This window comes from Mustelus asterias, chromosome 3 (genome assembly GCF_964213995.1).
Source record: "Mustelus asterias chromosome 3, sMusAst1.hap1.1, whole genome shotgun sequence".
NCBI lineage: Eukaryota > Metazoa > Chordata > Chondrichthyes > Carcharhiniformes > Triakidae > Mustelus > Mustelus asterias.
In genome coordinates this window covers 145,034,792-145,095,739 of record NC_135803.1, presented here as the reverse complement: position 1 = coordinate 145,095,739, position 60,948 = coordinate 145,034,792, and the positions used below count along the sequence as shown (strand labels likewise).

The 60,948-nt window shown below is 44.9% G+C and overlaps 3 protein-coding genes across 3 annotated transcripts in view; all 3 read right to left on the bottom strand.

Moving 5' to 3' along the window:
* Window positions 1-2,700: 2,700 nt before the first annotated feature.
* Window positions 2,701-29,676, bottom strand: LOC144491887 (hyaluronidase-1-like). The gene is made up of 4 exons (XM_078210177.1): window positions 29,667-29,676; window positions 9,630-10,606; window positions 4,129-4,218; window positions 2,701-3,015 (listed from the first exon to the last, which is right to left on the bottom strand). The coding sequence occupies exons 1-4, from the start codon at window positions 29,674-29,676 to the stop codon at window positions 2,701-2,703; spliced, it is 1,392 nt and encodes a 463-aa protein (XP_078066303.1).
* Window positions 29,677-29,902: 226 nt separating this feature from the next.
* On the bottom strand, window positions 29,903-46,778 carry LOC144491886 (hyaluronidase-like). The gene is given in 8 exon segments (XM_078210175.1): window positions 29,903-29,997; window positions 33,825-33,835; window positions 36,411-36,703; window positions 37,418-37,507; window positions 39,193-40,176; window positions 46,500-46,516; window positions 46,722-46,751; window positions 46,754-46,778. Coding segments are annotated over 8 exon segments (1,545 nt in total).
* Window positions 46,779-59,474: 12,696 nt separating this feature from the next.
* The window catches only part of LOC144491687 (hyaluronidase-1-like), a 10,356-nt gene continuing 8,882 nt past the window's right edge, over window positions 59,475-60,948 (bottom strand). Inside the window, exon 4 of the mRNA XM_078209862.1 lies at window positions 59,475-60,327. Within this exon, the coding sequence (XP_078065988.1) occupies window positions 60,007-60,327 (321 nt within the window). The 3' untranslated portion in view covers window positions 59,475-60,006. The remainder of the gene's footprint in view (window positions 60,328-60,948) is intronic.

Below are 60,948 nucleotides of genomic sequence, written 5' to 3'. Positions count from 1 at the left end.
AATGTTTATTGATAAGTGTCTATATTTCATACATTAAAAATTCCAAGTAATCATTACATAGGGAGACATGACTTCATATTATTTTATAGTTTGCACCTCCACCAGATTTATTTTAAGTTGTTGCTGATCTTACATGTTCTCTCTGTATATCGGAATGGATAAACAGCAGCCATTTAAGATGTTTGGAGTTTACATTTCCTCTGTTGTCTCTTGGATTCTGTTCAACATGGACTCCACATTGAGTAATAGTTATGAATGGATATGGCACTATCAGAATTAGGAGTGGCAGTATTATAAGCAACAGTTTACGATGTACAACTGCAAATTATACTATCTCCTTGTCCTTCGAGTAGAACATTGTCCATAACCATTTGCATTGTAGCAAGGTTGCGGTGAAACATATGAAGTTTCTTAAAGCATATTAATTGTAGTGATTTTGAAAGTCGACTTACAATTTTGTAAAGGTTTAGTTTTGCATTGTCCAAATAAATCTCATCTCAAGTTTCATTAGTTCCGCATCCAGAAAGGGTCTCTACATCCTAGCTTTGACTGCAACACCACATTCTGCACCCCTTCCTTTCCTTCTTCCCTATGCGCTCCATGAACGGTATGCTTTGTCTGTATAGCGCGCAAGAAACAATACTTTTCACACTCACCTGATGAAGGGACAGTGCTCCGAAAGCTAGTGGCTTGTGCTACCAAATAAACCTGTTGGAATTTAACCTGGTGTTGTGAGACTTCTTACTAATACATGTGACAATAATAAATCAAATCAAACTGGATACTGAGGGGCGCAGGTCACATTCTTGCTACACTCAGTTTCCAGGATTCTGTTTGAAAGGTAATTTAGTGTTCTCCATTGTTAGATTGAGATTTCTTACAATCTGTCAATACCTTACTGAGTTGATGTAGAGGCCAGTTCCTGTTTTTGCTTCAGGAATTACCTTACATTGAAGGATATACCTTATCCTGTGCCACAGGACGTTGGTGTCCCTGAGCACACAATTAGGCCCAGGCATGTTGGTAAAGTTTATACATTTTTGTCCAACAGACGAACTCTGTTTTTAATTTTTAATCCCTACTTCACAGGAGAATCAGTCTTGTTAATCTTATAATGCCGCATTTATAGCTGGATTCCCTTATCATCTCACATAATGGCTGCACTCCTTCTCAAGTCCTCCCTGTACTTAGTCCATGCGCCCATGCCACATGTGGGCACAAATGGAAAGTGAGCAGCTACAGGGCTGGAACGTGTGCTGCAGAACCAATGGCAAGCGCAGTGGCAGGGTTTTTGGGGCACAGTTTTGAAGCACATGGTTGCCAAGGCTGAAACTGTCTAAAAACTCATCAACAGTATCCTTAATGAATCAAATTCAGTGTGAGTATCGACGCGGGGACTAGGATTTACACATTAGCTGGTTTTGCTGTCGTGGATAATTTCTATCAGGTTGACACACATATTCTTTCTCTGCCAATTTTGTCAGTCCCTACTTCTGGAAGCTGCTGCCTTCTTGCTGAGGTGCAGTCAGCCTCATGGCTCCTGGATGCTACCCTGTCCAGGTGGATGTCATTCAGGTGCAGGTGTCCACAGTGAGTGCGGACAGACTATTCAATCTGAAACACAGACAATCTTGATCTTCGTATTCAACACCCTAAAAAGGAGCAGATCACAGATCCGCAGTTGTGATTTTTGGGATCTGAGCCTGTAAAGGTGATGACAGAAAATTAAGTATTGGCAATTGGGCAATGGCCAATCAACCTAACCAGCACGTCTTTGGACTGTAGGAGGAAACCGGAGCACCCGGAGGAAACACACGCAGACACGGGGAGAACGTGCAAACTCCACACAGACAGTGACCCGAGGCTAGAATTGAACCCGGGCCCTTGGTGCTGTGAGGCAGCAGTGTTAACCACTGTGCCACCTTAATAATAAAACCCTTACTGTAAGTATCTGACTAAGGCATGGCTCTATTCCTACACCAGGTTTCAACCCCTGAGGCTGTCTTAGCTGATTTGGATAAGATGTTGGAGATGAGGTTACAACTGGAGATGGCGGGGGCGGGGGGAGAAATCATCCATGGGGACCAATTTTCACTCAGGGAAAATAGGTATTAATAGGATGAGGAGGATGTAGGCTGGTGCCCTTACCATTGGAGTGCTGATGAATCTGGCTGAAACAACAGAGCTAGGCCTATTCCCCCATGCAAATTGGGATCCCAAAGGCATAAAATGCCTAAGGCCATGCATCAGGACCCCAATTTGACATCTACAGCGTGCCTGCTAAATATAGATAACGCCAGAGCCTCAAAATCACAGCAGCCTAGCGGCTGGCCAATCAGTGCCTTCTATTGGTCGACACCCATAGAGCAACATTGACTTCATGCTTTGAGCTCCTGATTTTGTGGTTTTGTGATTTTCCACTGAAAGATGCACAGGTGCAGACAAAATTTTGGCATACTTAAAATTTAGAGGTCTGTTGACCTTGGGTGGGAATTTTTGGACTTGGGATGCGTGCGGCTGGAAAATCTCGTCCAATTATATGGAGATTACAGCAATTAAATTAGTCTACTGGCATCATCACCCTAGTTTCATGTAAGAGTTTTCATTTCGAAGTACTACCTGAGAATTGCAACCGCGAATCACCACCATAAGTTGAAATATAAAGAAAAAATAAGAAGGAAATCATGCTGAGTTCCCAATCTAAAAATTAGATCCAGCCTCACAATTGGGCCCCATCCCTGCCTGGTAGCATTGGCACTGGAACTGCTGTTCCATGCTTTTCAGAGCTTCAGAATCAATTTTTTCATGGGGTCGTGCAGAGTCAGTAAGATCATTGATAACCTTGCTGAATTTGGGATCAAGGTGTAGGTAAGCTCCGGATTCAGGGTCCTTGCGCACACATCGTCCATTGCCATTGCACATAACCTTGCTGCACAACATAGTTGCTCCAGTAACGTTGAGAACATATCTTCCAAGCTGATTGTCAATGTATTCCTTCAGATCCATACAGTTGTTCTAATAGAAAAACACAAGGACAAATACATGTTTCTAAGAGTCAATTCAGCGCTTCCAATATTCTTATATAGGCGATCAATTGAACAAGGGATGTAGGCACACTAATGGCTTCTGCCATGAATTAGCCACTCCCAGTGGAGTATCTGACAGAAATGTCGAAAGGTGGAGATGACTTAATCTAACTGCTACAGGTCGAGTATCCTTTATCTGAAACCCATGGGGCTGACTTTTTAAACGTCATTCATGGGCCCTGGGCCATGGGCGTCGCTGGCTGGGCCTACATTTATTGCCTATCCCTAATTGCCCTTAAGCTGAGTGGCTTGCGAGGCCATTTCAGGGGTCATCATATTGCTGTGCATTTAGAGTCACATGTAGGCCAGACCAGGTAAGAATGGCAGATTTCCTTCCCTAAAGGACATCATTGAACCAGATTGCTTTTCAGTATTCAGATATTTTCAGTTTTTGGACTGACTGTATGTATGGTAAACCCATGCCTACTTACATTACAAAAGCCTCAACCTAGGCTAGCTGTAGTTTACAAATGCTAGATTAGAAACCCTACAGTGCAGAAGGAGGCCATTTGGCCCATCAAGTCTGCACTGACAACAATCCCACCCAGGCCCTATCCCCGTAACCCCACATATTTACCCTGCTAATCCCTCTAACATTCCGGGACACTAAGGGGCAATTTAGCATGGCCAATCAACCTAACCTGCACATCTTTGGTCTGTGGGAGGAAACCCACACAGACATGGGGAGACGTGCACACTCCACACAGACAGTGACCCAAGCTGGGAATCGAACCCAGGTCCCTGGAGCTGTGAGGCAGCAGTGCTAACCACTGTGTCAACTTTGTCGCCCTGTGTCTCCATTAACCAACTCTCACACACTATTTCTTACCTGTTAACACATATTATACCCATAACACAATATTACATTGTTTTATTAACATACAAATTAATTACATAGCCATTCAAAAAACTATTTGGTTTTTGGAAGTGTTTGGTTTTTGGATGTACGGATAAAGGTGAGTGGTCACAGAATATTATCTCCAGCTCACAGTCACATATCCTCAGTTGAATGTGTTTACATGTCGGGGAATGAAATACTCACCCAGGTGTGTGAATAGTCATTATCTCCCCAAAGAACCACTCCAGAGGCCCCCATGGCTGCGCTCTCTCCAATGGTGTGAACCAAGTCAATCTGGAAAGTGACGGGTAAAGATGTGAATTACATGTTGGAAACAGCAGGTAGTCTGATTCAAAACGAGTTTCAATTCATTAGAATCATTGAATCTACAGTGCAGAAGGAGGCCATTCAGCCCATTGAGTCTGCACCGACTACAATCCCACCCAGGCCCTATTCCCTAAACTCCTCATATTTACCCTGCTACTCCCCCGACACTAGGGTTAATTTAGCATGGCCAATCAACCGAACCCGCACATCTTTGGACTGAAGATCAAACGATTTCAAAATGTTACTTTACAGAGTAACTTACAACAGACATGTACTCACTGTGAGGTTTTTTAGTCTAATACCAATTCTATCTGACTTTACAGAGTAACTTACAACAGACCAGGTAGTATAAAAAAACCCAATAAAAATGGAGAAGTTCCCTCATGTTGACTATAGGTGATCTCGAGCCAGCTGATGGATGGTGTTCGAAAGCACCACAAGGTTAGGTATCTTTTTTTTCTGTCTCCCCATGCCTCAAATAGAGTTCATATTAGATTAAAAATCTCACAGTGAATGCATGTCCCAATGTTCCCCAAGGTTGGTATACCTCCCGCAAGCCCTCCCTTTCTGATTCCTTTAAGATCCTTTCCCCTTTCTCAGCTTTTAGTTTCACCCTCTGCCACGTACCATTGCCTAACAGAAAGTGGGCAGTGACATCAATCCCGGTGCCTGTGAATATTGTCTTGATATCAGCTACCTGTCCTTGTGAAAGAGATGGAAGATTTCAATATGACTCCACATTTATTGACAGCTGAACTGGACTCTTCCCAGAATAAATACCAGAAGTGACGGAGAGTAATGCAGGGGGGAGGAACAGCTTGGAAACTATTTCCCCAGCATTGCTCTGGTGGGAAATCTATCTCACAATATATTAGTGTTTGACTATTTTTTTCTAAAAGGCTGATTCCACCAACTGGACTGATTTTTTTAACCTTGTCATTGTGTATAATATTTAAGTTACATTAATATTTAAATATTTTTCTTGAACTGCATTTTACAGCATACCTTAATGGCGGGACGAGAGAGGTGAGGAGGGAATTCCGGAGCTTAAACAGGCAGCACGGTGGCCCAGTAGTTAGCATTGCTGCCTCACAGCGCCAGGGACCCGGGTTCGATTCCCGGCTTGGGTCACTGTCTGTGTGGAGTTTGCACCTTCTCCCCGTGTCTGCGTGGGTTTCCTCCGGGTGCTCCGGTTTCCTCCCACAGTCTGAAAGATGTGCTGGTTAGGTGCATTGGCTGTGCTAGATTTCCCTTTAGTGTCCAAAGATGTGTAGGTTGGGTTGATTGGCCATGCTAAATTGCCCCTTCGTGTCAGGGAGGTTGACAGGACAAATACGTGAGGTTGCGGGGATAGGGCCTGGGTTGGGTTGTTGTTGGTGCAGGCTCGATGGGCCGAACGGCCTCCTTCTGCACTGTAGGCATTCTATGAACTGAAAGGGTATTTGAACAACAAAGGCAGAGAGAGGGCAGTATTTTATCTGTAGTGCCCATGCCAATCCTGATGGCAGAACTGGAAGTGGGCAGCACTTTAGCTCTCTTCCTTTGTGTCAGTCCCCAATGCGATTAGTATCAAAATTTAAAGGGTTGGCAGTGGGCACGGGAGATGCATGTGATCAATCAGGGGGAGGTGGTCGGGGGGGGGGGCGGGGGTGAGGTGCTTTTCATTGGTGTAACTGTTGCTAGTTAACAATGCAGCATTGGCGGGCAGGCTGGGAAAGAGCCTCCTACACAAAGCCATCAGACTGGGTGCACAAACATTCAAGCAACCCATCCACACAACCTTTCTTGGCATCACATGCCCTGCAAGTGGCAGTTTATGCGGCTCATAATTGGACGTTCTAGCCATCTCGAAGTAGAGTGGAAGAAAGTCCAGGAAATTCCAAAGGAGAAAACTTGTTCTGCCTCAGATTTTTTATTGAGACATGCAGCAACGCTGTATCTTAAAACGCTCCCCCTCCAAAATTCTGTACCTGATCTGGGCCATGGGCGAATCCCAGTGGAGCTGGAAGAATGGAATTGTAATCGATATTTGAAGATTTTAAGAAGTGTGGATACAGTTGTTAAGAAATTACAAGATTCCAAGATGGTGTCGCCAGCTACTGCTGAACAAAAGATCATTCCACACTTGCCAGATTCTTGATGGGATTTTCAAAATGGCGGTTGTAATGTTTCTGCCTGAAGAAGGGAGTGCAATGGCAGCCAACTGCCGACTTAATTAATTTTGCAGTATCGTGTTATAGAAACATAGATGATAGGAACAGGAGGAGGCCATTTGGCCCTTTGAACCTGCTCCGCCATTCATCACGATCATGGCTGATCGTCCAACTCAATAGCCTAATCCTGATTTCTCCCCATAACCTTTGATCCCATTCACCCCAAATGCTATATCCAGCCGCCTCTTGAATACATTCAATGTTTTGGCGTCAACTACTTCCTGTGGTGATGAATTCCACAGGCTCACCACTCTTTGGGTGAAGAAATGTCTCCTCACCTCCGTCCTAAATGGTCTACCCCAAATACTCAGACTGTTACCCCTGGTTCTGGACTCCTCCACCATCGGGAACTTCCTCCCTGCATCTACCCTGTCTAGTCCTGTTAGAATTTTATAAGTCTCTATGAGTCAGGCTCTTGGGAAAGTACCACGGACTCGCTGTTTCCAAATCTGGGTGGACTCAAAATGATTCATTCATGTTGATTTTTTTTCTTGCCAGACTCATCAGCCACATTCCAAGACTCTGGAATTGGGAAGAGCAGTGACTTGCTTTCAAACGGGGATTCTCACTGAACAACTGGGAAGGGATTTTTCAGGGCGCGCTGGCCTGCAGTTTAAAACATGTTATCTTACCCTTACTGGCTGTGAGCTCTACTTGCTGAAGCTGAAATTGCAAGGAGGGTGCACATGCTTGAATGAAACTTCAACCTTTCCTGTCTGCTTCCAGGCTCTTACATCTCCAAGGCTTTATCTTTCTGGTGAATTTTCTCATCGTCAGTTGGGAGTTAGGTTCAGTGCAGAATCTGCTGAAGATTTTCCTTAGTGTCTCAGTATTCCTGTGAGAGTCGTAACCCTAACTGCGTCCATCTCCAGCCTGAACCTGGCTCTGGATCATGTGTCTTCTTACATCACTGTGTGGGTGGCACTGTACTCAGTCCCACATTAACCCTAATTATGTCCTACTACGCACCAGATACAGATCTCTTGAACGTGGCAGTGCATCACAATGTACATTCACACTCTGTGCACCTACAGGAGCACTTTGACATACAAACCTCCATGCTATAGAAGAGGTCTCCCACCATTGATGCAGCATCTAGATATGAACCATCACTCGGACCCCTGTGTGTTACAAGTCACCTGGCTAGTAAACAGTAGACTGTGGAATCTCTTCCTGCACTGGATTCATGATTGGTCACCCACCACCCCCCTCCCCCTGCCCTCCCAGCTGTGCCCACAGCAAAGGCTATCTCCTGCCATGCTCTTTTGGTCAGAGTGGGCAGCTTCTGCTGGCCCCTGAGATATTAAATGCCGTGCTTGCTATCTCTGGAGCTTCCCAGCCAGAACCTGCAAATCCTAGTCACTGAAGATCGTCAGAGCCCCTCCTGTTCTATCTCATCTACACCTAATGTTGGAACTGGTGTGGTGGGGGGGGTGAAGTGATTCTGGGCAAATGCAGGGTGGCCTGGCATTTGTTCCTGTCACTCGCAGATGGCATGTTGTGCTCCCGACCACAAACTGCCTTGCTAGCCTGCTCGCTGTAATAACTTCAATCAGGCCATTGAGGTGGGCCTATTGGAGTATGAACTCCCTGATTAAGGATCAAATTGATGGGCCAATCAGGGAGTCTTTGCCTTGCACTTAACCGGTAGTGTCAGTTCCTCTGAAAGGCCCTGGAGGTAGACTGCTGACTGCTAGTATTCTGTGTACTGCTGTTAGAGTTGTAAATAAAGGGATTTTGGTGAAAGGACTTCCGCCTCTGAAGACTTATTATACTCGCTATGAGTCACCCTGTCCAACGCCGGCATCTCCACATCACACTGTTCTGCCATGAGGGTTTGCTCAGACTCAGCTTCGTGGCCGTGCCCCGAGACATGGGTGGAAAGAGGGCAGGTGGAAGGGCAAGGTTCCTGGTAAGTGTGGTGTCTATCAGAGAGAGAACCCCCTTAGCAATTGTAATAATCTGAGTCAATACAGGGTACCATAAGCAGCTGATGGTATCCAAGGTGCTACCAGCTCCATAGTTGTGTGTGATGAAGCTTTATCAGCGTTAGCACGTGTTCCTTCATTACAATGTGAATAAGCAGCAATGATTGTATTTCCCTGGGGCAAGTCCTGGATGGGCCATCCCTGTCAACAACCAGCTGGACAATTCATATAGTTTGTACTCACCTGACTGCCGATTGCTGTCTTCTCCAAGCGATTAACAGCAACACTTGCATCCACTACCTGCCTCACAGAAGGAACCCCGAATAGGCTCTCTCTCTTTAAACCCAACCCAAGGTAAGAGCTCGCCTCTGCAGCTGAATTGGTTCCAGGTGAGTTGGTGAGCCTGACCCTATCCTGCTCCCCTCCACACCAACCTCGGAGCGAAAATGCAGCTGTCCGGAGCACTTTCTTCCCAGCGAGTGGGGAATTTTCCAACTCTGTGTCACCAGCCTTGGGAACAAAGGCCTGGACCGATGTGTTTTGTTTAGATAGTGAGGACTGTAAGAGATACTTAGAACTTTATTTTGTTCCCACTCAGCACAGGTCCTGAGGTCTGGTGGGTACTGGGTGAAATGGCATGGAAGGCGTAAGAGAAATTAATGATGGGTGACGGGGCATGGCTTGGCATTTTTGGCATTGGCACAGGGGAGTTCTTAAGGGGCTGTGGAGATGAGAGGGTGGTGTCATGGATTGGTATGAGTTGACACTGAGGGACCATGAAGAATGACTAAAAGGGCATAGGTTGGCATGGTGGGTATGAGGACGATGAAGGGGGCATGAATTGGCATGCCTAGGAGCATCTAGAGGCTTTACTCTATTACAACTGGGTCAAAAAGTGTCAAGGAGTCGAGGCAGTGCTTTTAAACAGCCCACCTCTGCACTCAAGAGCTTTTGTGGCTGCCCCTGACCTGTTTCCGGGGGCAGGGGACGTGAAACACCCATCCACCCCTCTTCCCCACCCCCACACCCCACCCCCCACCCACCTCCCTGACACAAAGATCAAAGATTTGGCCATTTGGGGCTGATTCTCTCGAGGTGGGTGCACCGGACTGGGAACTTTACCAACCCTGTGCACCTGTCTCCGGAGCAAAGCACCAGGCCCAATCTGTGAGATTGACACCAAAATCATTTTAATTCATGCCACATTTGACCTATTTTGGAACAATGTCCTGCTTACCTCAGAAAGGAAGTCGAGTGTTTTTATGTATGAATATCTGCCATAAACCAAAACAGGCAGGGCTGCACTGGACCGACCAAGGGAAGCGACACGGAGAGCCTCCTTAATCCTGTAGTGGACAAACTGTTGAACATGAATTGAGTTTGCTATTCTCTGAGGGATGTAGATATTGGGATACAGACACTGGGACACCTCCCAGAGCCATGCTAGCTGATTATTTCTCGGGATATCTTCCTCCGCACAATGACCTGTATAATCGGTTTCTGTGGTTTTCTTAAAGTAATTATAGCATTCTGGAAACTTATAAAAGCCCCAACAGCCCTTTGGTCTCAGAGTCTGTCCCAGTTTTAGTGTTTGCCTCATAAAATTCTGTGCAGCTGTTTCATATTGTTTCTTGGCAATCTGAAGAATCTCATTCTCAGGTAAATTGGGGTTTTTGCTTCTTACTAGCTCTATAGATTTTTTTCTATAGATGTTCATCACGTCCCAGTCGCGGACCCAAAGTGGTCGCCACGCTTCCCAATCCACCACTGCAAGGCCACTGAAGTCTTGATCCATCAAATTGTTGATGTCTTCTTTTGATACCTCAAGGTGCATGGGTAGACTGGCATTCTGGACCAGACCACCGTTCACTGGGATCCCCCCTTCAGTATAGTATGGGTAAAGCCCCAGTTGCTTCTTGTAGAATATGGTGATCTTCTTCCCCATAAGGAGCGCATCTCCATTTTCAACAACATCAAAGGCACCCAGATCCAAATCGATTCCAAATTTAGTTTTGCATTTTGCAGTCGGTGTGTTCCAGACCACAGTAAATGGTTTATTGTAGATCATTGGTGAGGCCAGTGCTGGCTTCAATTCTGCCCCCCATGTGATGGCAGGATGGGTGGAGAGATAAAACAAAGTGAACGTGATCAGTGTGAGGCCTGATAACATGACTGTGGCTCTTTCCCCAGTAGCTGGTGAAGATCTCCCAGTCACTGTGGATCATTCTGTAAGACACAAACACAACAAATTTCAGTTGGAAACTAAACCTTTGAAAAATATTTGGATGAGCACTTGAAATATTGTAACATTCAAGGATATGGGACAAGTGCAGGAAAATGGGATTAGCGCGCCCTTGGTGGTAGTTATTGTCGATGCAGACTCGATGGGCCGAAGGGCCTTTTCTGCGTTGTGTATGACTCTATGGCCGGAAGTTCACTGCCCCACCCGCCACGGGAATCGGAGCGGGCGAGGGGCTGACAATGGAAAGGTCTGTTGACCTCGGGTGGGATTTTATAGTTTCGGAATGAGCGAGGCCATAAAATCCCACCCATCGACTCTGACTCAATGGGACTTTATGGCCTTGCTCGTCCCGAAACCGTAAAATTCCACCTGTAGTCAACGGACCTTTCCAAGCTTCGCCCCTCGCCCGCTCCGATTCCCGTGGCGGGTGGAATGTGAAATTCGTCCCTATGGCTCTAAAGAATTCCTATCAAATAATCAGACACTCTGGATCCATTAGTTAATCGTTAGGCATGTGGTGCGGAGGGCCTGAAGGTTTTACCTTATTCTGTGCTGCATTCGCTGCCCTCAGCTAGGACAGCATTTGGGATGCTACAATTGACTCAGCCTACAATTCTCACTTGTGAGACGGATGATAATACCTTCTTCCCCCCCGTGGGGAGTTTGGTGACAGAGGGAGCAAAGTTGGCAGGTGGGATCTGGCTGCCTTCCTGCTCCTGTCCTGATTAAATCCGCGGCAGACAATCCATCGTTCTGTATTCACCGTCCACCACACACTGCAGCAATCTGGTACAGGAGCAGGAGGGTGAGATTCTAGCTCAAGCAGAAACATTCTCACAAAATGGAAAAGAACCTCTGGCAGACAAGTCTAAATACTAATTGTACAATCATTATAATTGCAATTTGTACAAATGCCACTCTAGCAATTGGGCCTTGAGTGCTTTATGAATCATGTCCCTTTTCAACAAGCTGGCTGTGCAAGAAATTCATTAATGCTTTGAACAAGAGAATGCAAACCAGCCCATATATTTAAGCCTATGATTTCTGTATGGTCTATTCAGTGAAGTCCTTCAGAATTTTTCTGACTTAAAGAAAGTGAATCAAAGTTCTTCACTGAACGAGTGAATAATAATAAAATAGCAGTGTGGCCAGTGGGTGTTAAAGTTTGTTTATTTATTAGCAAGTAGGCTTACATTAACACTGCAATGAAGAACAAAGAACAAAGAACAAAGAACAATACAGCATAGGAACAGGCCCTTCGGCCCTCCAAGCCCGCGCCGCTCCCCGGTCCAGGATTGAATCCTGAATCCAGGATCCCCGCCCAATTTTCCAGCCTATCTACATCCTAATATCCTATCCACCGAGCTGTCCCTCACAGCTACGATGCTTTGTTCATCACAACCTATTAACTCACCCCCACCCCCCCATTCCAGACCATGTGATCTCCAGGGAGAGGCGAAAACCCAGAGTGAAAACCCCAGGGCCAATATGGGGAAAAAAAAATCTGGGAAATTCCTCTCCGACCCCCTGTGGCGATCGAAACGAGTCCAGGAGATCACACTGGCCCTGATCGGAAAATGCTTCCCAACCCTATTCATTTCCACTTCTGCTTTACGAACACCATCTGAATTCCCTGCCCCCGAGACAGGTTCCCAACTATCCGCAGTCTCGCTCTGTACTGGCACCAGCAAGATGATCATAGAAGTTTCACATGAAGTTCTCATGTGAAAATCCCACATTCCAGTGCCTGTTCGGGTACACTGAGGGAGAATTTAGCGCGGCCAATGCACCGAACCAGCACGGTTTTTGGATTGTGGGAGGAAACTGGAGCACCCGGAGGAAACCCACACAGACATGGGGAGAACGTGCAGACTCCGCACAAATCTGCACCCAAGCTGGGAATTGAACCCAGGTCCCTGGCGCTGTGAGAGCAGCAGTGCTAGCCACTGTGCCACTCGAAGTCATTGCTGTTCTTGAACAGGTTGACAGAACCTTGGTTTAAAATCTGACCCAAAAGATTACACTATTATACAGCACCCTCTCTCAATACTTCACTGGCATGACTGCCTAGATAATCAGCTCCAGTGACAGGGGAGGGATTGCACCCCCAACCTTTTGATTCAGATCAAAGAGCATAACCAAATGAGCCAGTCTTGTACTCTACTCTTGGAATCGTTACAGTGCAGAAGGAGGCCATTCAGCCCATCCAGTCTGCATGGATCACAATCCTACCCAGGCCCTATCCTTGTATTTACCCTGTTATCCCCCGACACTATGGTCAATTTAGCGTAGCCAATCAATTTAACCCATACATCTTTAGAGTGTGAGAGGAAGCCGGAGCACCCGGAGGAAACGCATGCAAACACGGGGAGAATGTGCAAACTCCACACAGACAGTGACCCGAGGCTGGAATTGAACCCAGGTCCCTGGCACTGTGAGGCAGCAATACTAACCACTGCACCACCGTGCTGCTCTTGAAATGCGGATATGGTTCACACTGCACAAAAGGGATAGTAACCTGAAGGATGGAATGGGGGGTAATTCAATAAATATCGCTTGTTGGAGATAAAGAGACAACTGTACTCTTTTATTGCAAAATTAAGAGGCATTCAACAATTGAAGCCGACTCTAGCTGAATTTAGATATAATTCTTTAGTGATACTTCATTAATCACTTAGAAGCAAGTTACTCCAGATACTGGAATCTGAAACAAAAACAGAAAATGCTGGAAAATCTCAGCCGGTCTGACAATCTCTGTGGAGAGAGAATAGACATGATGTGGAGATGCCGGCGTTGGACTGGGGTGAACACAGTAAGAAGTCTCACAACACCAGGTTAAAGTCCAACAGGTTTATTTGGTAGCAAATTATTTGCTACCAAATAAACCTGTTGGACTTTAACCTGGTGTTGTGAGACTTCTTACTGTGAGAGATTAGAGCCAATATTTCAAGTTTGGATGATCCAGACTTGAAATGTTGGCTCTATTCTCTCTCCACAGATGCCATCAAACCTGCGGAGATTTTCCAGCATTTCCTGTTTTTGTCTCAATTCACCATTGCTAGTTGTTCTTGTAATATCATTGAGTGGCCTGTGAACACTGACATTTTATCAAGTATTAGAATGCTCAAAGTACTCTATTCAGACACAACCCGTGACCATGAAGACTGTAAGATAAAATCGAGATTTGTGCTCCTAGTTATTTTCACAGATCTTTAGCAGATACATAAATCACAGAAATGGCACATACCCACCATTGGGTTCCCACTGACATCCGTGTGACAACAGTGTGATGCCAGTATTCTATTACCTTGTGATTGACTAACAGTGCCACTACAGGGTTGCACTCTCTGTTATCATGTTTAGGATTACAACAATGCAGATTTAATCACTATGTGAATGGCCAATGTGGTACATGTGAGTGATCCCACAAGGGCGGACATGTTGCTTTGAAGAGGGGTTCCATCAGTCACTCTATGGAGAACAAGGAAAGCAAACCTATATGCCATGAGCATTGCAGGTAAAAAGCACTGCATTTATTATAGCCATCTCTTAGCTTGAAACAATGCACACATTGTACACAAGAAGATAGGACCAGAGATATTGAAAAGAAAACATCAGTCTCATGTGGAACAAATTTCCATTAATGATCAGCAACAGATGCAAAGCCAGGTAATAACTAGGTGAGTGAAAGAGATTGGTCATACAGTCTTAAACTCCAAAATTATACCTGAAAACATAAGGATGGATCATCTTATCTTCATGGTAAGAAGTCTCACAACACCAGGTTAAAGTCCAACAGGTTTATTTGGTAGCAAATACCATAAGCTTTCGGAGCACTGCTCCACTCCATCTGACGAAGGAGCAGTGCTCCGAAAGCTTATGGTATTTGCTACCAAATAAACCTGTTGGACTTTAACCTGGTGTTGTGAGACTTCTTACCGTGTTCACCCCAGTCCAACGCCGGCATCTCCACATCATCTTATCTTAGGCAGTGTTCCACTTACCAAATGGTGAGATGCCACTGAGTGGAAGAGTGAAGCTGGCAATGAGCTCCAGGAATCAATTGAAAAGATGCAACAGAAACAGGAGCATTTATAGAAGGAAAGGGTTTTGGCAACACCCAAGCTGCAAAATATTGCTCAGTGTCTTGTGACACATTGTACAAAAAAGATTCCTGAGTAATTTTCTATTTCAATATTACAGGCATCAGAAGAATAAACACACACAAATGACTTTATGTGGTCAGAGTTAAGCTCCATATTCGGAAATGTAAACTCACAATCAGAAACTTAATGAAATCAAGGGCAAATCAAGGCTGCACTTTATCTTGTTTTCATTTCAAAGGTTTGTTTATGGTGAATGTAGAACTAAAATATCATTTGATAATCGAGTTCCATCCCATTATGGTGATAAATTATTGCAAATCAAATAGTTACATAGTACTATGATTATTTTTATTCTGTACACACCCAATGGAGATTTGAACAAGTGCCACAGACAATGGAATGATTATTGCATTAAATAATTACAAAGAGCTATGATTAGTTTTGTTATGTACACATATCCAATTTTGATTTGAACGCCAGGTGCTACTGACATTGAAAAGATTCCTGTATTTGGAATTCAAATACAGCTTCCATAGGACCATAGAGTCATAGAGTCACAGAGGTTTACAGCATGGAAACAGGCCCTTCGGCCCAACTTGTCCATGCTGCCCTTTTTTTTAAAACCCCTAAGTTAATCCCAATTGCCCGCATTTGGCCCATATCCCTCTATACCCATCGTACCCATGTAACTATCTAACTGCTTTTTAAAAGACAAAATTGTACCCGCCTCTACTACTACCTCTGGCAGCTTGTTCCAGATACTCACCACCCTCTGTGTGAAAAAATTGCCCCTCTGGACACTTTTGTATCTCTCCCCTCTCACCTTAAACCTATGCTCTCTAGTTTTAGACTCCCCTACTTTTGGGAAAAGTTATTGACTACCTAGCTGATCTATGCCCCTCATTATTTTATAGACCTCTATAATATCACCCCTCAGCCTCCTACGCTCCAGAGAAAAAAGTCCCAGTCTATCCAGCCTCTCCTTATAACTCAAACCATCAAGTCCCGGTAGCATCCTAGTAAATTTTTTCTGCACTCTTTCTAGTTTAATAATATCCTTTCTATAATAGGGTGACCAGAATTGCACACAGTATTCCAAATGTGGCCTTACCAATGTCTTGTACAACTTTAACAAGACATTCCAACTCCTGTATTCAATGTTCTGACCGACGAAACCAAGCATGCCGAATGCCTTCTTCACCACTCTGTCCACCTGTGACTCCACTTTCAAGGAGCTATGAACATGTACCCCTAGATCTCTTTGTTCTGTAACTCTCCCCAACGCCCTACCATTAACTGAGTAAGTCCTGCCCTGGTTCAATCTACCAAAATGCATCACCTCGCATTTGTCTAAATTAAACTCCATCTGCCATTCGTCAGCCCACTGGCCCAATTGATCAAGATCCCGTTGCAGTTGGAGATAACTTTCTTCACTGTCCACAATGCCACCAACCTTAGTGTCATCTGCAAACTTACTAAACATGCCACCTATATTTTCATCCAAATCATTAATTTAAATGACAAATAACAGTGGACGCAGCACTGATCCCTGAGGCACACCGCTGGTCACAGGCCTCCAGTTTGAAAAACCCTCTACAACCACCCTCTGGCTTCTGTTCAAGAAGCCAATTTTGTATCCATTTAGATACCTCACCATGGATCCCGTGAGATTTAACCTTATGCAACAACCTACCATGCGGTACCTTGTCAAAGGCCTTGCTAAAGTCCATGTAGACAACATCAACTGCACTGCCCTATTTTTATTCAATTTCAAGTTTAATTTTCAAGGCTTTCTTGCATCAAGCTCTGCTTGACCCGTAGATCTCCACATCTCAATATCCACAAAATTGAGGCAATTTGGTTTGTCTCCATCAAACACCTCATTTGCAGAAAATTTTAATTTTTAAAAATTCATTCATGGGATATGGGCATTGCTGACTGGCCAGGATTTATTGCCCACCTCGAGCTGCCCGAGGGCAGTTGAGAGTCAACCACATTACTGTGGTTCTGGAGTCACATGTAGGCCAGACCAGGTAAGGACGGCAGATTTCCTTCCCTAAAGGACATTAGTGAACCAGATGGGCTTTTCCGACAATGGTTTCATTAATAGATTCTTAATTCCAGATATTTTTATTGAATTCAAATTCCACCATTTGTCATGGCAGTATTCGAACCCAGGTCCCCAGAACATTAGCTGAGTTTCTGGATTAATAGTCTAGCAATAATACCATAAGGGTATCGCCTCTCCAAGGTGACCTATTGACATCCCTAATGCTCTGTTCAGTCCAGAGCTGATTGCTAGATCCCATCTCACAAGGTAGAGTTTCCATTTGTTTTGCGCCCAGTTTGAGTTCAGTCAGTGCAAAGGATCAGGGAGTTTTTAAGCATAAAATTAAATGCAAAACCTTCACCCTGCATATTTTAACTGTAGCAAAGGGGACAGGATATAAGATCATAAGACCATAAGACACAGGAGCAGAATTAGGCCACTCGGCCCATCAACTCTGCTCTGCCATTCAATCATGGCTAATATTTTTCTCATCCCCATTCTCCTGCCTTTTCCCCATAACCCCTGATCCCCTTATCAATCAAGAACCTATCTATCTCTGTCTTAAAGACACTCAATGACCTGGCCTCCACAGCCTTCTGCGGCAAAGAGTGCCACAGATTCACCACTCTCTGGCTGAAGAAATTCCTCCTCATCTCTGTTTTAAAGAATCGTCCTTTTAGCCTGAAGTTGTGCCCTCTGGTTCTAGTTTTTCCTACTGGTGGAAACATCTTCTCCACATCCACTCTATCCATGCCTCGCAGTATGCTGTAAGTTTCAATAAGATCCCCCCTCATCCTTCTAAACTCCAAAGAGTACAGACCCAGAGTCCTCATCCATTCCTCATACGACAAGCTCTTCATTCCAGGGATCATTCTTGTGAACCTCCTCCGGACCCTTTCCAAGGCCAGCACATCCTTCCTTAGATATGGGGTCCAAAACTGCTCACAATACTCCAAATGGGGTCTGGCTAGAGCCTTATACAGCCTCAGAAGTACATCCCTTCTCTTGTATTCTAGCTCTCTCGACATGAATGCTAATATTGCATTTGCCTTTCTAACTGCCGACTGAACCTGCACATTAATCTTAAGAGAATCTTGAACAATGAGTCCCAAGGCCCTTTGTGTTTCTGATTGCCTAAGCATTTTCCCATTTAGAAAATAGTCTATGCCTCCATTCCTCCTTCCAAAGTGCGTACCTCACACTTTTCCACATTGTATTCCATCTGCCACTTCTTTGCCCACTCTCCTAACCTGTCCAAGTCCTTCTGCAGCCCCACTGCTTCCTCAATACTACCTGTCCCTCTACGTATCTTTGTATCATCTGCAAACTTAGCAATAATGCCTTCAGTTCCTTCCTCCAAATCGTTAATGTATATTGTGAAACGTTGTGGTTCCAGCACTGACCCCTGAGGCACACCTCTAGTCACCGGCTGCCATCCTGAAAAAGACCCCTTTATCCCCACTCTCTGCCTTCTGCCAGTCAACCAATCCTCTATCTATGCCAGGATCTTACCCTTAACACCATGGGCACTTAACTTATTTAACAGTCTCCTATGCTTCCAGAAGGCCTTATCAAAGGCCTTCTGGAAATCTAAATAAATCACATCCACTGGCTTTCCTTTATCTAACTTCCTTGTTACCACCTCAAAGAACTCTAACAGATTTGTCAGACATGACCTCCCCTTGACAAAGCCGTGCTGACTCAATCCTACATTATCATGCACTTCCAAGTATTCCGCGATCTCATCTTTAATAATGACTCTAAAATCTTGCCAATGACCAAAGTCAGGCTAACCGGCCTATAATTTCCCATCTGCTGCCTCCCTCCCTTCTTAAACAGCGGTGTTACATTAGCTACTTTCCAGTCCTCTGATACCCTCCCTGCCTCCAGTGATTCCTGAAAGATCACCACCAATGCCTCCACAATTTCCTCACCTATCTCTTTTAGAACCCTGGGGTGTAGTCCATCAGGTCCAGGTGATTTATCCACCTTCAGACCTTTCAGCTTCCCTAGAACCTTCTCCTTAGTGATGGCCACTACACTTACCTGTACCCCCGACTCTCCTGGAGCTCTGGCATCCCACTGGTGTCTTCCACCATGAAGACTGGTGCAAAGTAACTATTCAGTTCCTCTGCCATTGCTTTGTTTCCTATTATTACTTCTCCAGCCTCATCTTCCAGCAGTCCAATGGCTATTTTTGCCTCTCTCTTACCTTTTATATTTTGAAAAAAACTCTTCCTATCTTCTTTTATATTACTAGCTAGCTTACACTCATATTTCATCTTCTCCCCCCTTATTACCTTTTTAGTTGTCCTCTGCTCGCTTTTAAAGGCTTCCCAATCCTCTGGCTTCCCACTAATCCTTGCCACTTTGTATGCTTTTTCTTTTGCTTTTATGCTGTCCTTGACTTCCCTCGTCAGCCATGGATGCCTCGTCCTCCCCTCAGCATGTTTCCTCCTCCTTGAGATGAATTTCTGATATGGGGCCCAAAACTGCTCACAATACTCCAAATGGGGTCTGACCAGAGCCTTATACAGCCTCAGAAATACATCCCTTCTCTTGTATTCTAGCCCTCCCGACATGAATGCTAACATTGCATTTGTCTTCCTAACTGCCAACTGAACCTGCACATTAACCTTAAGAGAATCTTGAACAATGACTCCCAAGCCCCTTTTGTGTTTCTGATTTCCGAAGCATTTTCATATTTAGAAAATCGTCGATGCCTCCATTCCTCCTTCCAAAGTGCATAAACTCACACTTTTCCACATTGTATTCCATCTGCCACTTCTTTGCCCGCTCCCTTAACCTGTCCAAGTCCTTCTGCAGCCCCCCTGCTTCCTCAATTCTACCTGTCTCTCTACATATCTTTGTATCATCTGCAAACTTAGCAACAGTGCCTTCCGTTCCTTCCTCCAAATCGTTACTGTATATTGTGAAAAATTGTGGTCCCAGCACTGACCCCTGAGGCACACCACTAGTCACCGGCTGCCATCCTGAAAAAGACCCGTTTATCCCCACTCTCTGCCTTCTGCCAGTCAGCCAATCCTCTATCCATGCCAGGATCTTACCCTTAACATCATGGGCTCTTAACTCCCATATCCCTTTAATTTATCCTTTTTCTCCTTTAATACCAGCTTCTGGTGTTTGCTACTTCTCCTCATATGAAGGAAACAGTGAAATGTGACTTTAATTTGGTTTATTTTAGCAGTTTTTAAAAAACTCTGTCACAAGTATCTCGATAAGTTTACGTTGGATTTCAAGACTTCAGATTTATCATTTGGGAAGCATCTTTGGTGTCCTTCAAATGTGTACCAGTATATTTTGCCCAAATAAATCCACACTGACAACTTTAACTCAAAATGTTATTCGGTTTTTAAAATATTTTTTCAATTTTTTTCCATTTCACTAAAAGGTTTATTTTAATTTTTCTCAGCACGGAAGATCACAGTATTTTGGATTGAACATCAAGCTTCTTATCTTCTCCCTCAAACCGATCTGTTGTGAATTCTTGATGTTCACAAATAACATCCTTCTTTAACAATGACTTGATGGTGTTTGGAATGTGTGGTATAGTGTCAGCTGGTGTAGACGCTGGCCCCTATAAGGGCATGCACCGGGAGGGTCATGAGATCTGATTGCTCAATGGTAAATGAGCAAGGGTAATCTTGGTGCTGAGTGCAGGCTTTGTCAACCAGAGTAGACCCGAGGGCTGCAAGTGTTAACATTGTGAAAATACTCTGTATATTTATCTGTTTGCAAATAAACCGTTATAGTTCTGGTGGTTGCCAATCTTTCCAGTTACTGCACTGAGTAAGAGTACTGCCGTTCAAAGATGTGTGGGTCAGGTTGATTGGCCATGCTAAATTGCCACTTAGTGTCAGGGGGATTAGCAGGGTAAATATGTGGGGCTACAGGGATAGGGGCTGGATGGGATTGTGGTCAGGCAGACTCAATGGGTCGAATGGCCTCCTTCTGCACTGTAGGGATTCTATGATTCATGGAGCATGTCTGCTAATATCTTTGGGTTTGGTCATGTTTCCATGGTTAAATTATGGTTACGAATACACCCGGGACAGACTTGAGAATTTGCCTGTACCTTAGGATCATCAGAGATGACCAGTTCACCTGGGATGTATCCTTTCATGGGGTTGGAGCAAGTATTGTCGATGATGATAGTTGAGGAGTCAGGGTTGACTAACATTAATTGCTGACGGCCTCTGTTATCAACAGTGACGTCTACTGCTCTGACACCACCACCATATCAGAGAAGGGAAATCACTTCTACAACCACCCTCTGAGTGAAAAGATTGTTCCTCTGGACCCTTTTGTATCTCTCCCCTCTCACTTTAAACCTATGCCCTCTAGTTTTAGACTCCCCTACCTTTGGGAAAAGATGTTGACTATCTAGCTGATCTACGCCCCTCATTATTTTATAGACCTCTATAAGATCACCCCTAAGTCTCCCACACTCGAGGGTAAAAAGTCCCAGTCTATCCACCTCTCCTTATAACTCAAACCATCAAGTCCCGGCAGCATCCTAGTAAATCATTTCTGCACTCTTTCTAACTTAATAATATCCTTAATATCCCTGTATATCTGAAAAATGTTCCCCTTCAGATGATGATCCAATTCTCTTTTGGCCACTATCATTGAATCTGCCTCCTCTATATTCCAAATCCTAACCCCTCGCTTTGTGAAAAATTGTTTTCTCACGTGGCTATTGCTTCCTTTACCAATCCCAGTATCTGCAGCATTATGCGTATTTGGATTTATGTAATTAGTTGCTTTATCAGAAAAACTGCATGGATCACCATCTTGTCATTAACAACTAACATAAACTTTTGTGTCTACCTTGTTGTTGGGTTATGTTTTCAGGTTATGATCATCAGTCGATCCATTTGGAGAAGTCAGTAAACCCAAACAATACAATATAGTTGACAATACAGAAGAAACTGAACTCATACCGGGTGTAATAGTCATTAACTAACTAGCACACTGCAGTGTCAACTCCCTGTGATTATGCCGCTGGGAGGTGGTGGTGTAGTGGTAACGGTCACAGTGATGCCACAGGTCTGCTAATCCAGAGATCCGTACTAATGTTCTGGAGATTTGGGTTCAAATTCCATCACGTTAGCTGGTGGAATTTAAATTCAATGGATAAAATTTGGAATTGAAAGCCAGTCTCAGTAATGGTGACCATGAAACTATCACCAATTGTTGCAAAAACCCAGCTGGTTCAGTAATGCCCTTTAGGGAAGGAAATCTGCTGCCCTTACCTGGCTTAGCCTACATGTGACTCTAGACCCACAGCAATGGGGTTGATTCTTAACTGCCCTCTGAAATGACCAAGCACGTCACTCAGTTCAAGGGCAATTAAGGATGGGCAACAAATGCTGACCTTGACAGCGATACCCATGTCCCATGAAAGAATTTTTAAAACTTACTTTCCAAGTATATTTGCTTTCTACAATGTACTGCAATTGCTTTTTGTTCAATTATTAACCATGCTAGTGTTTGCATATGGTTCACAGATAATTAGAAAGATCTGAAATTCACACCAAGTTCTACAAGCTTTTGACCCTATTGTGATCCAGTGCTGAGTGTATAAAATGTTTCTCAGAAGAAAAACATACTACATTGGGATATGTATTGGCCGGAATTCTCCAGTCTCGCACGCCCGGCTATCGCTGCCAGTGAGAATGGAGAATCTGGCGCTCAGCCAAATCTCCATTCACAGCAGCGGGACCAGAGAATCCCAGCTGCGAGCGAGTTCTGAGAATCCAGCCCATTGTGTCTGGAACGTAGTCACTTTTAAACAGTGCAGTGAAACGTGGTTATTCAAGACAATGCTGCTTTGTGAAGGGGTAAATGGAAAGGAATGACAGTATGGGCGGGAGTTCACAGCCTCGCTCATCCCGAAACCATAAAATCCCACTGGAGGTCCATCCCTTGCTCCGATTCCTGTGGTGGGCGGGGTGGTAAAATTCCAGCCTCTATGTTAAAAAGTTAATAGTTTGTAAAAGAGTTTATAGTCACTGTAAAGGGAGCTCAGGGTTTCTACAATCAAGTGACAGTCATTTGTTTTGTATCTTAAGTTACTGCCTGACAATGTGGAAAATGCCCAGGTCTCTCCTGAACACAAAAAGTAGGACCAACATAAGAACATAAGAAATAGGAGCAGGAGTAGGCCATCTGGCCCTTCGAGCCTGCCCCGCCATTCAACAAGATCATGGCTGATCTGAAGCGAATCAGTTCCACTTACCCGCCTGCTCCCCATATCCCCTAATTCCCTTATCGATCAGAAAACTATCTACCCGTGATTTAAACATATTCAACGAGGAAGCCTCCACCACTTCAATGGGCAGAGAATTCCAGAGATTCACTACCCTCTGAGAGAAGAAGTTCCCCCTCAACTCTGTTCTGAACCGGCCCCCCCTTATTTTGAGGCTGTGCCCTCTAGTTCTGGTTCCAACCAACCCACCCAACTAATTACCACTGTTACAGGCACAGCTGATGGTAAATACTAAGCTGTTCAAATCCTAGAAGGGAACAACTGCCCTCAAGTTTGTGTTTGCAATTTGTATAGTATGAGGAGACATTTTGAAATCCAGAAATGATATCCCTGACTACTTGTAATGATTTCATAGTAAAGTAAATGTTTATTAAGAAATAGGAAAAAGTAATAAAATAAAACAGGATTACACTCAAATAAGACAGTGGCTTCATACAGCAGCAATATTTTAAAGCAGTTTCAAACAATATTCATTAAACTGCCTTCAGAGCTAACCTTCCCCATCTGTTCAACCTTATATATTTTAAGATCTATAAAAGTCCAGCAATTTTTACCACATAGTGCTTTTAATTATTTTTTTTATTCATTCATGGGACATGGCTGGCTGGCCAGCATTTATTGCCCATCCCTAGTTGCCCTTGTTCAGAGGGCAGTTGTGAGTCAACCATATTGCTGTGGCTCTGGAGTCACATGTAGGCCAGACTGTGTAATTATGGCAGATTTCCTTCCCTAAAGGACATTAATGAACCAGATGGGTTTTTCCAACAATCGACAATGGTTTCATGGTCATCAGTAGGTTCTTAATTTCAGATTTTTTTATTGAGCTCAAATTCCACCATCTGCCGTGGCGGGATTCGAACCTGGGAACCCAGAACATCAGCTGAGTCTCTGGATTAATAGTCGAGCGATAATACCACTTGGCCATTGCCTCCCCTTAATTCTCTCTTGGTTTTACCCTCTGAGGTTAACAGCAGTTTGCTTTTCAGATCCTGGTTCTTTCGCACTGCTTGCTGGGAGTTTGCCCAGTGATTCCTGCTGCCTACTGAATTCAAAATAGCTCCCCCCAGAGGTTTCAGTATGTCCTTAAATACATTCTTTCCTTTGATCTCTACATTGTCTCGTCCAGTCTCTTCACAACTACTCTCCCCCAGATTTGATTAATTTCATCCCTTTACGGCACGGTGGCACAGTGGTTGGGGCGGCACGGTGGCACAGTGGTTAGCACTGCTGCCTCACAGCGCCAGGCACCCTGGGGATTCGATTCCCGGCTTGGGTCACTGTCTGTGTGGAGTCTGCACATTCTCCCCGTGTCTGCGTGGGTTTCTTCCGGGTGCTCCAGTTTCCTCCCACAGTCCAAAGATGTGCGGGTTAGGTTGATTATCCGTGTTAAATTGCCCATAGCATCAGGGGGATTAGCAGGGTAAATATGTGGGGTTACGGGAATAGGGCCTGGGTGGGATTGTGGTCGGTGCAGACCTGATGGGCCAAATGGCCTCCTTCTGCACTGGAAGGATTCTATGATTCTGTGATTCTATACAGCTTTTAGAACTTAAAAGAAAAGTAACCTGAGTCTGTCCATACTCTACCTATGACACCTTCCTTTCATAACTTGCATATCTTCTCCTTTGAATCACTACAACCCATTCAAATCTATTCCTGTTCTGTAACCATTGGTTTTAAATTACCTTAGGGAGTATCATTAGGCTCATTACTATATCAAACCCACAGTTTAGATTCACAGCCACTCTGTCCATTGCTTTAATTACATCTCCCATGCCCCCAACACTTTAAAAAAATCATCAGAATGTTATTCTTCCTGTTTCCAAAGAGGACTATGGACTCGAGTAACCTTCACAAACCATAGCCCCAACCTGTTTAATGTTACTGTGGACCTTCCCCATTGTGTCACGCCAACAGGCCCCTACCCCATAATCTGCAGTCTGCATGCGCCCTCTTCCAGTAACATGCGCTATCCATTTGACTGTTCATCTGCGTTTCTTGCAACCTTGTTGGGGCCCAGCTTCCCTGCCCTCGGTCTTCCCTCTGCCTTCCATTATTCAACCCCTTCGATCACCTCCTTTTCCCTCTGCCTGCCATCGTGAGCTGCCCATCCCCCATCCCCTCCTTACAGAGCCTTCCTCTCACATTGACCCCCCTTTTCTTTACTTGTCTTTATCATGCTGCTACCAGGGCCTCACATCACACTTCAGCCTCAGTCGAACTTTGGACCTTCATTGCAGTGATTGTGTGAGTCCCACAGCACAGTGCTGTCCAGATAGACACTGATGTGTGAATCTGGGGAAAGGTGGTCCTCCTGAACTCCCCAATCTTGGGACCAGTACCAATCTGAGGGGGTGACACAGGAGGATCCATGGGTCCAGCAGCATGGTGATGTCCATGAAGACCAGCTTGGCACGGAGGACTGCTCCGGCAGAGTGGTGAAGAGTGAATCAGGAGTGGCAGAGCACCATTGCAGGAAGGTTGTTGCACTCGCCTTGAAGTCTCTGGTGGACTGAGGACTGCTTTGTGTATACCATTCTTTAGTAATCAAGTTTGATGCAACGTGATTTCCCACTGGCCTGACACAAGATTGGAATGATGGGATGCTGGTGGGTAGCTGCTTTAATGAGCATTCATGAGATGCAAATAAATGCAAATGGCCTTCACGACACCAGCCAGTGAGAAGACCAACCTGTCATTAACCCGCCATTGGGAGAATTGCTACATCATTTTAGACCTGTGAGCTTCTAACTTTGTTGCTCCTGCTAGATTTGGTGGCACAGTGGTTAGCACTGCTGCCTCACAGCGCCGGGGACCCGCGTTCGATTCTGGCCTCGGGTCACTGTCTGTGTGGAGTTTGCACGTTCTTCCCGTGTCTGCGTGGGTTTTCTCCGGGTGGTCTGGTTTCCTCCCACTGCTCAAAGATGTGCGGGTTAGGTTGATTGGCTATGCTAAATTGTCCCTTAGTGTCAGGGGGATTAGCAGGGTAAATATGTGGGGTTACAGGAATAGGGCCTGGGTGGGATTGTGGTCGGTGCAGACTCGATGGGCCGAATGGCCTCCTTGTGCACTGTAGGGGTTCTATGATTCTCCATGCCCGCCACCAAACCTGCTGCAGACGGGTGAGGAGAATTCTGCCCAATGCATGAATAAAAGTATTGCATTGAGTAAGTGATCAGTCATGAAATAATTGATAATTGTAAAAGTAATGAACCTTGATTTTTAATCAATAGATCAATGTAATCAATAATCATACTAGACTGATTTTTCATTTAAATATATTCATTGTATAAGTGTTAAGTCTCTCTGTCTTTTGAGAAAGTGCAGTTGCAACTAAAGCTGCAGAAAGAGAAAAATCCTTTGGAATCCTAATTCTGTTTGTGAAACAGTAACAAGTTTAACAACACCAGGTTAAAGTCCAACAGGTTTATTTGGTAGCAAAAGCCACACAAGCTTTCGAGGCTCTGAGCCCCTTCTTCAGACTCACCTGAAGAAGAGGCTTAGAGCCTCGAAAGCTTGTGTGGCTTTTGCTACCAAATAAACCTGTTGGACTTTAACCTGGTGTTGTTAAACTTCTTACTGTGTTTACCCCAGTCCAACGCCGGCATCTCCACATTGTGAAACAGTACACGGTGGTCTTACTCAAAACCATATTGAGAAGCGCTGAGAATTAACCCCATTGCATTTCTGTCAGAGATACAGAGGTCAGGTGGTCTCCTGAGGGAAGATTCAAGTGAAAACCAAATAAATTTATCTAGCAACAGCTAGAGGAGTGGCACAGTGGTTAGCACAGCGCCAGGGACCTGGGTTCGATTCCCGGCTTGGGTCACCCTCTGTGTGGAGTTTGCACGTTCTCCCCGTGTCTGCGTGGGTTTCCTCCGGGTGCTCCGGTTTCCTCCCACAGTCCAAAAGGCATGCTGGTTAGGTGCATTGGCCATGCTAAATTCTCTTTCAGTGTACCCGAACAGGCGCCAGAGTGTGGCGACTCGGGGATTTTCACAGTAACTTCATTGCAACGTTAACGTAAGCCTATTTGTGGCTAATAAATAAACTTTAAATCAATAATACCCTGACTCTAACATGCTCTGAAGGTTATGTAGGTTTAAAATTGTGAGGTTTTGTTGCTAGCCATCAATCTTTGAAGACTCAGATAATTTGAACCAAACTGGTCAAGTGGGTTCGAGACCAGACCGAAGACCTAAGAGGGTGATTCCTGTGACCTACACTTCAATGGACCATACAATTGCCTGAAGCTCTAGAAGTCATTGTCCTAAAGTGCTTCAGCAAACTCACTTTAAATCATCTCGAAACTGAATCTTGAGGGACGATTGAGCTCTGCCTGAAACCATCCAAGCTATTGATCTCCAAGATCCGTTTACCAATAATTTTTATTGGACTTTGAAAAATCTGGTTAATCTATCTTCCCCCATTTTGTAACTCCCTGGTGTGTATGTGTGTGAACCCATGAATGAATGTGCATGTGAAAATCAGAGCCATTTTATTATTTTTATTTAGACTGGGTTTAACTACAATAAATATTCTTTATTCTTTTTGAAAAACTTACAAGGAAACCTGTCTCAGTGTGTCTTTTACAGTCCCAGCACTGAAACGGCCCATTCAGTTGTATTCCTGAAGGTTTCTCACTAGCACCTTCTCAAAGGCAATTAAAGATGGGTGACAAATGCTGGCCTAACCAGCGGTGCCCACAATTGAAAGAAATACTTCACAACATCTGGCATTTTTTTTGTCAAGTTAAGGGAACATCTGGTCACTTTGGATTGTATACACAATACCGTCAGCGGTATTTTATCATTTTTCTCCTATTTGCTCTCCCTGCTCTGTGTGCCACCATTGGCTGAGTGTGTGAGAAGATGTACATGGGGAGGAGGGGAGAGAATATTTGAGGGCTTCTTCTTGGACTTCTCCTTGTGCAGTTCCAAGTTGCGAGCTAAAAGACCATAAGAAAAAGGAAGAGGAGCAGGCCATTCAGCCTTCGAGCTTGCTCTGCAACTTAGTAAGATCATGGCTGATCTAACCTAAGTCCACTTCTTGCCTTCTATCTGTAACCCTTAATTCCCCAAATGATTAAAAACCTATTGATCTCAGTCTTGAAAATATTCTCGGACTTGGCCTCCACAGCTTCCTGGGTAAAGAATTCCAAACATTCACCACTCTTTGAGAGAAGAAATTCTTCCTCAAGTTCATCTTAAATTAGCACTTCCTTATTCTGAGACTATGACCTCTGGTCTTACACTCCCCAGGAGTGGAAACATCCTTCCGACATTACCCTAACTAACCATCTAAGAATGTTATATATTTTACTCATATCACCTTTCATTCTTCTGAACTCCAAGGAGTGAAGATCCAACCTATCCGATCTTTCTTCACAATGACATAAGTCCCTCCATACCTAAAATTATCTCAGTAAACTTCCTCTGTACTGCCTGCAATGATAAAATATCTTTCCTTAAATAAGGGGACCAAACTGTACACTGTATTCTCAATGTAGACACACTATTGTACAGTTGAGACAACACCTCTTTACTTTTATACTCCAGGCCCCTTGAAACAAAAGGCAGCATTCCATGGGGGTGGCATGGTGGCACAGTGGTTAGCACTGCTGCCTCACAGCACCAGGGACCCGAGTCAATTCCCAGCTTGGGTCACTGTCTGTGCGGAGTCTGCACATTCTCCCCATGTCTGCGTGGGTTTCCTCCGGGTATCCAGTTTCCTCCCACCGTTCAAAGATGTGCGGGTTAGATGGATTGGCCATGCTGAATTTCCTCTTAGTGTCAGGGGGACTAGCTAGGGTAAATGTATGGGGATAGGGTGTGGGAGGGATCGTGGTCGGTGCAGACCTGATGGGCCAAATGGCCTCCTTCTGCACTGTAGGATTCTATGATTTGCCTTCCCTATTACCTTCTGCACCTGTATGCAGATCCCAGACCTGCAGTTGTGATATCATTCTTAGGTTTTGAGACTGTAAATGGTATGACAGGGAATTAAGTATTTGCTGGTGAGCAGGGAGAAATGCTGTAAGCAACAATACCTTTAGTGGTATACTGTAAATATCTGGCTGAGGGATGGCAATGTTGCTGCTACAGGTTTCTATTCCTGAAGCTGTCTTAGTTGATTTGTTTGGGATGTTGGCGATCAGGTTACAACTGGACAAGGGGAGAAGGGTCATCAACAAGGACCAGTTTCCACATGGGGACAATTGGTATTATTAAGATAGGAAGGATGTGGGTTGGTACCCTTATCATTTGGGTGCTGATGAGTCTGGCCTACACAGAGATAGACCTTTTCCCCTTGCAAATTGGGAGTCAAATCACGTGGTTAGAATCTGGATTACAATTTTATGAAACAGATGGAAAGTACAATGAAAACTCTCCGCCCCAGGTACTGCCGCTCAGGACTTGAAGATATTGGCTGGAATGTTACGGCTGTTCACACCGATGGGATTTTCCCATGGGAGCATGGCATGAACAGCTGGTAAGATCGCAGCCATTGGTTTTACTAGTGGAGTCAGACAGAACAGGACTGTTCCTCTTCCCTGCATTGAAATATTGCAGTGTGCTGCTCACCTGGCCTCATCGCATACTAGCTTTGACTCTCTCTCCCGTTTGAGCTCTTATCTGAGGGTCTTGGCCTCTGGTTGGCCAACATTCCAGAGGCCAAAGTGCAGTGACATGCATCAGGACCCCAATTTGACACCTACAGCGTGCCTGCTAAATACAAATAAGGCCGAGGCCTAGAAATCATGGCAGCCTGGAGGCTGGCCAACCAGTGCGCTCTGTTGGTTGACACCCATAGATCATCATCAACTCCACGATTTGAGCTCCTGATTGCGGTTTTGTGGTTGCCCGCTGAACGGCGCACAGGTGTAGATATTGCATGTGTGGCCAAACGGGCCATCTAAAATGGCGATTTGCAAAGCACTCTGGGACAATTGGGCAAGAACTAAAATGACAGGCTGCAGTTTAAAGACAGAGACAAACAGGCTGCAACCCTGACGAGTGAATAAACAGGATATGTTTCATCTCCAGGATGAAAGAGACTTTCTGGGCACCCTGTGGTGTGTACCAGACATGAGGGCGCCGTGGTCCCTTGTTTGGGGGGAAGGTGTGAACCCTATGTGCCTCCAGCACCTACAGACATGGCCGTTGGGTACACACCCAGAGATCGGTGTGGCAGCACCTGATTGGACTCTTATCGATCAGGGTGATCAAGCCCTGATCGATTGATTGGCAGGAATCAGGAGACCACCCAAAAAGGACACGAAACCAAGGAGGGATAAAAGCTGCTGCACAACAGAAGAAGCTCTCTCTCTCTTTCTTTCACTCTCCCTCTCTCTTTCTTTCGCTCTCTCTCTCTCTCTGACCCCTCGAATGAGCTACAACAACAGTGAACATCGCCAGCGACGACCAGTACGAGGGGAGCCACCACACCCGAGAAGGAAGGAAGACCAGAGCCAGAGTGCCAGACCAGACCAAAGGACCAGACCACGCAGAGGACGACCGAGACTAACGCACAGATAAAGGCCAATATCTGCTTGGGTACTTGCCAGTCACGCAAAGTTAAGTGAAGGTCTTATATTGGACTTGAATTCTAGTATTTTCCTGTAAGATAACTTATCGTTGGTTGGGTGGGTGATTATTGATTGTGTGGGTTCAAATAAATATTGGTTGTACTAATAAGACGTCTACTCGTAGTTATTTGTCCACCGTATAAGGGTTAAAACAGACTGTGCGGCAGATAAGAGTCAACACATGGCTGCTGACACAATCACTCTAGCCTCACATAAAAAGTCTATTTTGCAGAGCCAGGAGGAGAGTGTGAGAGGAGATTGAAAACAGCTCGAGGGTGCAGCGAAAAACCTGAGTGCCAGCTTGGAGTTTGGGACTCCTGAGGTGATGTCAGGATTCAAAGTGATGTGGGCAAAATGGAAGCAGCTGAATGGATGAGTATAGTCGGATAAATATTTACTATTATTGCTTATAGCTAGAGAGGTCTTTGTTTCGTGGTTTATAGTTTGTAAGGGCTATACTCTGTAGTAAGAAGGACCAGGGAAGAAGGGTCCTAGAGTCATTCTTCCAAAAGGTTTAATTTAAAGGTGTAAGTCATGGCTGGAGTGCTCAAAAACATGATGTGCTCCTGCTGCTCTCTGTGGGAAGTCGGGAACATTTCCAGTTTCTGGGGCTAACACATGTGCAAGACGAGTCTCCAACTGCAGCTTCTGGAAACCCAGGTTTCAAAGCTGGAGCGACGACTGGGGACACTGTCAAGCATCTGTGAAGCTGAGAGTATCGTGCATAGCACATATAGAGAGGTGGTCACTCCATAGGCTAAGACTCCACAGGGATTGGGTGATCACCAGGCAGGGCAAGAGGACTAGGTAGGTAGTGCAGGAATCTCCTGTGGCCATTCCCCTGCAAGACAGATATACGATTTTGGATCCTAAAGAGGGGAATGGCCTTTCAGGGGAAGGCAGCAATAGCCAAATCCGTTGCACCAGGGTTGGTTCTATTGCAGAGGGGAGGAGTAAAGAGTGTGGAAATGCAATAATTATAGGAGATTCAATTGTAAGTGGAATGGATAGGTGTTTCTGTGGCTGCAAACGAGACTCCAGGATGGTATGTTGCCTCACCGGTGCTAGGGTCAAAGATGTCTCGGAGCGGCTGCAGGACATTCTGAAGGGGGAGGGCGAACAGCCAGTGGTCGTAGTACATGTTGGTACAAACGACATAGGTAAAAAAAGGATGAGGTCCAAAAAGCAGAATATAGGGAGCTAGGAAGCAGGCTGAAAAGTAGCACCTCAAAGGTAGTGATCTTAGGATTATTACCAGTGCCACATGCTAGTCAGAGCAGAAATAGCAGGATATGTCAGGTGAATACAAAGAACGAAGACCAAAGAAAAGTACAGCACAGAAACTGGCCCTTCGGCCCGCCAAGCCTGCACCGATCATGATGCCCTAACTAAACTAAAAAAATTCTTCTGCCCTTACTGAGCAGAATACATTCTGCTTACTGAGTCCATATCCCTCTATTCCCTCCCTATTCATGAACCCATCCAGATGCGTCTTAAATATTACTAATGTGCCTGCTTTCACCAGCCCCTCTGGCAGCGTGTTCCAGGCACTCACCTCTCTCTGCGTAAAAAACTTTCCCTGCACATCTCCCTTAAACTTTCCCCCTCTCACCTTGAACCTGTGCCCCCTTGTAATTGACACTTCCACATTGGGAAAAAGCCTCTGACTATCCACCCTGTCGATGCCTCTCATAATTTTGTAGACCTCTATCAGGTCTCCCCTCAGCCTCGGTCTTTCCAGTGAAAACAATCCTAGTTTATTCAACCTCTCCTCATAGCCAACACCCTCGAGACCAGGCAACATCCTGGTGAACCTTCTTTGCACTCTCTCCAAAGCTTCCACGTCCTTCTGGTAGTGTGGTGACCAGAACTGCATGCAATACTCCAAATGCGGCCTGTGACTGATTCTGGGGGAGGTGGAACCAGTACAAACTGGATGGGCTGCACCTGGGCTGGACAAGGACTTATGTCCTAGGGGGAGTGTTTTCTAGAGTAGTTGGGGAAGGTTTCAACTAAAATAGCACGAGGATTGGATCATATACAAGGAGTCAGAGAAAGGAGAAACCAAGAATAAGAACAAAAGACAGAAAGGGGAATAAGAAAAATGATCGGCAGAGAAATCAGGGCCAGAATCAAACAGGGCCACAGTGAAAAATAATGGGAATTGGATAACAATTTTAAAAAGACATGTCTTAAGGCTTTGTGGCTAATGTGCGGAACATTCATAATAAAGTAGATGAGTTAATCATGCAAATAGATGTAAACAGGTATGATACAGTCGGGATTATGGAGACATGGCTGCAGGGTGACCAGGGATGGGAACTGAACATTCAGGGGTATTCAGTATTTAGAAAGGACAGACAAAAAGGAAAAAGTGGTGGGGTTGCATTGCTGGTTAAAGAGGAAATTAATGCAATAGTGAGGAAGAATATTAACTTCAACCACACAGAATGTGCAGGAGTACAGCCACGAAATAGCAAGAGACAAAAAAGCATTAGTGGGGATTGTACATTAACCGGCAAACTGTATTGGTGATATTGGGAATGGCATTAAACAGAAAATTAGAGACCAGCTAGAGAATAGGCCATCCTAGACTGGATATTGTGTAATTAAAAAGGAATAATTGACAATCTAGTTGTGCTAGAAGCCTTGAGGATGAACGACCATAATATCATAGAATTCTTCATCAAGATGGAGAGTGGTGTAGTTGATTCCAAGACTAAGATCTTGAATCTAAACAAAAGAAACTACAATGGTATGAGGGACGAGTTGGCTATAATGGATTGGGGAATGTTACTTAAAAGCGCAAAGCTGAATTGCATCAATTGTTCATTCCTGTCTGGTGCAAAAATAAAATGGGAAAGGTGGCCAAACCATGGCTTACAAGGAAAATTAGAGATAGTATTAGATACAAGGAAAAGTCATACAAATTGGCTAGAAAAAAGAGCAGACTTGAGGAGTGGGAACAGTTTAGAATTCAGCAAAGGAGAGGAAAATAAAGTACAAGAGTAAGCTTGCGGGGAAAATAAAAACTGACTGTAAAAGCTTCGATAGGCATGTGGAGGAAAAAAAATGGTGAAGACAAATGTAGGTCCCTTACAACCTGAAACAGGGGAATTTGTAATGGGGAACAAAGAAATGGCTAAATACATACCTTGCTTCTGTCTTCACAAAAGAGGACACAAACAATGCACCAGAAATATTGGACAACACAGGGTTCAGGGAGAGGGAGGAACTGAAGGAAATCAGTATTCGTAGGGAAATAGTGTAGGGGAAATTGATGGGATTAAAGGCTGATAAATCCCCAGGACCTGATAATCTACATCCCAAAGTACTTAAGGAAGTGGCCATTGAAATAGTCGATGCATTGGTCATCATCTTCCAAGGTTCTACAGACTCTGAAACAGTTCCTATGGATCGGAGGGTAGATAATGTAACCCCACTATTGAAAAAAGGGAGGTGGAGAGAAAATGGAGAGTTATAGACCAGTCAACCTGATGTCAGTAGTGGGGATAATGCTGATCTATTATAAAAGATTTAATAACAGAGCACTTGGAAAACAGTTGCAGAATCGGACAGAGTCAGCATGGATTTACAAAGGGAAATGGGCGGCACGGTAGCACATGGGCGGCACGGTAGCACAGTGGTTAGCACTGCTGCTTCACAGCTCCAGGGTCCCGGGTTCGATTCCCGACTCCGATCACTGTCTGTGTGGAGTTTGCACATTCTCCTCGTATCTGCGTGGGTTTCCTCCGGGTGCTCCGGTTTCCTCCCACAGTCCAAAGATGTGCGGGTTCGGTTGATTGGCCAGGTTAAAAATTGCCCCTTAGAGTCCTGAGATGCGTAGATTAGAGGGATTAGCAGGTAAATATGTGGGGGTAGGGCCTGGGTGGGATTGTGGTCGGTGCAGACTCGATGGGCCGAGTGGCCTCCTTCTGCACTGTAGGGATTCTATGATTCTATGAATGCTTGACAAATCTACTGGAATTTTTCAAAGTTGATGAGCAGGAATCAGTGAATGTGATGTATTTGGACTTTCAGAAGGCTTTCAACAAGGTCCCACATAAGAGATTAGCATGTAAAGTTAAAGCGCATGGGATTGGGAGTAGCGTAATGAGATGCATAGAAAACTAGTTGGTGGACAGGAAACTAAGGGTAGGAATAAACAGGTATTTTCCCAAATGGCAGGCGGTGACTAATGGAGTACCACAGGGATCAATGCTAGGCTCCAGCAATTCACAATGTATATTAACGATTTAGATGAGGGAAGTAATTGTAATATCCCCAAATTTACAGGTGACACAAAGCCATGTGGGAGGATGAGTTGTGAGGATGCTGCAGAGATGCTGCAGAGTGATTTGGACAAGTTGAGTGAGTGGCAAATGCATGGAAGATGCAGTATGAAGTAGATAAATGTGAGGTTATCCACTTTGGTAGCAAATACTGGAAAGCAGATTACCAAGAAGGGAATGTACAAAGAGATCTGAGTGTCCTTGTACACCCGTCACTGAAATAAGTATGCAGGTGCAGCAACTGGTATATTGTTAATTTGTTCATGTCACAAGTAGGCTTACATTAACACTGCAATGAAGTTACTGTGAAAATCCCCTAGTTGCCACACTCCGGCGCCTGTTTGGGTACACTGAGGGAGAATTTAGCATGGCCAATGCACCTAACCAGCACTTCTTTCGGACTGTGGGAGGAAACTGGAGCACCCGGAAGAAACCCATGCAGACAAAGGAGAACGTGCAGACTTCACACAGACAGTGACCCAAGCTGGAAATCAAACCCGAGTCCCTGGTGCTGTGAGGCAGCAGTGTTAACCACTGTGCCACCGTGCTGCCCTTGGCCTTCATAGTGAGAGGACATGAGTACAGTAGCAGGGATATCTTGCTGAAATTATACAGGGCTTTGCTGAGACCACATCTGGAACATTGCGTGCAGTTTTGGTCTCCTTATCTGAGAATGAATGTCCTTACTATAGAGGGAGTGCAGTAAAGGTTTACCAGATCGATTCCTGGGATGGCGGGACTGACGTATGAAGAGAGATTGAGTTGATTAGAAATATATTTGCTGGAGTTTAGAAAATGAAGAGGGAGGATCTCAAAGAAACCTATAAAATTCTAACAGGACTGTACAGGGGAGATGGAAGAAGGATGTTCCTGATGGTGGGGATGTCCAGAACCAGGGGTCACAGTTTTAGGATATGGGGTAAACTATTTAGGACAGAGATGAGAAGTTTCTTCACCCAGAGAGTGGTAAGCCTGTGAAATTCTTCAGAAAGCAGTTGAGGCCAAAACAATGTGGGTGGGATCTTCTGATCTCATCCTTGGCCACCATACTGCAAGTGAGAATGGAGAATTTGGTGTTCCAGCCAAAACTCCATTCACTTTAAGCAGAGAATCTCAGCTGCAAAGGAGAATGGAGGTTTTCAGTAAGTATCTTTTCAAGAAGGAGTTAGATATAGCACTTGGGGCTAAAAGGATCAAAAGATATGGGGGAAGAAGCAGAAACAGGTTGCTGAGTTGGATGATCCGCTATAATCATAATGAATGGCAGAGTAGGCTTGAAGGGCCAAATGGTCTACTCCTGCTCCTATTTCTTATATTTCTATGAAGCAGTACCTGAGAATTGTAAGTGTGAATCACCACCTCAAGTTGAAATATAAAGCGATAAAAGGAATAAAAACTGCTGAATTCCAATGCCAATCTATAGATTTGATCTAATGCCACATTGGCACCCCATCCAGGCCTTGGTGCACTGGCATTTGAACTGATGCTTCAAGCTGTTCAGGGTTTCAGAACTGAATTCTCCATGGGCTTCCCACCGAGAGCCAGTTGAAGTACGAACCGGGATAAATTTATATGCTTTGGCATCAAGATGTAGATAAGTTCTGGATTCAAGGTCCTTCCGCACGCATCGTCCCCGGCCATTGCACAAAATGGTGCTGCACAACGTGGTAGCTGCAGTAACGTTTAGAATGTATCTTCCAAGCTGCCTATCAATGTAATCCTTCAGTGTCTCACAGCGCTCCTAACAGAAAGACACAAGTACTCAAAAACACAAACACCCGCTGAGAGGGTCAAGGATCGATTCAGCGTTTTCAACATTCTTGAATGTGTGGCAGATTGAACAAGGGATCGAGGCGCACTAATGGGTCCTGTCATATATTAACAGCTCCCAATGGATTATCTGACAGAGATGTCAAAAGGTGGGGATAACTCAATCTAAATCCAATAAGCTACATGGTTGGAATTTTTAAAAATTCATTTACAGGATGTGGGAGTTGCTAGCTAGGTCAGCATTTATTTTCCATCCCTAATTGCCTTTCAGAAGATGGTGGTGAGCTGACTTCTTGAACCACTGCAGACCATGTTGTGTAGCTATACCCACAGCGCTGTTAGGGAGGGAGTTCCCAGGTGTTGACCCAGTGACAGTGAAAGGACGGTGATATATTTCCAAGTCAGGATGGTGAGTGATTTGGAGGGCAACTTCCAGGTGGTGGTATTCCCATGTATCTGATGCCTTTCTCCTTCTGGTGGTAGTGGGTTTGGAAGGTGTTGCTGAAGGAGCCTCGGTGAGTTCCTGCAGTGCATCTTGTGGATGGTACACACTGCTGCCATTGTGTGTCACTGGTGGAGGGAGTGAATGTTTGTGGATGATCATTGAATATTGTCTCCAGCGCACAACCACTTGTCATATGTCCTCAGTTGAATGTGTTTACATGTCTGGGAATGAAATACTCACCTTGGTGCGTGCAAAGTCCATATTTCCCCATAGAACCACTCCAGCGGCTCCCATGGCTGCACTCTCTCCAATGGTGTGTACCAAATCAATCTGACAAAAGACGGATAAAGATGCGAATTACATACTGGAAACACCATGTACTCCGGATCGAGCCAGCTTTCAAGTCATTAGAAAATCAACATTAGAAAATCAAGCAGTAACACACAATAATGAAAAGCAAAACGGTGAAGCTCCCTCATGCTATCAGTGATCTCGAGCCAGCTGATAGATGGTGCTCAAAAGCGTCACAATGTTAGTTGTCTTTTCTTTTTGTCTCCCCATGCCTCAAATACAGTTTATACTAGAAGAAAAATCCCCCAGTGAGTGCATGTCTAGGTGTGAATGCATGTCCTAATGTTCCCCAAGGTTGTTATACTTCCACCTCCCGCAAGCCCTCCCTTTCTGATTCCTTTAACATCCTTTCCCCTTTCCCAGCTTTTAGTTTCACCCTCTGCCACACACCATTGCCTAACAGAAAGTGGGCAGTGACATCAATCCCGGTGCCTGTGAATATTGTCTTGATACCAGCTTGTGAAAGAGATGGAAGATTTCAATACGACTCCTCTATTGACAGCTGAACTGGATACGCTATATTCAGGGCATTTGATCCTTTCCTCCTCTGCACATCCACGCAGACAAACCCCAATCTTCCAACCTCTGCTCCTGTCTCCATCGAGCCTTGATTCACTCATTGCTGTTCGCACGCCTGGACCTAAACATCCATTCCACATTTTCACTCCCTTCTGCCAAAATATGCCCAGCTCAGGCACAATTGCACAAAACCAACTTGAGCATTCCACCTTTAAACACACACGTGCCCGGTTAAGTGCTGACTTAATCTGAAATTTAGGCCTTCGTTCCAATTAATTATAAAATAATTGACCAACCAAAATTAATAAGAATATAAACTTGCCAGAGGGCTGTGAGGTCTGACCCGCCATAAACATACTATTAGCTTAACCAATTCATTCAAGCCCCCCATCAAGAAAGAGAAATTTCACCTCCTGAATAATTAAGCCAATTGCCCACCAGGTTTCCCACTCTTGCAGGGTCACAATTCATCATTACCTCCAATGTGTCTGCTCAGCCAACTGAGGAAGATAAATATTTGAGGATCAAAATCTCAAACTGGAGACATAAAGTCATGGTTTACTGGACACAGTGATTCCTGAGCGGTTAAATGCTTCGGAGACTTGGGCAACCTACAGCAGGAACCTCAAAACACTGAAGAAATACCATGTGTGAAGCCTTCGCAAGTTCTTCCTAATCTGGTAGAAAGAAAGACTGTACAAGAGCAGCACTCCTCTCCCAAAACAATTTGCCCAGCACCGAGGTGCTAACCAAGCAAGACCTGTCCGTTGGTGGGGACATGCCATTCGTATGCCCAAGACTAGACTTTCCAAAGCAACTGCTCACCCTGGAACTCAGTCACGGCAGGAGACTCTGAGGAGGACAGGGGAAACGCTTTCGGGATGTCCTCAAAGCATTCCTGAAGAGATCAAATGTCTCGGCCAACTCATGGGAGTCTCGAGCTTGCGCTTTTTGTTAGTTAGATAATACATCTCTGCTTGGTTCTGTTCTTCACCTGCCTTCAGCAGGAAGAAAGCCCAAAATCAAAAACAGCTAAAACTGGGACTGAAATCCAAGTCTCACAATTCATGCTCTCAACAACACTAATTGGTTTATTGCTTGCAATTTATTCCATCTGACATATTTTGGAACAATGTGTTGCTTACCTCAGTGAGGAAGTCAAGTGTTTTTCTGTATGAATATTTGGAATAGGCCAAAACAGGCAGGGCATCTCTGTCTGGATCAAAGGCAGCAACGCGGAGAGCCTCTTTAATCTTGTGATGAACAAACTTTGGAACATTATTTGAGGACTTTAGCTGCTTAGGGATGTAGATACTGGGATACAGGCATTGCGACACCTTCCAGAGCCATGCTAGCTGATTATTTCTGGGGATATCTTCCTCATGGCAATGACCTGTATAATCGGTTGGTGTGTCTTCCTCAATATAATTATAGCAGTCTGGAAACTTATAAAAGCCCCAGCAGCCCTTTGGTCTCAGCGTCTGTCCTAGTTTTAGTGATTGCCTCATAAAATTCTGTGCAGCAGTTTCATATTTCTTTTTGGCAATCCGGAGAATCTCACTCTCAGGTAAATCGGGATTTTTGCTTCTTTCTAGCTCTGCAGATTTTCTCCTGTAGATGTCCAGCTTGCCCCAGTTGCGGACCCAAAGTGGTCGCCACATTTCCCAATCCACCACTGCAAGACCTCTGAAGTCTTGATCCATCAAACTAGTAATGTTAACCCCTGCTATTTCGAGGTGTTTGGGTAGACTGGCGTTCTGGACAAGACCACCGTTCACTGGGGTCCCTTCAGCAGTATAGGATGGGTAAAGTCCCAGTTTGCCCTCATAGAAAATGGTGATCTTCGTCCCAATAAAGTGCCCATTTTCATTTTCAACAATGTCAAAGGCACTCAGATCCAAATCGACTCCAAATTTAGTTTTACAGTTTGCAGTCGGTGTGTTCCAAACCACAGTAAATGGTTTATTGTTGATCATTGGTGAGGCCAGTGCTGACTTCAATTCTGCCCCCCATATGATGGCTAGATGGGTGGAGAGATAAAACAAAGTGAATGTGAGCAGTGTGAGACCTGATAACATGACTGTGGCTCTTTCCCCAGTAGCTGGTGAAGATTTCCCAATTAGGTCACTCTGTAAGATGAACCAGAAAAAAGTTCATTTGGAAACCAAAGAAATGCCATACCAAGTAATCAAACATTCTAGGTCCATTGTATAATTGTTAGGCATGCAAACACTCTAAACCCATTGTATAATAACAATAAACTTTTTCTCTTCCTTTCAGGTATTAAGGAACGCAATTCCATCAACATGTTTGTACCAATGCCCCTCTGGATCCTTCCTCCCCTTCATTCCCCTCTGACCCAATCCACTCTTCTGATCCCAGCTCTTGCCACGTATTCATTATACCCTCTGGCCTTCTGTTCTCTGATGCTGAATGATCTGTGCTCAGCAAAGAACTCAGTTTTATCCTCTTGTGCCATCACTTCAATTAAATTTGGGCTCAGCACAACGTTGAACTTTTCCTGCGCATGTGCAGTTTATGGCTCCAATCTGAGCTGCTGGCTGTCTGGTGAATCAGGGCCCCATCCACTGCCTCTATTGGCTAGAAACGGTCTAGCCCATATTTTCAAAGACTGAGTGTATATGATTGGGCGTGAAAATTCACCCGAAAAACAGGTCAGGGACTCTTCCGTTTTCACGCCAGCTGAACACTTAGAAAAAAATCTCAGAAAATTCCGCCCGTGACCCCCAACACCGAGAAGGACAAGGACAGCAGATGTATGGTATCACTGCCACCTGCAAGTTCCCCTTCAAGTGGCACACCTTCCTGCCTTGGAATTACAATCTCCGTTCCTTCATTGTCACGGCATCCTGGTGGTTCACCACCACCTTCTCAAGGGCAATTAATGATGGAAAGCAAATACTGGCTCTGGCACTGAGTCCACACCTCATGAAAAATTGGTTACTTTCTTGATGCCATAAGTGTCTGTTTTCTCCAGCTTACTTTTACACCTTAAGTTAGTGATACTCTGAGTAAAAGTGTTTGTTGATTCTTGTTGCAGACAAGCCAGATAACTTTCTTTTTATTGGCTGTACTGACATAAGTACTCTGATTACACTAAGAACTTAAAAATAATTACACTTCAGAAAACCTCACAGAGCTGTGACTCTGTTCTTAAAAGAATATTTATATTGTTTTGACAAACTTGAGGGGAATGCTGTTCTGTTTTACAAGATGCTATTATCCTTATTTTGTAAAAAATATTCAGTGTTGTAAGTATTTCACGCGCTGTCAACATATTTAAGATGGCTTGCTTACTCACCAGTCCCCAGGTTGGTGCCTCTGTGTCTCTCCGGTAGAAAGACTGAAGGAAAAAAATGATTTTGCGCTTATATATTGCCTCATCTTGTCCTGAGAACGTCAAAGCACTTTGCCGCTAATGGTAGCTTCATGTTGGCAAACCCTGCAGCTATTGGTCTTTGCTGAACTGTTGAATCGAAGTGGCTTTGTTGTTCTACACAATTTAACAGCAATAAAAACCAAACTTACATTTTGAGATTACTATTTCATGGGTTGATGAATTTCCATCTTTAGAACAATTCTTAAAGCCCTAATTGTTTGACTAACATCTGCCTTAAGGTTTCCTTTCTTTTTTTTTTGTCTTGTCTATCTTTTGTCAGGGACTCCCTCTTGCCCTCCTAGACTCAGTCCAATGGAATGACACGCACTATGTTTGAATCTTGGAATCCCTACAGTGCAGAAGGAGGCCATTCACCCCATTGAGTCTGCACCAATCACAATCCCTCCCAGACCCTATTCCCGTAGCCCCACATACTTACCCTGCTAATCCCCCTGACACTAGGGTCAGGTTAACATGGCTAATCAACCTAATCGCACATCTTTGGACTGTGGGAGAAAACCAGAGCAGCTGGAGGAAACCCACGCAGACACGGGGAGAACGTGAAAACTCCACGCAGACAGTGACCCGAGGCTAGAATTGAACCCGGGTTCCTGGCACTCTGAGACAGCAGTGCTAACCACTGTGCCACTTGCAGGAGATGCCAGAAAGATGCTTTATTTGTACATAACTCTGCCGAAAGACTCCACTCCAGATTTTACATCAGGGTTTTACTCCCTTTGTCTTTTGGGACATTTTATGGGTGCAGGTTGGAGTGAAAATGCAAATGGGTGCTAAGAACACCTGTAGACAAGTTACCTACTGTGGTAGGCCTGAGGAAGAACAATTAAAAAATAAAATGGCCAACACAGGAAAGGCAGGTTAATAAAATTGAGACTTGTGAAATAGCCAGTTGTGGTCTATAGTCTGTGCTGGATCTGCTGCAGAGGAAGTCAATGGTCTGAGAAGGTGCGTGATTCGCTGGCCTCTGCTTTGTCTGTACCATCTCTTTACTGGTCATTCCTTGGCTTTTCCAGTCAGCCTCCACAGCTGTCAGCAACTCTATTCCAGTTGTTCGTTTGCCTGGTGTAATAGATTTCATTCACTCGTTGAGCAGAGACTCTAAGTTCATAGAAACATAGAATCCCTATAGTGCAGAAGGAGGCCATTCAGCCCATTGAGTCTTCACCGCCTCTCTGCCACAGTATCTTACTCAGGCCCTCTCCCCCGCCCTATCCCCGTAACCCTACACATTTACCATGGCCAATTCATCTAACTACACATCTTGGGACACTAAGGGGCAATTTACCATGGCCAATCCACCTAACCTGCACATCTTTGGACTGCTGGAGGAAACCAGAGTACTGGGGAGAATGTACAAACCGCACACAGACAGTCATCTAAGGTTGGAATTGAACCCGGGTCCCTAACACTTTGAGGTAGCAGTGCTAACCACTGTGCCACCGTGCTCCGAGCACCATTGAAGCAGAAGGGTCAGCACCTTACAAGTTGGGGCTGATTGACTTGAGGTGGGCAGTGCTTGTCCAGAGGGACATAATGGTCCGTCCCACTGCAGAAGACAGCGTGCAGTACCCATGCCAATCGAGTTGGGACTATCACCAACTTTTCTGATATCGACAAAATAAACACACACAAGTGCCATTTCTTTGGTTCACAGTTAAGCTTAATGTTCCAAAAAGTAAACTCATGATCAGGAAGATAATTTATTCAAGCACAGAGAAGTTGAAATGAATTTTATTTAACTTGTTCTTGTTTAAAAAGGTTTATTTATAGTGGATAAAATTAAAACATCATTTAAAGACTCGGTCCCATTCATCATGGTTACAAATGATTACAAGTCAAATAGTTGCTCAGAGATATGGTTAGTTTTGTTCTGTACCCAGCCATGTTTAATTAAACAGCTGGTGCCACAGATAATGGAAAGATTACGGAAGCAAATAATTACTGAGAGATTATTTTTGATATTTGCGCGTATCCCCAGTTTTGCAGCAGGTGCTTCTGGCATTGGAAAGCCTACTGGGTTTGAAGTTCAGCTAGATTGTCCAGAACATGGAACCACTTTTATTCAATTTCAAGTTCAATTTTCAAGGCACTCCTGCATCAAGGTCTGGCGGAACCAAGAATTCCCACATCGCGACATCCACAAAACTGATGTAGTTCCAGACTTGATTTGATTTGATTTATTATTGTCACATGTATTAACATACAGTGAAAAGTAGTGTTACTTGTGCGCTATACAGACAAAGCATACCATTCATAGAGAAGGAAATGAGAGAGTGCAGAATGTAGTGTTACAGTCATAGCTAGGGTGTAGACTGGAGAAAGATCAACTTAATGCAAGGTAAGTCCATTCAAAAGTCTGACAGCGGCAGGGAAGAAGCTGTTCTTGAGTCGGTTGGTACGTGACCTCAGACTTTTGTATTTTTTTCCAGAAGGGAGAAGATGGAAGAGAGAATGTCCGGGGTGCGTGGGGTCCTTAATTATGCTGGCTGCTTTGCTGAGGCAGCGGGAAGTGTAGACAGTCAATGGATGGGAGGCTGGTTTGCGTGATGGATTGGGCTACATTCACGACCTTTTGTCTGTATGGAGTTTGTACATTCTCCCCAGGGCTCCATCTTGAGCCATCTTGACTGCTGAAGCTATTGACATCCTTAATGCTCTGTTCAATACAGAGCTGAGTACTAGATCCACACCACAAGGTCGAGTTTCCATTTGCTTTGCGCCAAGTCCCACCTCAATCAGCTGAACCAGAATAAAGGATCGTGCAATTTTGAACATTTTGCATTTGTGTTTTCTGTGATTTTCTACATTGATTCAAGTTTCAGTTTTTCTGAATCAGGTCCACAATCTGGCCATGCCCTCCAGGTAGTAAATGTGAGATTCTATTGATTGCAAATTTATGCTTGCAGGAAGTGACATACATTCATTGGCAGAGGCCTGTTCTCTGCAAAGAAAAGGAATATGTTTTCAGACCTTGTGTCTTTTTTGAATTGCTCGGGAACTGGGGGAGCCGCTAGTTCCTTTCTCCATGGCAACATCTCAACCAATCAATGTCGACTTGCCAACCAATCAGCACCTTTTTCATGGAATCATAGAATCCCTACAGTGCAGAAAGAGGCCATTTGGCCCATTGAGTCTGCACCGATAACAATCCCACCCAGGCCCTATCCCCATAACCCCACGTATTTACCCTACTAATCCCCTGACACTGAGGAAGAATTTAGCATGGCCAATCAACCTAACCCACACATCTTTGGACTGTGGGAGGAAATTGGAGCACCCGGAGGAAACTCACGCAGACACGGGGAGAACATGCAAACTCCACACAGACAATGACCCAAGCCAGAATCGAACCCGGATCCCTGGCGCTGTGAGGCAGCAGTGCTAACCACTGTGCCAAAGTGCCACCCACTAATCTCCTTGTGGGGCTTGTCGAGTATATTCTAACTCAAGCCTAGGTCCAAACATGGACAAAAGTGGACCAAAGTGTTGCATTCCGGAGGTGAGGTGAGAGTGACTGACTTTGTCATTGAGGCAGCAATTGACTCTGTAGGTATTTCATCTGGTCCAGCCAGTTTTATCTGACTTATTGCTGCTCTTATCTCAGTTCAGAGTATTTCTGGTTCAATGGAATTGGTATCAACATTACTCTTTTCTTCAAGCTCAGTCTTTTCATTTTTTGCACATGGTTCTTCCATACCCTTTTTCTTATTTCATCAGGGTTTATTCATAAAATACCTTACTTACACTCAAATGCAGATTCAGTCCTTTCTGCTGAGATCATGCAACTAATCTCCTTTGCTTTTGCATACATAAGGACCAGAAATTTCCTGACCCATCTGCTGTGGGAATCGTAGCGGGCGAGATAGAAAATGCTGCAGACCATTAAAAATCCGTTGACCTTGGACGGGAATTCCTGACTCTCTGAGTTGATCCAATTCTTGAAGACTATCACACTGCTCTTTTGACCATCATTCTTGTGCCTTTCCCATTTCTCTTCTTAACTCATTATTCAAGTGACTGTAGTTGAATTTACTTTCTTCAGTAAGTATTGATATTCTTCCATTTTCTTCTTTCTACCATCTTCTGCAACATTGAAGTCATAACCCAAGGCTTCTTGAGCCTTTCCCCTCTTAAAAACCCAATGCTGTTTGCCCTTCCATCCTTGGCCGATTCTTCAATCTCTTTATTTGCACTGGTATTATCCTTGTCTTTCTTTGCTTGAGCTTTATTTGCTTCATTTACAAATACTTGATTTGCTTCTTTCAGTCTCTCTAGCTTTCACTCATTTCTGCATTCGACCTTGGATCTTCTTCAGCTGGGATTTTGACTTTGGGACTACATTGCTGTCCTTCATTGTCACTCGGTCAAAATTCTAGAATTGCTTACCTAAAAGTGTGCTGAGAGTGCTATACTGGGACTGCAGTGGTTCAAGGGAATTGACAGTAATTGTTGGCCTTTCCAGCGGTGCCAATACCCTACAAGTTTTCTAAAGTGTATTTGGTCATTTCATTTACACTGGTCATCTTACTTTCTGGGGGAGGAGGCATTAATACTGAGCATAGTCTCTGGATTACCTTAAACTGTGAGAGCATATAGAAGCTGCTGTCAACAGGTCATTAGGAGGGGAGAAGAGGCACTCTTATTTGGGGTAATTGTTTCAATGACAAGAAATAGATGAAATGAGATAGAGTGACTGCCATGCAGTGCTCCAACTAACGGATTAATGTAGAGAATGGTTTAATCTGTCCAGGAAAGACAAGAGGAGATGCAACTTTAACATAAAGACATGAATGTAAAATGAACAAAGACATTTCACAGGAGCATAATCAGACAAATGACACAGAGCCAAAGACATTTGGACACAAGTCTAAAAGCTTGGTCAAAAATGTAGGTTTCAACGAGTGGCTTAAACAGGGGGCTACAGCTGGAGAGATTTATGATTCACACCTTCTATTTTAAAGACATTGACCCATTGCTGAAAAAAGTATTTGCTGAGACTGATGTAGGCTATCATTTTAGTAATGAACTTACCTCAATCTTTCCTATACCTGGAGTTAGAAAACAGGTAGTTTTAAGTCAAAAGTTTCCTGTTTATTAAAGGTTTTTTCTTGTTGTTAAAAGCTAATTGGGAGTCCTACGACTCTGTTCCTCCACGTTTTCTGAAAAAAAAAGTAAACGTTATGGTCTTTTGAACCCAATGTTCCATTCTGGGATCTTGCCATCCAGTTATAACATCAATTGGGATCGTAACACCTGGCTCTACACATCTTCCATTGGCCCCAATGGTGGGCTGGCCCTGGTCTTGGACATAACCACCACAACCAAAACTTGAATCAGCCAATGGGAGGAATGGTTGCATCAGAGCAAGGTAAGAATGAGTAAGGAAGTCTGCAGGCTGACAGCTTGACCATTAATGAATGGTAAGGTAGCAGGTAAGGTTATTCCGGTTTTGTCAATTTTCTCCCCCGATCTCCTCCTCCCTTGGAGGTACTTACTCCGACTGGGGTACAGCACAACAAGCTATTTTCCATGCATGAGGTGCAGCAGGTCATTTGAGAACAGGAAGAATTAAGGCCTGTAAAAAACAAAATTGAAAAATAACTTTAAAAAGTCAGACCTTTTGTGACTTTTCCCCTTGCCAATAAAATGTCCACTCTACAGGTCTTCAATATTGATAAGAAAGTTCATCAAAATCCCATCTCTGAAGGTTAATTGTACTTTTACAAAACTTCTGTTCAGTACAGAACACAATGTTTTTCCTCTATTAGTTACAGTGCATATCATGCAAATAGAGAAGGTCAATAAAATCTCTTGGTAACTGCTGATTGACAATTGACTCATTTTACCAATGCTAACTTATTTTTCCTTAGGCTTTTTTGTTTTTTTATTCATTCACAGGACATGGGGCGTTGCTGGCTGGCCAGCATTTATTGCCCGTCCCTAGTTACCCTTGGCGGGCAATTGAGAGCCAACCACATTGCTGTGGCTCTGGAGTCACATGTAGGCAGGTAAGGATGGCAAATTTCCTTCCCTAAAGCACATTACTAAATCAGATGAGTTTTTCCGACAATCGACAATGGTTTGCTGGTCATCAGTGGATTCTTAATTCCAGATATTTTTTATTGAATTCAAATTCCACCTTCTGCCGTGGCGGGATTTGAACCCGGGTCCCCAGAACATTCACTGAGCTTCTGGAATATTAGTCTAGCGCTAAAACCACGAGGCCATCGCCTCTCCCCCAATTTGACTCCAGTCAATGACACTGGGTCCCCCTTGTGCTTGTATATGATATTCCCCTCTGGATTTGAGGTCACTAATCTCTGCTCATTACTGCTGCCATCAAGGAGATTATACATAAAGCACAAGGGCAATACATGATATTTTCTTTCTGTACGTCGCATTACTTCAATCATGGGATGGGTTGGTAAGTTTGCTGACGACACAAAGGTTGGTGGGGTTGTGGATAGTCTGGAGGGATGTCAGAAGTTACAGAGGGACATAGATAGGATACAAGACTGGGCGGACAAGTGGCAGATGGACTTCAACCCAGATTAATGCGTCGTGGTCCATTTTGGTAGATCAAATGGGATGAAGGAGTACAATATAAAGGGAAAGACTCTTAGTACTGTAGAGGATCAGAAGGACCTTGGGGTCCGGGTCCATAGGACTCTGAAATCGGCCCCGCAGGTGGAGGAGGTGGTTAAGAAGGCGTATGGTGTGCTGGCCTTTATCAATCGAGGGATTGAGTTTAGGAGTCCAGGGATAATGATACAGCTATATAAGACCCTCGTCAGACCCCACTTGGAGTACTGTGCTCAGTTCTGGTCGCCTCACTATAGGAAGGATGTGGAAAAGATTGAAAGGGTGCAGAGGAGATTTACAAGGATGTTGCCTGGATTGAGTGGCATGCCTTATGAGGATAGGCTGAGGGAGCTCGGTCTTTTCTCCTTGGAGAGACGAAGGATGAGAGGAGACCTAATAGAGGTGTATAAGATGTTGAGAGGCATAGATCGGGTGGACTCTCAGAGGCTTTTTCCCAGGGTGGAAATGTCTGCTACGAGAGGACACAGGTTTAAGGTGCTGGGGGGTAGGTACAGGGGAGATGTTAGGGGTAAGTTTTTCACACAGAGGGTGGTGGGCGAGTGGAATCGGCTGCCATCAGTGGTGGTGGAGGCAAACTCAATAGGGTCTTTTAAGAGACTCCTGGATGAGTACATGGAGCGTAATAGGATGGAGGGTTATAGGTAGGTCTAGAAGGTAGGGATGTGTTCAGCACAACTTGTGGGCCGAAGGGCCTGTTTGTGCTGTAGTTTTTCTATGTTTCTATGTCATAATAAGCAGCGAACAAAGACCTGTCAAACACAAAGTGCTTTTTGTTCATGATGGCAGCCACATAAATACTGCCTCACAACCGAGATCGTTCCAATTAATCTGTGCTATTTTACATTTATTAAAGACCCTTTCAGGAACAAACGATCCCTCTGGAAATCCATAAAGCAAAAGAGTCAAATTTACTGACTGACTCCCAAATGAAGAAATTACCGACCACAGTTCACTTCTTGTAACTTTTGCTTCAACAGGACTCCGAACCGACCTAAATTAAACATGAGTCATGGTTGGTACAAACTATAAATCACACACAGGATAACAGATAGAACAAAGACCATCTCACAGGGTTGGTAAGCAGCTCACTCCAATTGTATGGCTCCTGTTTTCAGCCATGCTGTTCTTCCGAGCAGAATTACAGTTGATTTCAATGGGCAGGGAGGGCGCCGTGGAATGGTGCTGGACTGGTTGCACCTAAACAGAGCTGGGATCAAATTCTTTGTGGGCCGCTTTGCTACGGCTGTTGGGGAAGGTTTTAATTAGCTTGGCAGGGGTGCGGGAATGAAGAGGGAGTATTAGAATGCAATGTCAATATGCACAGGCAACTGGGAGAGATAGATAGCAACAGAGTAGGAAATAGTAAGGCTTTAGGTGGAATCAGCCTAAGGTGGAAAGTAATAACGTCTCATTTGGGTTCCTAGGACTGTAATGATACATGACACACACAAAAGTGATTTCCCTTTATGCCCTATATTATCCATGACCAGTTCCCCGCAACATAAATTGACCAAATGGTTGGGTGAGTTGCTACAACCAATTCTGAGCAGGTTTTCCACATACGGTGAAGGATTCCTTCAACTTTGCAAAGACCATACAGAACTTGCCTATCGATAGAAATGCAGTGTCCATGTGCTCATTCAACATTGCTGGCCTATTCACCAATGTTCCACTCAGGAAGCCTAAACGTCTGCACCACATCACTATATCATGGCGATCTAGATGCATCACCAATGGCTGAATCTGTGTTCATTGAACGGTGACTATACTGTGCCTTAAAGAAATGTATTTTAGTCATGTTTCCGTGATGAATGTGTTTATTAGTCCTTTCTATTTTGTTGGAGCCATTTTGTCTGGCTCCAGCAGCACCATATTGCAGCAACATAATTGATCTTAAATGATGCACTATTTGTCTTGATCTGAATCAATGCAGGGTTCTGTTGTTTTGTGTTTTCCCCTGGGATATTGCAGAGTGGGGTTTGATTAGGATGATTCACAGGTAAGGTCATATGACTGTATGACAGTTTAAAGATGTGCGGGTTAGATTGATTGGCCATGCTAAAGTGACCCTACTGTCAGGGGATAGCAGGGTAAATATGTGGGGTTACAGGAATAGGGCCTGGGTGGGATTGTGGTCAATGCAGACTCAATGGGCCAAATGGCCTCATTCTGCACTGTAAGGATTCTATGATTCTATGACTGGGTATAGCTAGGCTTTCACAGAGAACTCAAAGCAGTCTGCTTTTGAGATTTTTGGAGGGAGTTTGCTTTCTCCTTATCTTGCTCTGTCTGAAGTGGAGACTGGAATCTGCCAAGAAATAAGCCTTTTTCTCTGTGATTCCACTGTTTGGTGGTGAAGCTTTCTCTGGAAGTTGCTGGATGAGAATTGGAAGACAGGTGTCTGTCTGGATCACTCTCCAGAAGTGTCAAAAGGCTGGAAATCTAGTCTCTACATAAGCATTTTTGGCTTCTGTGCTAACTGGCTCTAAAAAATTCTTTAAGAGGATTCTTTTCTATGCGGTGTTCATAATCGGTGTCCAGGACCTGACTCTTAAAGCAAGGCATCAATAATTAGATTTAATTTTTATAAAATCAAAAGTGGTTTTGGTTTGGCCTGATGAATACCACATACGAAAATGCTCGGTCCAATTATAAGTCTTTTTGGAATGAAGCATTGGCCCAAGTAATAGGCTGTGAACTAGCTAGTTTCTGAATATTAGCTACCTTTTCCTCGACTTCACCTCTCCTCCTCTCTATTCAAACTGCTCTATTAAGGAATATTTATTAGTGTCACAAAGTAGGCTTACTCCAACACTGCAATGAAATTACTGTGAAAATCCCCTAGTTGCCACACTCTGGGGCCTGTTCGGGTACACTGAGGGAGAACTTAGCATGGTCAATGCACCTAACCAGCACGTCTTTTGGACTGTGGGAGGAAACCGGAGTACCCAGAGGAAACCTACGCAGACATCTACTTTCTCAGAAGACTAAGGAAATTTGGCATGTCAGCTACGACTCTCACCAACTTTTACAGATGCACCATTCTTTCTGATTGTATTACAGCTTGGTATGGCTCCTGCTCTGCCCAAGACTGCAAGAAACTACAAAAGGTTGCGAAAGTAGCCCAATCCATCACGCAAACCAGTCTCCCATCCATTGACTCTGTCTACACTTCCCGCTGTCTCGCCAGCATTATTCCCGGACATTCTCTCTTCCACCTTCTTCCTTCGGGAAAAGGATACAAAAGTCTGAGGTCACATACCAACCGACTCAAGAACAGCTTCTTCCCTGCTGCCGTCAGACTTTTGAATGGACTTACCTTGCATTAAGTTGATCTTTCTCTAGACCCTAGCTATGACTGTAACACTACATTCTGCACTCTCTCGTTTCCTTCTCTATGATCGGTTTGCTTTGTCTGTATAGCGCGCAAGAAACAATACTTTTCACTATCTGTTAATACATGTAACAATAATAAATCAAGTCAAATCAAATCCCTCTGAGTTAATGTACAGCAAACAAATGCAGATCGCACTGGATGCCAAAAGGGATTGAGATTAAGATGAAGAAGAGAGAGTGTGCCTGTGACAGATGTCAGCTGGGTCACAACTCAGAACCAGGCTGAATATAGAAAGTTCAGAGGGGAATCAAAGAAACAAATAAGAGAAGCAAAGAGAGAGCATAAGATGAGACCGGCAGCTAACATAAAAGGGAGTCCAAACGTCTTTATGGGTATACAAATAATAAGAGGGTGGTAAAAGGAGGTGTGGGGCCAATTAGGGACCAAAAAGGGGATAGCTGAGGTCATAGTGAAAGAAAAAGTCGTTCACAAGTTTGAAGAGTTTAAGAGATATGGAAGAGGTACTGGATGGGCTGTCTATACTTAAAAGTTGATGCGATACATCCAAGGATACTGCAAGAGTGGGCAATGCGGCATCACGGCCATGACTTTCCAGTCTTCCTGAAACTCAGAGATGCCAGAGGGCTGGAGAATTGCAAATGTCATACCCTTGTTCCAAAAGTGATGTAAAGATAAGCCCAGCGAATACAGTTCAATCTGTTTAACCTTGGTGTTGGGAAGGTTCTAGAAATGATCATTTGGGACAAAATTATCAGTCACTTGGATAAATATGGGTCAATTATGAAAGCCAGCAGAATTGTTATGGGAAATCGTGTTTACCTAACCAATTTGAATTTTTTGATGAGGTAACAGAGAAGGTTGATGAGGGTATTGCTGTTGATGTGGTATATATGGACTTCCAAAAGGCATTTGGTAAAGTGCCACACAACAACTAGGATAAATTTTGGTCACACATACCCCACATGAGTCTCCAGTTGACCAAATCATAGAATGTTCTCACTTTATTCCTCACAGATTCTCATGTGATCCCGGCTGGATTATGTTCCTAATCCTGGGAGCGCGGCTTCCTCCCAAACCCCTTCAGGAAAACCCGAGGCCATTTCCCACAGGAGAGGCCTGGCTCCAGGCTGAAGCCTCGATCTCCCGTCCCGCTGGCACCACAAATTATTTGCAGTGATTCCCAGCAGATACTAACGTGTTCATTTCGTTACCGCTCTCCCTGGGCCGCCCCGATCTGGCGACGGTCAAAGGAAAGACCGTGCCCGCGTTAGAGACGCAGCACCGCCAACCGGAGGGGAAGAGCGGAGCGGGTCTGCCGCAGACAGTGCCGCCAACCGGAGGGGAAGAGCGGAGCGGGTCCGCCGCAGACAGCGCCGCCAACCGGAGGGGAAGAGCGGAGCAGGTCTGCCGCAGACAGCGCCACCAACTGGAGGGGAAGAGCAGAGCGGGTCCGCCGGAAACAGCATCGTCAACTGGAGAGGACGAGCAGCAAAGAGCTCTGAGGGTCATTGAGACTTGAAACATTGGCTGTATTCTTCCTCCACAGATTCTGTCAGACCTGCTGAAATTTTCCAGCATTTTCTGGTTTTGTTTCAGATTCCAGCATCCGCATTAATTTGCTTTTTTTGGGAGGGACCAGCAGATCGCGTCTGCCGCAGACAGCGCCACCAACTGGAAGGAAGAGCGGAGCGGTTCCGCTGCAAACAGCGCCACCAACTGGAAGGAAGAGCGGAGCGGGTCCGCTGCAGACAGCGCCACCAAATGGAAGGAAGAGCGAAGGAAAGCTGTTCAATTAAATTTAATCCACCCATAGAAAAGAGGCACATTGTTATTTGATTTATTTATTTTTCAGTTAAATTTGTGTAAAAAATCGGAGGTTTTTTTCCAAAACAGGAAGTAGGCCCACGAGAAGCCTGGGAAGGTTTTTTTTTTGGAGGGTTTAAAAGCAGGTGGCACTTTTGAGCGGGCAGCGTCGGGAGCGGGCAGTGGAGTGAGTGGGAAGCAGAGTGAGAGGGAAGCAGAGTGAGAGCTGTAAGGGCTTTGGCTCACAGGGCTTCGGGGGAAAGGGCGAACCGGGTAGGTTTTTTTTTCCAATCCTATAAAGGAAAAGGGTAGCTATGAGTGATAGGCCAGTTTGTTGCTTTCAGTGTGGGATGTGGGAGTTCCTGGAAACACCTAGCCGCCCGGAGGTTCACATTTGTGCCAGGTGCGTGGAACTGCAGCTCCTGAGGGACCGCGTCAGGGAACTGGAGCAGCGGCTTGATGACCTTAGTCTAGTCAGGGAGAATGAGAGACAAATAGACATGAGTTATAGGCAAGTGGTTACACCGGGGCCTCAGGGGGAAGACACGTGGGTCACAGTTAGGAGGAGTAAAGGTCATAAGGGTAACGTACCAGAGAGTATTCCAGTGGCTGTCTCTCATAATAGGAAGGGCTCACTCGGCGACAGGTGTGAGAGGGGAGGGGAGTGAGCAATTAGTGGTGGGGTCACCTGTGGTTGTCCCCCTCCAAAACAAGTATATTGTTTTGGATAGTGTGGAGGAGGATGACTCTCCAGGGGTAAGCCACAGTGACCAGGTCACTGGCACACAGTCAGGCTCTGTGGCCCGGAATGGAAAGAGAGGGATTAGGAGAGCAATAGTGGTGGGGGACGCGTCGGTTAGAGGCACGGACAGGCGAACGGGACTCCAGGATGGTAGTCTGCCTACCTGGTGCTGGGGTACTGGATGTCTCTGAGCAGATAGGAGGCATATTAAAAGGGGAGGATAAAGAAACGGGTGTCATTGTACACATTGGTGCAAATGACATAGATAGGAAGAGCAGGGGGATCCTACGAGAGCAATTCAGGGAGTTGGGAAATAGGCTAAAAAGTAGGGCCTCCAGGGTGGCAATCTCTGGGCTGCTCCCAATACCTAGGGCCAGTGAGGCTAGGAATAGGGAGATAGTACAATTGAACGCTTGGCTAAAGCAATGGTCCAGGAGGGAGGGCTTCATATTCCTGGATCACTGGGAAGTTTTCAAGAGAGGAGGGCACATGTACAAGAAGGACGGGTCACAACTAAATTGGAAGGGCACGAATATCCTGGCTGGGAGTTTTGCTAGTGCAGTTCGGGTGGGTTTAAACTAATATGGCAGGGGGGTGGGGATCAAAAAGTTATGTCTACAAGTGTAGAGGCTGGGGACGAGCTTGGGGCCAGGACAAGGCTGGCAAAGAAGAAGAGTACTCTGGGGGAGGATGATCTCAGTGGGCCTGGAGGTCTGGAGTGCATCTACTTCAATGCAAGGAGCGTAGCAGATAAGACAGATGAACTTAGGGCCTTAATGCTTACGAGGAATTTGGATGTGGTTGCGGTGACAGAGACTTGGTTGAAAGAGTGACAGGACTGGCAGCTGAATATTCCGGGGTACAAGTGTTTCAGGCGAGACAGAGGAGGGGCCAAAAGAGGTGGGGGAGTAGCAGTATTAGTTAGAGAGCATATTACAGCGGTGCAGAGGGAGGACAATTCAGAGGGGTCATGTAACGAGTCACTGTGGGTGGAGCTCAGAAACAGGAACGGCGCAGTCACTATGTTGGGGGTATACTACAGGCCCCCCAACAGCCCAAGGGAAGTGGAAGAACGGATATGTCAGGAGATAATGGATAGGTGCAGGAAAAATAGGGTTGTTGTAGTGGGAGACTTCAATTTCCCTGGTATAGACTGGAAATCGCGTAGGGCTGGGAGTCTGAATGGGGAGGCATTTGTAAAATGCGTACAGGAGGGTTCTTTGGAACAATATGTAGATAGCCCGACTAGAGAGGGGGCTATACTGGACCTAGTACTGGGGAATGAGCCCGGTCAGGTCTTCAAAGTTTCGGTAGGGGAACGTGTGGCAAATAGTGACCACAATTCTGTTAGTTTTAGGATAGTAATGGAAAAGGATGAATGGTGTCCCAAGGGTAAGGTGTTGGATTGGGGCAAGGCTAATTTTAATGGGATTAGGCAGAAATTGGCAGCTGTTGATTGGGAGAGGCTGTTTGAGGGTAAATCCACATCTGGCATGTGGGAGTCTTTTAAGGAACAGTTGTTAGGGCCACAGGATAGGCATGTGCCTGTAAAAAAGAAGGATAGGAAGGGTAGGATTCGAGAACCGTGGATAACCAGGGAAATTGAGGGATTGGTCAAAAAGAAAAGAGAGGCGTACGTTAGGTCCAGGCAGCTAAAAACGGAGGGAGCTCTGGAGGAATACAAAGAAAGTAGGAAAGAACTCAAACGAGGAATTAGAAGGGCAAAAAGGGGTCACGAAATGTCCTTGGCAGACAGGATTAAGGAGAATCCCAAGGCATTTTATTCATACGTTAGGAACAAAAGGGTTGTCAGGGAAAAAATCGGACCTCTCAGGGACAAAAATGGGGAATTATGCTTCGAGCCCAAAGAAGTAGGGGAGATCCTAAATGAATACTTTGCGTCGGTATTCACAAAGGAGAGGGATGTGTTGACTGGGAGTGTCTCGGAGGGGAGTGTTGACCCGTTAGAGAAAATCTCCATTACAAGGGAGGAAGTGTTAGGTTTTTTAGGGAATATAAAGACTGACAAATCCCCAGGGCCTGATGGAATCTATCCAAGACTGCTCAGGGAGACGAGAGATGAAATCGCTGGGCCTCTGACGCAAATCTTTGTCTCGTCACTGGACACAGGTGAGGTCCCAGAGGATTGGAGGATAGCTAATGTGGTCCCATTATTTAAGAAGGGTAGGAAGGATAACCCGGGAAATTATAGGCCGGTGAGCTTGACGTCCGTGGTAGGGAAGTTGTTGGAGAGGATTCTTAGAGATAGGATGTATGCGCATTTAGAAAGGAATAAACTCATTAACGATAGTCAGCATGGTTTTGTGAGAGGGAGGTAATGCCTCACTAACCTGGTGGAGTTTTTTGAAGAAGTGACTAGAATGGTTGACGAGGGAAGGGCCGTGGATGTCGTCTGTATGGACTTTAGGAAGGCGTTTGATCAAGTCCCTCATGGTAGGTTGGTGCAAAAGGTTGGATCTCATGGGATAAAGGGGGAGGTGGCTAGATGGGTGGAGAACTGGCTTGGTCACAGAAGACAGAGGGTGGTAGTGGAAGGGTCTTTTTCCGGCTGGATGCCTGTGACTAGTGGTGTTCCGCAGGGCTCTATATTGGAACCTCTGCTGTTTGTGATTTATATAAACGATCTGGAAGAAGGTGTAAGTGGGGTGATCAGTAAGTTTGCAGACGACACGAAAATGGCTGGACTTGCAGACAGTGAGGAACATTGTCAGAGGCTACAGAAGGATATAGATAGGCTGGAAATTTGGGCAAAGAAATGGCAGATGGAGTTCAATCCAGATAAATGCGAAGTGATGCATTTTGGTAGAACTAACGTACGGGGGAGCTATACGATAAATGGCAGAACCATAAAGGGTGTAGATACGCAGAGGGACCTGGGTGTGCAAGTCCACAGATCCTTGAAGGTGACGTCACAGGTGGAGAAGGTAGTGAATAAGGCATATGGCATGCTTGCCTTTATAGGATGGGGCATAGAGTATAAAAGTTGGGGTCTGATGTTGCAGTTGTATAGAACGTTGGTTCGGCCGCATTTGGAATACTGCGCCCAGTTCTGGTCGCCACACTACCGGAAGGACGTGGAGGCTTTAGAGAGAGTACAGAGGAGGTTTACCAGGATGTTGCCTGGTATAGAAGGGCTTAGTTATGAGGAGAGATTGGGTAAACTGGGGTTGTTCTCACTGGAAAGACAGAGGATGAGGGGTGACCTAATAGAGGTGTATAAAATTATGAAAGGCATAGATAGGGTGAACGCTGGGAAGCTTTTTCCCAGGTCGGTGGTGACGTTCACGAGGGGTCATAGGTTCAAGGTGAGGGGGGGAGGTTTAACACGGATATCAGAAGGACGTACTTTACGCAGAGGGTGGTGGGGGCCTGGAATGCGCTGCTGGGCAAGGTGGTGGAGGCGGACACACTGGGAACATTTAAGACTTGTCTAGATAGCCACATGAACGGAGTGGGAATGGAGGGATACAAAAGAATGGTCTAGTTTGGACCAGGGAGCGGTGCGGGCTTGGAGGGCCGAAGGGCCTGTTGCTGTGCTGTATTGTTCTTTGTTGTTCTTTGTTATTTTGAAGCTCCCTTCCTGCTCTGTGAGCCATATTCAGATTCCAAATTTAACTGATCTTCACTGTGGAATGATTTGGCCCTGACGATCTCAACACCACTCTTGATACAAGCCTACCAGGTCTCAGCCGCTAACAACGTGAGCAATTTGCAGCACTGGCAGACCTGGCTGCCCATGGATTGCAGTGAGGAAAGCCCAGGCAGGTCAGGAGAGACAGAAGCAATGGGATTCCTCCTCCTACAGAAATTAATGACAGGGGCAGTGACTAAAAATGTTCTTTTAATTCCATCTACTTTATTAGGTAGCTACTTGCTAAATATATTCATGCTCTACTTCCCTAAATGTGCTGAAATGCAAGAAGGGGAGATTGCTCTTGCTTGTGATGAATGCATCTTCTGTGATACTGAGTGATACAGACGAGGTAGGTTTCAGGTGTGGCTCTTGGATGTGATCGGGATAGGTGCATTATATATATTTTTTAAATTAGTAAGATGTCTTTTTGATCCCTCTAAATTTTCTCTGTTCTGCGTGTCCCGTTTATATCAAACTTTTAAACTATTTATCCGTGTCATAAGTAGGTTTACATTACTGCAATGAAGTTACTGTGAAAATCCCCTAGTCGCCTGTTCGGGTACACTGAGGGAGAATTTAGCATGGCCAATGCACCTAACCAGCACATCTTTCAGACTGTGGGAGGGAACAGGAGCACCCAGAGGAATCCCATGAAAACATGGGGAGAACGTGCAGGCTCCACACAGGCAGTGAACCAATCCAGGAATTGAACCCGGGTCCCTGGTGCTGTGAAGCTGCAGTGCTAATCACTGTAACACAATGCTACCCTTTGGAGTTGTACGCATGGTAGCTTATGGGCAGTACATTCACGATTGCTGCTCATGTGCACAGTTCAGAGGGAATAGTGATTGTCCTGGACACTCTGCATGTATAAGGACTTCATAGAAGATGTTCATAGAATCCCTACAGTACAGAAATTCGGCCCATCGAGTCTGCACCGAGCACAATCCCACCCAGGCCCTACCCCCACATATTTACCCACTAATCCCGCTAACCTACACATCTCAGGACACGAAGGGCAATTTTTAGCATGGCCAATCAACCTAACCCGCACATCTTTGGACTGTGGGAGGAAACCGGAGCACCCGGAGGAAACCCACGCAGACACGAGGAGAATGTGCAAACTCCACACAGACAGTGACCAAAGCCGGGAATCGAACCCAGGTCCCTGGAGCTGTGAAGCAGCAGTGCTAACCACTGTGCTACCGTGCCGCCCTCACTGTTTGATGAGGACAGAATCAGGCTCAAAGAATAATCCGCTGTTGTTTAAACCCTATATATGATGATCGGTGTTAACTCCTATGTCAACATTGATTGGAAAATCAGTGGAAGAGAGTCTCACATTTAGGTAATGTAGCTGGAGGAGCTGAAGTCACCACGCTACAGCACGAGGAGGTGATGGCCTAGTGGTATTATCGCTAGACTATTAATCCAGAAACTCAGCTAATATTCTAGGGACCCAGGTTCCACAGCAGACGGTGGAATTTGAATTCAATTTTAAAAATCTGGAATTAAGAATCTACTGATGACTGTGAAACCATTGTCGATTGTTGGAAAAACTCACCTAGTTCACTCATGTCCTTCAGGGAAGGAAATCTGCTGTCCTTACCTGGTCTGGCCTACGTGTGACTCCAGAGCCACAGCAATGTGGTTGACTCTCAACTGCCCTCAGGTAACGAGGGATAGGCAATAAATGCTGGCCAGCCAGTGACGCCCATGTCCCACGGTTGAAAAAAGAATCATCACCTTCCAGAGATGAAATGAATTCAGTCTGCTTCAGAAAGAACAATTAAAAATTTTTTCCATTTCATCGACCAGATTGAAACACAATTATATCAACCAGGTGTGAAAAACTGACAGTGACCCGTGTGCAAAATGCTTTATTGGATATTCACGGCGTTAATAATACCAGAGCAAATCCATCAATACTAATACCAAAGCAAAATACTGCAAATGCTGGAAATCTGAAATTAAAACGGAAAATGTTGGAAATATTCAACAAATCAGGCAGCATCTGTGGAGAAACGAACAAGAGTTAGTGTTTCAGGTCCCATGTTCTGAAGAAAGGTTGTTAACTCTTGTTCCTCCCTCCACAGTTGCCGCCAGACCTGCTGAGGTTTTTTTTAAAACAGCATTTTCTGTTTCGATTCAATGAAAAGCGAACCAACCAATGAAACATTAAGTAAACGATGGCCACAGATTAGTGTTTGTTCACTTTATACTCAGGCAACAAAGGGGGTGAATCTTCCCACCCCACCCGCCAGAGGAATCATAGCAGGCGAGGGGTGGACAACGCAAAGGTCCGTCGACCTCGGGCGTGATTTTCCGGTTTCGGGGCGAGCGCAGCTGGAAAATCCCACCCAAAAGAGTCGCCAGTCTATCCGTTTGAGAACTCGCAATGGGCTCCCATCCATCCACTGTAACACTGGCACTGAAATCTGGTCGCCATTTCCCTGACGTCCTTCTCAGCTGTCTGTCCCTGCAGGAAGAAGGCCGGGCCTTTGTCTGAAGGGTTCAGCTTCACGGTGAAGGAGTCTGGGTTTAGGTGCAGATAGGCATGGCTATCTTTGCTTGTCCGCACACACCGGCCATGGTTTGTGCACAGCAACCAACTGCAGATCCTGGCAGCATTTGTCACATTAACAATGTAGTTACCCAATATTCCACTTATGTATGCTTCCAAAGCAAGGCAAGAACCCTAAAGGAGAAAGAGAACACTTCGTTAATGATATTTCTTGCTTTTTAAATGTATTTTCTTCACCTTCATATGGTCCAATGGTGACGTGGAGATTGAGAAATCGTTCTGTAGGCAGCAGCTTAAATTCAGAATCATTTCATTCCATACCATGATGGCACACCAACTTACTATTAACATTAGGATTTAATGCTTTTTAATTGAATTGATTTATTATTGTCACATGTACTGGGATACACTGAAAAGTAATGTTTCTTGCGCGCTATACAGACAAAACATACCGTTCATAGAGTACATGGGAAGAAAGAAGGGTGAGGTGCAAAATGTCGTGAAAAGAGTTTGAGTACAGTTTTAAGAGCATAGAGCAAGAGTAAAAGATGGTATTATAAGTTAATAAGTTCATAAGATATAGGAGCAGAATTAGGCCATTCGGCCCATCGAGTCCGCTCCGCCATTCGATCATGGCCGATATGCTCCTCATCCCCATTTTCCTGCCTTCTCCCCATAACCCTTCAACCCATTACCGATTAAAAATCTGTCTAACTCCTCCTTAAATTTACTCACTGTCCCAGCATCCACCGCACTTTGGGGCAGCGAATTCCACAGATTCACAACCCTTTGGGA

Excerpts from the sequence above, each read along its gene's own strand:
- LOC144491887 (XM_078210177.1), bottom strand. Across the intron at positions 4,219-9,629 it reads CACTCGACTTCCTTTCTGAG|ATTGACTTGGTTCACACCAT; the intron begins GTAAGCAGGACA and ends GTCACTTTCCAG. Across the intron at positions 3,016-4,128 it reads ATGACTATTCACACACCTGG|AACAACTGTATGGATCTGAA; the intron begins GTGAGTATTTCA and ends TTTTTCTATTAG.